This window comes from Choristoneura fumiferana, chromosome 29 (assembly GCF_025370935.1).
Source record: "Choristoneura fumiferana chromosome 29, NRCan_CFum_1, whole genome shotgun sequence".
Classification (NCBI taxonomy): Eukaryota; Metazoa; Arthropoda; class Insecta; order Lepidoptera; family Tortricidae; genus Choristoneura; species Choristoneura fumiferana.
In genome coordinates this window covers 10,226,613-10,298,701 of record NC_133500.1, presented here as the reverse complement: position 1 = coordinate 10,298,701, position 72,089 = coordinate 10,226,613, and the positions used below count along the sequence as shown (strand labels likewise).

General features: G+C 39.4%; 3 protein-coding genes and 1 pseudogene across 4 annotated transcripts in view; 3 read left to right on the top strand and 1 right to left on the bottom strand.

Annotated features, from left to right (window-relative positions):
* Positions 1–5,247, bottom strand: part of LOC141444336 (limbic system-associated membrane protein-like) — a 197,794-nt gene extending 192,547 nt beyond the window's left edge. Inside the window, exon 1 of the mRNA XM_074109872.1 lies at positions 5,176–5,247. The gene's annotated coding sequence lies outside the window, so the exon portion shown is untranslated. The remainder of the gene's footprint in view (positions 1–5,175) is intronic.
* An 11,445-nt stretch (positions 5,248–16,692) lies between these two features.
* Positions 16,693–33,517, top strand: LOC141444330 (delta(3,5)-Delta(2,4)-dienoyl-CoA isomerase, mitochondrial). Its single transcript, XM_074109866.1, has 9 exons — positions 16,693–16,876; positions 16,958–17,096; positions 19,600–19,688; positions 20,671–20,774; positions 22,236–22,339; positions 29,045–29,132; positions 30,639–30,751; positions 32,243–32,369; positions 33,333–33,517. The coding sequence occupies exons 1-9, from the start codon at positions 16,825–16,827 to the stop codon at positions 33,426–33,428; spliced, it is 912 nt and encodes a 303-aa protein (XP_073965967.1). The 5' UTR covers positions 16,693–16,824; the 3' UTR covers positions 33,429–33,517.
* A 743-nt stretch (positions 33,518–34,260) lies between these two features.
* On the top strand, positions 34,261–68,734 carry LOC141444325 (sprouty-related, EVH1 domain-containing protein 2-like). Of its 2 annotated transcripts, none has more exons than XM_074109861.1 (12): positions 34,261–34,470; positions 37,826–37,950; positions 39,413–39,504; positions 49,772–49,940; positions 55,732–55,769; positions 56,666–56,786; positions 59,158–59,246; positions 59,928–60,027; positions 61,190–61,277; positions 63,044–63,155; positions 65,179–65,270; positions 66,918–68,734. In XM_074109861.1, the coding sequence occupies exons 1-12, from the start codon at positions 34,451–34,453 to the stop codon at positions 67,099–67,101; spliced, it is 1,230 nt and encodes a 409-aa protein (XP_073965962.1). In that variant the 5' UTR covers positions 34,261–34,450; the 3' UTR covers positions 67,102–68,734. The 2 variants fall into 2 exon arrangements, with proteins under 2 accessions (XP_073965962.1, XP_073965961.1); XM_074109860.1 differs by having other exon boundaries at positions 34,264–34,470; positions 55,681–55,769.
* LOC141444036 (uncharacterized) lies at positions 41,871–48,622 on the top strand (annotated as a pseudogene).
* Positions 68,735–72,089: the final 3,355 nt, after the last annotated feature.

Sequence of the window (72,089 nt, the reverse complement as noted above, 5' to 3'; positions counted from 1 at the left end):
CGGTGGATGCAGGCCGCTTTCAACCGAAGCAACTGGATGTATATTGCGGAAGCCTACGTCCAACAGTGGACGTCCTAGAACTGATATGATGATGATGATGATGACTTAATTTACTATGAGATGCAGACCACGGTTAAACTCGATGTTTTGATAAATCTACCAATGCTATGATCTCGGGTAGAATCGTTCTTTGACCAACAATCGTTAGGAGCTCGTTAAAGGGAAAAATATCTCCAATTTTGTTTATCAAACCAATATCCAACCGCATTTAACAAATCAAACGAAATACCAAAACCGATAAAAATGTGGTGGTTTTATTTTAATTCGTTATATATAATCTAAAGTTTACATATCCGGCAATTCACTTTTTTATAAAGTGTAAATCGCTAATATTTTATTCGATAGAGCTCTCTAATATTTTAGCAAAACGACTAATAATTCATTCATAATAAATGCTTATTTATAGTATCGTCATTTGTTTACACATCCTTTAATGACATTACAGGATGAAAGGGCTAGAACCCGCGTCATAACTTATTAAAAAAAAAACTCAAACTTTTTAATCTCCGCGCCAGCTGACGGTCGTGAGAATTTAGCGGTTGGTAACCTTGAAATTCAATACAATATAATACAATATCGCTATTTAGCAAACATTAGGGGAAGTGACTAGATAATGTAATGCAATACCTTAAAAAAAGTGTCAAGTGCAAGTTGAGATCTGACCTTTGGGTTCCGTACCTACTCAAAATATGTTTATTTGTAACGATGTAAATATGTCAAGCACCCATAGACTTGTAGTGCAGTCTGCAGTATTTTTAGTTCGTTAGTCTCGTTCTATCTTTGTGTGGACTGTTATTGGCGGCATAACCGAAGAACATGGCCACACACACTGTTTTACGATTGCCACTACATCATACGGAATTCAATACAACACAATATCCGCGCCGTACCCGGGTTTAGAATAGGACAGCGGGGCTACTCCGAAATTCCAAAATCGAACTTCATGTAGTTCCGTCCCTCTGACACTTATACTATTTAATACGAGCGTGAGAGGGACGGTACGACACGAACTTATCGGAACTTCGACTAATGCGCGCTTTACGTGTGCGAAGTCATTATTATTGTGTTGTCTGGGATATTAAGAAAATAGGAACATTAGACTAGGTGTTTTTCATTAATCTGGAATATTTAAGCGGACTTAGAGAGCAAGATAAATTTAATTGAACACTATAAAGGTTTTTTATCGAGAAGCACGAGACCCTAATCATAGTTAAAGGTGTGATGGCTTCTTGTACTCAGAAAGGGGTTGAATGAATGATAATGAGAGAATGGGTGAATGGAGATGCTAAATCATTCGCTAATGACATACTTACAGATGAGATTAGGTGCCAAAGTAGGCATTGATTAAAAAAAGAAGCCAATAAATCATTTCATTGAACTTGCTTTTATCACAATTATTATTTTCCTCTTTTGCAGACTAGATAAGTAAAATAAATTGTTTATTAATTAGGTACCGGTGGCTTGGCGGCGGCACTACTCGATTTAAAATGTTCACCCAACGTTACTGTTAAATGTTATAATGTGAATTTAAAAAACAAAGAAACCGGCTGCTTTAAAAAGACTAACTAAAAAGGTAAAAACAAGTCTAGTAGTCTAGAATTCTGTTAAGAAAGTTCAACAGTTAGGCAGAACCAAAAAATAAAATAATACATGTCCTCGAAAAACATAATCCTCCTTCGGGAAATCTAGTAAAAAGTTCAAACTGTCATATTTAATAGGCTTTGATCCTATTTTATTTTATTGAAGAAAATCTTGCTTTCATCTCCATTATTTAAAGATTAAAACTATGAGTTAGAATTACCATTTCGAATATTCAGAACATCCCACGAATGCGAGACATATAATTAGGCATATTGCCAAGCCAATAAATATATTCGGAAACTAAATAAATACAAAGCGAAAAAAGTTATCACTTAGAGCTACACAAAGAAGAAATGCCCATCATTTTTAATACTTCGTAATAAATCTTACTTTTATGAAAATTTGAACTTTCTTTTGCGGTTAAATAAGTTCTAGTGTATAAAATATTAACTATGGTCCGTCTGTACGGCAGTTAAGTACCTCTTAAGTCCTCGATACTAACATAAATATACACTTTATATGACAAGTTGAAATATTGCCCGAAGCTCTCGAGAAAAGCATTGTACTTAATGTGGGAACCATACTTCTAGTTATAATTAAAATTTGAAAATGAACTTTGTGGAGCAAAATTTAACACTAATTGATCCTAAACTGAGTAAACTTGTTCGGTACAATTGTTGACACCATTCAATAAAAAATACGTATTATACTTTTAAGTTTTCCTTGTTAATTTGATATATTTATTTACTACCATCATGAATTTTTCCAAAATATTCAAATCAACAGTCTATCTTACAAGAGGGCATGACTTTAATAGAAAAGTCTATCCTCTTGTCCTGTGTTCCAATTATGGGACTTATTATAAAGTGACATCGAACTCTTTCATAACTGACATAAAGTAAAGAACTCGACTGTACATAAAGCAAAAAATTTTTTTTTTCTACATTTTATTTCAACAATTTGTCGGCATAATACTCGTATCTACATATGGGCATATGCTAAATTAGAACTTTCTGGCACTAACATTCTCTAAACTAAGTCGCGGTCGGACGGACAGACAGACATAGCGAAACTACAAGGGTTTGGTTGTTACCATTTTGGCTACGGAATCCTAAAATATCGATTAGCACATTGACTTTGTAAGTGAAATTAGTTCGATGTTTTTAGATTTGTTCAACCTAGCGTAATAATGTAAATATTTGTAACACACATTTAAAATTATCTACACTAGGCTATGCCTTATCGATGGTTAAAGTACAAGACAGTTCTAGTTGGTGTTAACTCCAGTAACCTAGAAATATCTACATACTCATACATATTTATGGTGATAAGCTATCATTGCGTAAGTTATCAGCACACGATATGACCGATCGATATATCCAAATACGATACAATTTTTTGTTACAAACATTTTTTTTGTAATATTCGAGTTAACGTGAGAGAGGGCACACAAAATACCGCGCCACGCTTATTTCCAGCGCGGTATTGTGTGTGCCCTCTTTCATATTAGCTCGAATATTACAACCAGTAACGATTCCGCGCTGCGCCGCACCGCCCCGCCACAGCTCTTATGTGCTTCAAGCTTAAAGTCTATCGACAATAAGGTGAAGCCGTGGTGGCCTAGTGGTTTGACCTATCGCCTCTCAAGCAGAGGGTCGTGGGTTCAAACCCCGGCTCGCACCTCTGAGTTTTTCGGAATTCATGTGCGGAGTTACATTTGAAATTTACCACGAGCGTTACGGTGAAGGAAAACATCGTGAGGAAACCTGCACAAACCTGCGAAGCAATTCAATGGTGTGTGTGAAGTTCCCAATCCGCACTGGGCCCGCGTGGAACTTTGGCCCAAGCCCTCTTGTTCTAAGAGGAGGCCTGTGCCCAGCAGTGGGACGTATATAGGCTGGGATGATGATGATGATGATGAATAAGGTGTAAGCTTATTGATGTATCCGGACTACATTCTTAAATTCAGACCACCGACGTGGTATTTATAAATTGAAACTGTGTCATAACAGAAAAACAGCTAAACATACATTAACTACCGAACTTGACCTTCGCACGGCATTTGCGATAACTATGCAAATTGTATGTTCATTCATTACACTTCATTATCATAATACTTTTTCTTGTATTGTATACGTAGCGTCACCTTCAATGAGGGTTATCGTTTTTTGTCTCACTAGATGGCGCACTGTTGCGTGAGGTTTTTAAGTATGGCTTTCAAAGTCTGTTATTACGGGCGTAAAGACAAAGTTTAGATTAAAATCATATTTAATACACCTTAAAACCGTACCATAAAAATATCGAGCATGCCACAGTGTTGCATAGTCCCCGTTTTGTTCGGAAAAAAGGGAGGAAAAAGGTTTCCGAAAGACAAAACTGTCTCAAAACACAGACATTCATTGCCCCGGAACGCATATTTGCCATAATTAATTTCAGATATTGCAAAATATTCACAAAATTATTCTAATTATAAATAAACCCGCGTAGCTCACCCAAAAACTATGAGATTTGACGTTTCGGAGACCTCACGCTACACTAGCGCCTCTAGTGGCGAATTGGTAGCCCTCATTCAACTAAATACGAAGAATCGTCACATTTCAATTTAAAAAATGGTCTTGTTTTTTTAAAGTGTGTCACTAGCCTAGACTACAATGTGCACTGGTCACAAGTATGCAGTATTTATATTTTTTTTAAGTTTTGCTGGCCAGTTACTCTGTATAGGGAGATACGGATTACGGATACAGGATAAGAGAAAAAAATGCCGTATGGCATATATTTATGTCGGTCGGTACAAGAAAATCAGGTGCGGGTAGTTCAAAAAACTAGCGCGCCTAAACGAACAGGATAGGTACCTACCTAAACTATTTTTTTTATTGCGTGAAATAATGTAGTGCTTATCGCTTTGATGGCTTAATATAATCACTGCGGTTTCATAACAAGTGAAATTATGAAACATTAAATTATGGAAACGAATTGTTTCGCCATAGACTGTGAACGAACTTTCCCGACTCATAATGACTTCTAAATTATTATATACCTATACTCGTATCCCTATAAAAAATATTTCTTTTTTTACAGTCATATAAAGTGACTCTATCCCGGAAAAGTACAAGTTTCCAGTCAGACAGAGACGTCACGGGCAACAGCTAGTTCGCTTGTGTTAAGCTAACTTTAAAATATGCTATTTCAGCGGGAAAACAAAACCTAGCGCAGCGAGCTACTGAACACGAAACCGTATTCGAGCTCTAAAGAAATTTAGATCCAGCTTAGTGCTGCACCACAAAAATAACTAAACCCTTACCGCTCCTGAGTTATTTTAGAATTTGCTATAAAAGCAGACAAACCCACATGTCTCAACTTTACTCCGAGTATAAATAACTCCCGAACTCACAAAATGCACAGTTCAAAAAAAAACAAAACCATAGACACTTTCACTGGCACGGGATTTGAAATTTTCGAATGACACAACGCTTTATTTTAAAATTGGAACGAAACGCATTCTTGTTTCGAATTAAAATTTGGGTAGGGACGTACCGAGACGCGACCGGTAACGCTCGCTAACTCCACTGAACTGAGGAGGTTTCTATTTCGCGTTCGCGTTCGCTATCACATCTCTAGCTTTACTGTTTGAGTGTGTGCTCGCTAGTGCTGGGTAAGATAAGATTTCATATCGATAACATGTAATATTATAATTACTCTTAGTTACGTACAATCTGGTATATAAGGAGCTTTTTGCAAAGTAAAGGAATATATTTTATCGTTTTTTTTTTGTTGAGCTATGTATTAAAAACCCCATAGTATCTAACACTGATTAAAAAAAACTGAAAGTGTATTAATACTACCTACGTATATAACTAATATGTTTCTTAGTTTCGTAATTTAAGTAATTGTATTGTATTGGAATTTTAGTTACAAGTAATGCATTATCCAACAAGCATCGAACCTAGCTATCCAGTACGTTTGTTTGCCGTCAGGATCAAACGAAAAAATAAAAATATGTATATGATAAAAGTAATGAACGGTATAGGTATTTTTTCATTTCAACTTCAGAAACTCTACCATAAGCCTTACTTAGCATTAGAACTAGAATGAAGTTAAAACATATTTTTTATCTTGTTAAAGTTAATTGGTGACTATTCTTACTATACAATACAACGACTCTCATGTTAAACATCACTTAATAGACAATACAGAAAATAAGTCCAATAGATTGTTTTGTTTAATTGATTGTTCATACACGTATTTCATAAATTTGACATATATTTATATTCTTGTTTTTACCTTTAATTATTATTATTTAATTTTACTCTAATTTGACATTGTAAATTCTATTTTATTTTTTTGTATACATGTGACGATCCTTTTGTGAATTTCTTATAATTACCAGACATGTGTTTATAATGTATTTTTATCTAGAGATATTTTATGGGTAATATACAGCCTCATCGCTTGAAAGCCGTTTCTTTTAGGCAACTTTAATAACAGAGGAGAAAATAATTCATTCAAGCAGGTCGAGCAATTTTCATCAAGTAACCCGAAACAAAAAAAAAACTTTTCATCGATGTTCATTGAATTTTATTTCTTGTTTTTGTTACTGTTTAGTAGCTATTTATTTATTCGTAGTTTAACAGTTATCGAAAACATTTAAATTCGATTTCATAGCTGTAGTAGATACTCTAATTATTTTCATATGTACAGGTAAACAAAATAACATACGTCACATAAGTTAAGTAGGTACGTACTTCAAATTGTATTATTGATCACGATGTGAAATATCGATATCGACATTGATACTTGCATCGCCCATCACTATTTCGAAACATCACGATCTCGTGTTAACACGATGACGCCGCACACACATTCAAACGTTAAGCTTTTAAGCTCACGGATTACTTTTGCAAAGTAAACCTTACACGTATGCAAATAAGAAACATATTGGCATAGTGAACGTTAATTCAGTGTTACGCTCACTTAAGTTTGTTGATGAGAAATGGTGTGAAAAAAAAATGTTTATTTGTCGCCGATGTCTTTTTGTTTAACTTTTTTAGAGTTTTTTTAGAAAGGTAGAGTGCATTAATCCACTGTACTGTAAAGTGTCTTAAAATTGTAATATCAGAAAAAATGGAAACGTTTTTTTCTTTTTTCAATTAAACAAAAAAATATGTAGATAAGGTTTCGCGTGACGTTACACCGTGCGGCGCTTTTTAACACCGGCGTGACGTTACATTTCCCACTCCGGAACTTTGACGCATTTCATTTGTGTAATTTTTTGCTTGATTGACAAAAGAAAACATTAGTAGGTACGTGTTTAATATTTTCTGATAATCTAAGTAAAAGACCAAATAGAAAAAAAAAAACAGAAAACTACCCAATTAGAGATGTTGTCCGTGTTTAAGTAAATGTTTGACTTAACTTTATTCGCAACTCAGTGCACAGAATAACTAACATAAATGTCCCAGTGTTCGACACGCTTATGCCCAATAGATGACACCCTATTGTATTGTAACGTTTCAAGTTTCGAGTTTCGTAGTAGCCCTGCTGCTGAGGTAGAGCGAGAGCGGTTGCTCTAGGCGCCAGATGGCAAGGGGCGCCATTTTCCAGTTAAATAAAAAAATAAAATTTTGATGGCGCCTTTTGAGAGGCACAGAAGCTGTGTAGACCTCGCTCTACCTTGATCAGCGACTGGGACCGGCGCTGATTTGTTATGACATAAAATGAAAGATGTCAGCTATTGGGACAGTGACGACCACTTGTACGTTTACCGTACAGAGTGTATGTACCTACTTTGTTTCTTTTTGTATGTCTGGATGTCAATGACCATTTTATTTTTATGTTTTAGGGTTCCGTAGCCAAATGGCATAAAACGGAACCCTTATGGATTCGTCATGTCTGTCTGTCTGTCTGTCCGTCCGTATGTCACAGCCACTTTTTTCCGAAACTATAAGAACTATACTGTTGAAACTTGGTAAGTAGATGTATTCTGTGAACCACATTAAATTATCACACAAAAATAGAAAAAAAAAATTGGGTTTTCCCCATACTTAGAACTGAAACTCATATTTTTTTTATCAAACCCATACGTGTAGGGTATCTATGGATAGGTCTTCAAAAATGATATTGAGGTTTGTAATATATTTTTTTCTAAAATGAATAGTTTGCGCGAGAGACACTTCCAAAGTGGTAAAATGTGTCCCCCCCTGTAACTTCTAAAATAAGAGAATGATAATACTAAAAAATATATATAATGTACATTACCATGCAAACTTCCACCGAAAATTGGTTTGAACGTGATCTAGTAAATAGTTTTTTTTTAATACGACATAAATCGTAAAGTAAATGAAACTTTTATATTATGTTACTTGCTGCTACGGAACCCTTCATGGGCGAGTCCGACTCGCATTTGGCCGCTTTTTTTTAATTTTTAAGTATCTGATACGACTCTACTTCTAGGGCCGGTAGCATGTGTCAGATATTCTTACGTGCCCCGCTGTGGCAGATATTAATGCAGGTGACTCCACAATATGATGTAGATAATAATATGTAAATAATTATTTCGAATTCACGTAGAATTTGAATTAAGATTGGTTTTTGGAGTCTTTTTGTATTTTTGTACGGTTTTGTAACGGTTTGTATTTTCGATATTATAATGGCTTTTACGGGACGACCGTAAAAGTAATAAAATTTGGGGTTGAAATAAAAAATACAAAAAGACTCCAAAATCCAATCTTAATTTGATTGCTTAATAACGACACGTCTTGTCCGGGTGAGCGGTTAGTTCCAATGGAATGCTGAAAGTTTCTCGATGAGGGCTACAGCATAGATGTCGCTAGTGTCGCTGCTTAAGTGACTAAATAAGAAACAAACAAGTTGAGATGTGCATAGGAGAAATTCGTGTCTGTACCCCTGTCCAGTGGTGGTGTAGCGCTATAGCACGTGGCACGGAATGCCGAGGACCTGGGTTCGACTCCCAGCGCGGTCTATTTTTCTGGTTTTTCTGTACATCTACGTTTCAGTTTGTATTTTCGATATTATTGTAGAATTTAAAGTTTGAAAAGGGGACGGTAAGGACAATGCTGAGAGCATCATTTATGTATACATGTTTAATTCAATATAACTTTATTATTAAGTCATAACATAGCGTCATCTCCTGAATTATGTTATGCGCTGTAGCTCTTCTTAAATAGATTATTCGACCACATTCTCGATTATTATTAATATAGATGGAGCAATGCGCTGCACTTTTAGAACTTCTGACTGTATGCGGTTGCAGCTGTGTCATGCCGTGTCATAGGTACATTGAAATAAATAAACTAAAGATTTTATTATAGTTGCAAAACTAATTATGAATATTTCAGCGAGGACCTTTTAATTGAGATTATGTACAAAAAAATACCAATGTTTTTTGTTACTTAATTTTGTGTATCATCATCATCATCATCCCAGCCTATATACGTCCCACTGCTGGGCACAGGCCTCCTCTCAGAACAAGAGGGCTTGGGCCGTAGTTCCCACGCGGGCCCAGTGCGGATTGGGAACTTCACACGCGTATACAAATTACAAAATTTTGTGTATACAAAAGTCAATTAAAGAAACCAATTTCGGTATTATTTCATGTAAGTCACTATTTTTTTTTTATTAATGACTGAAGCTATTTTGATTGATGACATCATACTTAGTTTAAATAATTTATTAAATCAGGTAGTGTTACTTTGCGGAGCTCCATATCAATGAACTGAAACAAAGCAATTGCAGAAGCTTATGTAGATACATGAGATTTGTATTGGGCCAATTTGCCCGTCATTCTTTGGTTTGTTATTATTGTTGCCAGGTGGACGCAAGATGTCTTGGCTCCGTAATATCAGGGAGTGGACAGGGATCAAGATCGTCGAGCAACTGTTCAGATTGGCGATTGACCTTCAGTAATGGAGTGGCACTTGAAGAAGAGAAGAAGCTTAATTATTTTTGGAAACGTTCCCTCAAGTGATACAAAGTAGCCTAGTTTGACAAAACCCTGTTATAGTGGGTCAAAGTTGTTATACTAGGAATAATACTCATATGTCTGGTGTCATCTTCAAGATGACTGACGTTAAGTGCAGTTTCTTAGAATTACGTCTAAGATAAAGCTAGGGCTTGTGTCATTTATTATGCAGTCATGCAATTATACACGTAGTCAATTTAGAGGGTATTTATGGTATTGACATATACAAAAGGAGAGAACACTTTATGTAGCTATGCACTTATGTATGTGTAAACTCTTTATTGTACGACAGAAAAGAAACAAAACGCAATTGACAAACTTAAAACTAAACACTAATTAATTATTATTATTATATATTATATTTAGCCTATAACTGTCCCACTGCTGGGCAAAGGCCTCTCCTTAAAATAAAGCTAAATTAAAATGAAATAAAATAAACCTGCAATAATTCTAAAGATGGCCCCTTACCATTGGTAAGACTGATGCGTTGAGCGAGGAAGCTGCCAGCTATTCGGTCTCTTGTGGTATCTCTGAGTCTCTTTGATAAATCCTGGGAGACCTTTGTCCAAAAGTTGGCACCATTAAACACTGACAAGTCATAAGTGAATGGTAGCCATATATATGCTAATATAGTCACGTATGGCAATATGTTATTTATGTTTGTTTCGAGACAGTACAATGTGCAAATGGCCGAATCGTGCTTAGCGCCTAAAATAGAGGACCTAGATAGAAGGCAGATTTTATGTGCTCTGTCTTTTCGGCGAAATATTATTCCCAATGTTTCATTTGACAAATTGTTTAATTTCCCAACTCGCTATTTTCTCTAAAATCATATTTTTCGGAACACATAAAACAAATTTAGCCCAACCTACTGTGTTCCATAAAACCATAGGAAAATACACTGCGAAAACTTTATGTTTCCGGAGAAAATTAGGAGTTGGGAAATAACAGGTAGACAAATGAAACATTTGAGAATAAATCTATTAACGTAACGGTTATTAATTAATTTATATTTAGAGATGCGAGCCCGGTTGGGCGACCCAGGTACCGCTGGGAGGACAGTGTCCAGGCGGATCTGCGACGTGTCCAAGTCGACGACTGGCAAGAGGCTGCGCACGATCGGGACAGATGGCATGCTCTCGTTTCGGCAGCCAAGACCCTCTTTGGGTCCCTGAGCAAAATTAGTTAGTTTAGTTAGAGATGCGAGCTCGGGTTTGAACCCAAGATCTTTTGCTTGAGAGGCCTTAGATCAAACCATTAGGCCACCACGGCTTTTTAATCGTTAAAATTTAGTTCTCATAAAATATAGACGTACGACTAAACATGATAAAATGTATGAATAATATGTTTACATGAACGAGCAGTAAAGATCACTAATGTCAATATTCATTAACAACAGTTGTGTTGTTTCTCGTAACTATGCATCTTGCAACACTGCAACATACTGATAAAGAAATTCCACACAAAACATTGTTTTTGGGTCACAATCCGAACAAAAAACTAATAACTTATAGTAATCATACAAAGTTATTTAAATTAGTAAAATGTTTTACGTGTGCGCTGTGTGGACTTCGAACCCATATACTCGTATGTTGGCTATACGCGCGAAGTGTGCTACCACCGCACCACAGGGCTCCCGTCCAACTAGTAGTCGAGTCTTTAAGACTCTGGAGTCTTAAGGGCTCGAGTCTTTAAGCCTCGAAAATGAGCGTTATCCACAACTCTATACGTCCAACCCACCCGAAAATACACCACCAGCAGCATGTGGTGCCATCTAGCGCAATTATCTTGAATCTCGTCGGGTTCGACCGCATACATTTTTGTTTTATAAAAATCTTCAATTAAATATTCTTGCAAAACTTACAAAGGTTTTCAGTTACCTACGGAACCTTAGCTGAAATATTTATACACACACTTCTACGAGATAGTATATGTTGTGGACCAAGTGATAAATCGGTCAATATTCAGTTAATTCCATTACCCGTGCATTATACATAATGTCTATCCCTATTGGGCAAAGAAATAAAAAGACATATCTCATTACAATTTTTTTTATTTTTACGTAAAATTTAAAGAATCTATACCTAAACATCTATTAAAATCTGTAATTTCTTGTAATCTTATTGGTAGAATTTTACATGTAGGCATATTAGAGAATAAGCTATATTATGTTGGAACTTCTATGTTGCATTAAGTGAAGCCTGTAATGATAGATGCAAGTGTGTGTACAAAAAACAAATAAATCAATATTATTTAATAAGAGAGTGAGATTTTCGAATTTCCTAGTTGCCATTCTGATAATGAAGATGATGTCCATCAGTCAGTCATGTCACTGTTCCACAGATAAAGAAGATTATTCGTATGTCTATTTCACACTTAGTTTAACCAGTTAATTACAGAGGTCGAGATAATATCGCCGCAATTAGCGGGAAATTAGGTCTCGCTGATGATCTCGGTAACGAATATTTATGTTTATATGTTGTTCTGTGCTTATGCAACAGTCTCGCTTCTTGACCTTTAACACGTTTCCTGCAGCGTGCAGGATGATTTGGGAGAGGTGAGGACCAATCCTATCGGTTTCAATAGTGTTGAGCCACTTGCTACTGTTCGCAATGAGGGCTATCGCGTATGAATTCGCCCCTAGAGGCGCTAGTGTAGCGTGAGGTCTCCGATATGTCAAATCTCATAGTTTTTGGGTGAGCTACGCGGGTTTATTTATAATTAGAATAATTTTGTGAATATTTTGCAATATCTGAAATTAATTATGGCAAATATGCGTTCCGGGGCAATGAATGTCTGTGTTTTGAGACAGTTTTGTCTTTCGGAAACCTTTTTCCTCCCTTTTTTCCGAACAAAACGGGGACTATGCAACACTGTGGCATGCTCGATATTTTTATGATACGCTTTAAGGTGTATTAAATATGATTTTAATCTAAACTTTGTCTTTACGCCCGTAATAACAGACTTTGAAAGCCATACTTAAAAACCTCACGCAACAGTGCGCCATCTAGTGAGACAAAAAACGATAGCCCTCATTTGGCTGTTGGCCGTATAACGTACTCCACTGTAAACGCATTGTTAAAGCAATTTACCTAACGTGATATAGTAACTTTGTGTTAAGCTTACCAGTGCCCTTAGTGTAAGTTTTCGGTTACAAAATACGTCTTGATCGCGTTCGCGTTAAAATCTCAATTTGTATGGAAACACGAACGCAAACGTTCCGCTAGAGGCGCTGTCTGTGTTTCCATGTAAATTGAGATTTTAATGCGAACGCGATCGAGACGTATTTTGTAACCGAAAACTTACACTAAGGGGCTGTTTCACCATCCACTGATTAGCGTTAACCGACGATTAAATGTGATGCCGTCTCCGTCTATTCGAACAAAACAAATAGAGACGGCATCACACCTAACCGCCAGTTAACACTAATCAATGGATGGTGAAACAGCCCCTAAGGGTACAGTATACCTAGCCTAAAGTTAAATCATGATTAATAACCTACTTATGGTTATGTGAGTGACTTCAACGGCAGTTAAACCTTAGTTTGGTTTTGCTAGTTGCATTATTGTAAAATGTTAATTTGTTTTTCTATTTAGTAAATAAATGAAAAAAAATGATATTCTGCCAATGAAAATATTTACTACGAATATGTACATCATCCTCATCATCAGCCGGAAGACGTCCACTGCTGAACAAAGGCCTCCCCCCGAACGCCACAATGAACGACAACTTGCAATTTGCATCCACCGGTTGCCCGTAACTCTCACGATGTCGTCTGTCCACCTGGTGGGAGGCCTGCCAACGCTTCGTCTTCCGGTTCGCGGTCGCCACTCGAGGATTCTCCCCCAACGGTACGAATATGTGTACAACTAAATTAAGAACAGGGGCGAGTGGCTCATTTAGCTTCAGGATGGTACTAGCATTTACTTCCAAGTTCGCATAATCACGTCATGATAGGTACAGGAAGCCTTGTTTTTTGACTATTTATTTTACGTATCGTTTCTAATTGTCACATCGCGCACGTAGCGTACGGGACAGTGTACTCGATACATTGTCTCTGACTCACTACTTGTCTATGGTGACTCCATGCATCCGCAAAATTGGGTGGACTTTCCATCAAAATGTTGCTAGTGCGAATCCGACTAACGCACTAAAGGAACCGTACAAAATTGTAGCTATGAATATCCAGTGTTAGCAACTTAGCAGCACAGACTATTAAGGGATACGTCAAAAGTCGAAGTTCGTGTCGTTCAGTCCCTCTGACACTTATACTATTTAATACGCGTGTGAGAGGGACGGTACAAATACGAACTTCGATTTTTAAATTACAGTCTAGGCCCTCTGCTCTTTAGCAAGAGTAGCGACTCCCAGCGCCATCTCATGACCAAATTTAGAAACTCCGGCCAAAAAATACATCGAAATTTGTCAGTTCCGAAGCATTATACGAGTATACCTACAACTTCTAACGCTCTTCCTTTGGATTTCAGCATTAAACTTATAACACCTCTCTTTTTGCGTCGGGTGTTAAAGAAAGAACTTGAATACGTCTTACGTTTTTGTCACCCAAATCAAAAGTAATATAAACCGAACAGTCTCCTCATGTGTGTGATGTCCTACATCAACAAAGGCAAAATACGTCTTGCTCTAACTTAACCAACAAAAGTCGGAAAACCCCAGACTTTGTCATTTCAAAGCTCAATCTCAAAAACGGCTGAACCGATGTTGATGAAACATGTCTAAGAACTATCGCTAGAAACCCTGATTTCAAATAAAAAAACACATTCAAATCGGTCGACCCGTTTAAGAGCTACGATGCCACAAAGAGACAGACACACATAGCGGTCAAACTTATAACACCCCTCTTTTTGCGTCGGGGTACTTAAACTATTACTTATTCTGTGGTCGGGGGTTAAAAACAGCAAGTGAAAATCATAAAAAAACCTGTCACATCTTATTCTCCCATCTCACGAAAGCATGGTCTCCCTCCACAATCGTTTAGCGAATTCAGTAGCCGAATAGTGACATCAAGTCGGAAGTCGTAAATTCTCGACTTCAAAGCGGCCACTTATTAGACTTTATGACTAAGTCTTTTAGGCTAGGCTGAAACCTATATTTGTTGGCCGCAGATTTCACTTTAACCACCGCTTTCACATGCCTGCTCGTATCATAAAGAATTTTGTAACGATTTTACTACGACATTATAGTTATGTAGCTATCGGTAAGCAACTAAGAAATGTTGAAAAAACCCTGACATTATTTTCAAAGTTTACACACACACACACATCACGCCTGTGTTCCCAAATGGGGTAGGCAGAGCACACGAAACGTTACCGCTTCGTAGCCACTTTTAGCAATTTCAGGTTTAGGTTAGAAGTTTGACAAAAACCCAAAAGTTCTAAGTTTAAAATCTCAATAATGGCCAAATCGATTAAATAAATATCATGGGACAATTTACACCATTTGACCTAGTCCAAACTAAGCAAAGCTTATACTATGGGTACTAGGCAACGGATAAACATACTTATATAGATAAATATATACTTACTTAAATACAATATACACATAAACACCCAAGACTCGAGAACGAACACTCGTATTCTTCATATAAATATTTCCCCCGACCGGGGATCGAACCCAGGACCTCAAACTTCGTAGTCAGGTTAGGTAACATTTACTCAGGTTTGGTACTAGAGTCGAGTAATTAGACCATTTGTGCATGACAACCGCTCGTCCGCTTTTGCTGCCGACTCTGCTTAACTGGGAATTTTGAAACTGGCCCTTATGCTAATAATAATATAACGTAAACGAGTCGAGTGTTGAACAGTTTTACAGTGCTGACGTCCCTCTAAAGATTATTTACTGAAGGTGCTAACTAATATAATTTTAAGTTTGTACCTTCATTTGCATACCTCCATCTAGCATTAGTGATAAAGGCTAGTTCCACTTCTATCCGTAAAGCTCCTGTTATTTTATGAAATATCCGTGCTGCCTTCTCTGTTTAATTAAACAGAATTAACAGAGACAACACCTGTGTCTGTCATTTAATGATACCAGGAACTTTGGAACATGTTAACGTCATGACATTATTATTATTATTAATAATAATAAAATATGGCTCTGTCCATTGAAGGACAATTTGCCAGTAGGTGTTGCCGTTGTACGGTAAAAAAAATCTAGAAAACGAAATATCAGAGGTAATGGTGGATGAACAAAAATCGTCATGAAATTACTGCTCACGAAATTCGCGTCAGGACACATTGACAAAATTGACATGCGTCATTTTGTTCACAAGTACATATTTTATAGCGCATTAACTCCTAAAATATCAGTCTGGAACCAGGTTTACGACCTAGGAACGTGAGTTTTAGTCCTAGCCGCGTGTAAGGAAGTAGCTGTCTATGATTTAAGCTAGCGGTACTCTTGTGACGCAAGTTTTCTTTAGAAATGGCTTAAAATCGACTGTAGGGTATTAAAATTATATACAGCGGTTGTATTGAGATTCCGGTTTTAATTACCATGGAAATTCCCAAAATGTCTTATATTTCACGATTTTTATATACATTGCAGAAACACCTATGTAGAATGCAGCTAATGCTAAATAAATAATAGATACAGCTAACCAGCAGTCCATTTGTTTATCTGTCTGTTTTATTACTTCTATAGTCGGACTAAATAGAAATAAGAATATTTTGCAATATCTGAAATTAATTATAGCAAATATGCGTTCCGGGCAATGAATGTCTGTGTTTTGAGACAGGTTTGTCTTTCGGAAACCTTTGTCCTCCCTTTTTTCCGAACAAAACAGGGACTATGCAATACTGTGGCATACTCGATATTTTTATGGCACTGTTTTAAGGTGTATTAAATATGATTTTAATGTAAACTTTGTTTTCACGCCCGTAATAACAGACTTTAAAAGCCATACTTAAAAACCTCACGCTACAGTGCGCCATCTAGTGAGACAAAAAACGATAGCCCTCATTTGAACGGTATTTACATGAGCTCGAATAGGACCAACGTATCTTTCAAGTGACAGTGACAGCAGTCAGCTGCTATAATTCGTCGTTTGACAGCTGACATCACAGACTGATTGAGTTCATTTGTTTTTAAAGTTCCATACAATTGGACTTTGCTCTTTTGTTTGTAATAACTTTTGTTACGTTAAAATTATAAATAAGTTAATATTCATCAATAGCACTTTAAATATGACATCCTTAATGAAAACAATTGTTTTTAATCAGCGCAGAATAACAGCAAGTAACGCGAAAGTTTGATCGAATGAAGTGTGTGATATTTTTTCCTATCGCAGTTTGTTTTACAGTGTTTTTATGTTTTTAGATGTGCTGCGATCGTTCTCAACGGCCAGTGAGATACCTAAATATGATACTTTAGCTGTGTCGGAGCCGAAAAAACATGTTTTTCACGTGGAGTTAAATAGACCGAAAAAATTAAATGCATTCAACCATGCTATGTGGCTGTAAGTATCAAAGCTGAAGATCGAAAAGTTGGACCACTTTTAAATAGCATTTAAACATACGTAATGACTGATTGGAAAAAGTTCCGTTGTACAAATGTATCATTAATTTCTGCAAGGGCGTCGCCCAAACCCCCCCTAAAGATTTAAAAAAAGTAGCCAAATGTAAAGCAACCAAACTAAAGTCCTGTCTGAATTGACCATACATCGAAACCGAAACTCAAAATGAGTTCACCAATTCCAATAAATACCTACTATTCATACTTTTCTCATTCAACTTGCCCCCCCGCCCTGGGCCACCAGCTGGCGACGCCCTTCAGTTTCTGGTCACAATAGAAAACTTTCATACTGGGTACATAATTATAACTAGGTACCAGTGTGTCCAACTTTTTGAATTCCATCCATTATGTTAATCATCATTAAGAAATTACATTAAAATATGGCTATTGCTGCAAGGATATTTGAATCAAAAAATTGCTATCCACGCAAGACTCAACACTGAACCTTGACTGTGGTCAACATAATGGTTGGAAAACTAGGTAAAGAAAAACAAACATTTTTAAAAGTGATGTTGAAAAAAGGAAAGAATGAAAGAAAATAATTTATTTAAAACAGCAGTGACCATTGCCATTGTAAAAAGGTCCCGGCTCAGCATATTGTTGGAAAGAAAAAAAAATGTTTACTGATGCAAACATAATGGGACTACTCACATTATTCTTGTTAATTCAATATTTTTATCATAATTGGCTGAGCAAGGGATCCTTTCCATAATCTTATAAGTCATATTTAATGTTTGTGATAATTATTGTTACTTATTTATAATTTTTTTCCCTGCTGAAACCATACATTTTTCATAATTTATTAAATGGTCACCCGTAGAACTCTATAGGTTAGGTTAGGTTTGTTTTATAACAATTCTGAAAAATAAATGGTTTCAGAGAAAAAAAGAGTTACGTCTAAAATAACATTATGACAAAAAATATATTATAACTAACAATTTTCTACGAGTCGATGTAGACCCGCTGAGCAAAGGTGAACCCTTTGCCCAGCAGTGGTTATTGGCTACTTAAAAAAAATATATTTTCGTATTTTTTGGTGCACAAGTTTATTTAGTACCGCATATGACGACTTCAGAAATGTGTGTCTGCGCGAAATTTAGAAATATTATCTTTAAAAATTACAGTTACAGATAGTTCAACTCAGTTGTGCGCGCGGCTCTATGTGTGGGTAAAGCGATAAGAACTGCCGCGTCACATGAAAGTTGTATATTTACAAGCGCACGCACACATAGGGCCACGCGCACAACTGAGTTGAACTATCTTGTAACTCAAAACCATGGAGATGTTTATTGAATTTTATTATCTTTCTGCAACTTGTCTATCAAAGAAAATAGAAATACAATATCAAAAGGCTGAAAATCAAAAAATCTCGGTTTTTGTTGTCAATATCATTTGATTTTACATTCCAATGGAGCCCATAGTTGTTGGTACCCATGGGCCATGACGTATCTTATGATGGGTTTTAAGACCCCAATTTTGTTACTCAATGCTCATATTTTTAGGCAGTAATATTTTTATAGTTATCAGAGAATATAAATTCTTTATCAATGATAAACCAATGAACTTTGCACCACTCATATCAAATAAATGATAATTGGATAAAATAAGAGCCACCTTGGAACATATGTTTACTTACATAGTCAATTAACAAAACACAATTGGAGAAAATATAAGGAACATTTCTTTTTATACCTTAAGCTGCTTTTTACTCTTCAACTACTAATAAAAACTAATAAACCCGTGTGGTGTTGGGTTAGAATAACACCTCTCCATTTCTTCCATGGATGTCGTAAGAGGCGACTGAGGACATAGGTTAAGGTACACCGTAAGCGACCGACTAGCAACCTGTCACTATTGTACCGTTTTTGTCAAACTTAAAACCTAAAATTGCTAAAAGTGGCTCCGAAGCGGTAACGTTTCGTGTGCTCTGCCTACCCCATTTGGGAATACAGGCGTGATTTTTATGTATGTTTATGTAACTACTAATAATTCTCAAGTAATCTTAGCCGCTATAATGTTCCTTGTAAATTTAATATATTTACTACCATTCTGAATTTTTTCAAGTTTTTCCATTCAACAGTTTAAATTTTAGAGGGAGGGGGTCGATTTTAAAGTTGAATATTTCACAAACAGATCACAATGAATAGAAAAATTGCCTTAGCAACCCCCCAAAGGTTTTATAAGACCTATCCAACGATACCCTAAAATGTAGGGTTAGTCGAGAAAAAAAAATCAGCCCTACTTTAAGTTTAAAAATTATTTTACTTTTTTTATTGTACCACTAAGTCGGCGTGACTGATATGTATATTCATGCCAAATTACAGCTTATTGGTACTAACGGTCTCTGAGCTTAGCATGGCGAAACAATACCTAAGGGTTCCTAGTTGACTACGGTACCCTAAAAGTGGGCTTTTAGCTATTTAATTACTTAACCCGTTGTGTTCCAGAGAGATGAAGCATTGTTTCGAGTCGCTGAGCGAAAACCGCGCCTGCCGAGTCGTCGTGCTGTCAGCACAGGGCAAGCACTTTACAGCTGGTATGTTAAGATGTTCTACAACCAGTCTTTTGCAGGTGGTAGGACCTTGTGCAAGGTCCGCCCGGATTGCTACCACCATCTTGCTCGCTAATCCTGCCGTGAAGCAACAGTGCTTGCACTGTTGTGTTTCGGCGTGGAGAGTAAGACAGCCGGTGAAATTACTGGCACTTGAGGTATCCCATCTTAGGCCTCTACGTTGGCAACGCATCTGCAATACCCCTGGTGTGGCAGATGTTTATTGGCGGTGGTGATCTCTTACCATCAGTAGACCCAGTTGGTCGTTTGCCATCCAGTTGAATAAAAAAAAATCCTTTTGATATCTTTAACTGTTCAGATCTATTTTTTACTCCTCACCTGTTTACCCATCTTGCAATGAGGGCTAAAAGACAGGCGAAAGATCGCTAGATGGCGTTACTATCGTGAGGTTTTTTGACGTTACGGTCTTTTTTTTTTATTCGACTGGATGGCAAACGAGCAAGTGGGTCTCCTGATGGTACGAGATCACCACCGCCCATAAACGTCTTGCTTGCAATTGGCTCATTTAGTTATTACTTATTAGCCAATGAGGATACTAACGCCATCTAGCGAAATTTCGCCTGTCTTTTAGCCAACATCCAATGGTGTGTGTGAAGTTCCCAATCCTGAGCCTTTTTTTTAACGGAGTGAAAACTCGTTACGAGTACCACCGGCGTGGGGAGGCCCTGATGATTATGTGGGGCTCTTCCCCGAGTAGGAAGGGGCAGCATACCCACTAAAAACACTCCGACGCTGCCCTCTTGCCGAGTTTAGTAGACGCCACGGGATCCGTTAGATTCTACCTCGACTTAGATTCTACCGCGACTTAGATTCTACCGCGACAATCCCAATCCTGAGCTCTAGGGACTACAGCCCAAGCTGTCATATTCTGAGAGAAAGCCTGTGCCCAGCAGTGGGACTTATAAAGCCTGGGATGATGATGATGATGAGCCATTTCGGTTTCCAGGCATTGACCTGAACAGTTTTATGGAGAAGGCCAGCGATGCCAGCGAGTTCGAAGAGATCGCCAGAAAAGTGCGGTTCATGAACAAACTCATTCGGACATATCAGGTAAACCGCCCGAAACTTCTGTGTACGTCATAGAAAAAGTAAAAAAGCAAAATAGATATCAATTATTGTTTACTGACAGTGTTGGCTAGATGGTCTTAGTATCAATTCAATTCAATTTTTGGGATTATAATGGCCCCATCGAACGATGCGATGATTCCGCCAATGTCGAGGTTGGATAAGACACTGCCAGACGACTTCAGGTCGAGTACGGTAGAGCTGTCCTTGTTCGGTAGAATACCAGCCACAACCAATCTAAAACAAAAAGTAACCACCTGCCACCACTGAACAACACACTACTTAACGTATAGTTAGACACAGTTTAACTACGGGGTTCTTTTTCTTTCAACTAAGGGATTGCAGGGTCATGGTCTTAGTATCGTGAAGTCTGTTTGGTTTGACGTTATGATCTTGCTTGCGATTGGTTCATTTAGCTATTCAAACAATCACAAACTGGACGCAAAGTGCCACCACTGAACAACACACTACTTAACGTATAGTTAGACACAGTTTAACTACGGGGTTCTTTTTCTTTCAACTAAGGGATTGCAGGGTCATGGTCTTAGTATCGTGAAGTCTGTTTGGTTTGACGTTATGATCTTGCTTGCGATTGGTTCATTTAGCTATTCAAACAATCACAAACTGGACGCAAATGTCAAAGTTGTCAAATTCACCATAGCGCCAACTAGCCTGTTACGGGAATCCTGATGAGGGCTATCGCGTATGAATTCGCCGCTAGAGGCGCTAGTGTAGCGTGAGGTCTCCGTTATGTCAACTGTCACTCTTTTTGGGTGAGCTACGCGGGTTTATTTATAATTAGAATAATCTTGTGAATATTTTGCAATACCTGAAAGTTAATTGTGGCAAATACGCGTTAGAGGGCAATGAATGTCTGTGTTTTGAGACAGTTTTGTCTTTCGGAAACTTTTGTCCTCCCTTTTTCCGAACAAAACGGGACTACGTAACACTGTGGCATGCTCGATATTTTTATGGTACGGTTTTAGGGTAGATATTAAATATGGTGTAAATGTAAATTTTGTTTTCACGCCCGTCATAACAAACCTCAAACTAACCAATTATACTTCAGGCAGGACCTTTGTCTACAGTGGCGCCAACTGGTGAGCGCGAAAACGGTAGCCCTCATTACCGAATGTATTTAAGTGAGTTACCTAGTAGAATTCAAGCAGAGGAACGTGGGAACGTGTTTTTTCTGTGTATCGAATATGTGTAAAAAATGTTTCTCTCTCTCTCTCTCTCTCTCTCTCTCTCTCTCTCAAAGGGTGAAGGAAAAATCGTGAGGAAAGCTGCACAAATCTGCGAAGCAAATTAATGGTGTGTTTGAAGTTCCCAGTCCGTCCTTAGCCCGCGTGGGAACACGGCCCCAAGCCCTCTCATTCAAGCTGGGACAGTGATGATGATGATGATTAGCAGGATTAATAGCAATATTTATCTCTCTCTTTTCAGGACGGTATAACAGCGTTGGAGAAGTGCGTGAAGCCTGTTATAACTGTATCACACAGCGCGTGCGTCGGCGCAGGGGTGGACCTCGTCACCGCCGCGGACATGAGGTGAGGGGGGGAGGACCCAGGGAGGGTGGAAATAGTTAGGTAGTTCTACGAGTGTTTTAAATGCCATCGGTTTCCTGTCGCTTATACTGAAGAAATGAGTCAGGTGGAATGGATGGATTTTATATAACGACTAGCTGTTGCCAGCAACTTCGTCCGCGTAGAAGAATGAATAACCTAACGCATTTGATTTTTAATACAAGCTTTTTTGCTGACTGTACTTGCTTCACCCAAACTACATTTGCATACCAAATTTCAAGTCGATGCTATTAACCGTTGATAAGTTCCGTCCTGTCGAGACGATCCTGGCTGGACTACCAGGATGTCATTGTCACTACTAGATCATCATATTATACAAATACAAATACAAAATACAAATATTTTTTATTAACAGAAACATATTTGATACAATACAGAACATATCTATCAGACTCCAAACTAGGCTGAGCCTGTATCTTGGACGTCTGCGAGTGCGATTAACAGATTTGTAAAGCTTTAGAATTAAGCGACGACATGCAGGAAAATAATAATAATAATAATAATAACTCAGCAAGTACCTTGACTTGGCTCACGAGGTGACTGCTATGTGGGATGTTGACTCGACGGTCATTGTCCCGATAGTCGTTTCGGCAAACGGTCTAATAGCGAAGAGTCTCGACCAACATCTCAAGAGACTCTCGCTAGATGGCTGGATCAAGGGCCAGATACAGAAGGCGGTACTTCTGGACACGGCACGCATCGTCCGGAGGTTCCTCACTCTGCGGCCCTGACCACCGGGAGCTTGGGCCCTACCCCGTTACCGGCGGCAAACTAGGTTAGGTTTTTATAATATTTTTATTTTGTATGTACTTTTCTGTATTTTACTTCTTATAACTATTATAAAAACCTAATCCTAAGAATAAAAAATAAATAAACAGAATAATAATAATAAAAAATAAAACATTACAAAATTGACACAAAACAACCGGCAAAAAAGTAAAACTAACGTTTATACTATGTGTGTATGTGTGCGTGTGTGTGCGTGTGTGTGTGTGTAGTGCGCGCGCGTGTGTGTGTGTGTGTGTGTGCGTGTGTGTGTGTGTGTGTGAGTGCGCGCGTGTGTGTGTGTGTGTGTGTGTGTGAGTGTGTCTTCACGCTTGTATTTTCGACTTGTTCCTGGAGTATTTAAATTATTTACCTCACACAATTGGCAACCAAATTTTCCGTTTCTCCATACGACAGGGTTAAAAGCCATTTTTGTACAACATTTTTCGCTTTAGACACTGAGAAACACTTAATATCACACTGCTTACACACACTGTTGTAAGTGTAAGGGTGGGAGTAGGCTGGAGACTTCCTAGCCATAGCAGATCTAACAAGGGGTAGAGGTGCTTTATAGGTTCGTTTGCTCATCATTACTCCGTACAACGAAGAATTGAGAATCACGCTGTGAGTGCGAGAGACTACTTTAAAAATGAAAAGTTGTTGTTATTGATTTAGTTATTGACACGCGATTTACCTAAGTATTCCAAATTTCAAGACAATCTGATGTGTAAAAACATACTAATCGGTCAAGACGTTTCGGTGGAGTTTGGTCTTTTGTTACTGTTATGTATTAAGATGGGTAGTCTTGTGATTAGTTGGTAATGACAGTTGTGGGTAGACTGAAATAAATGAGTTTTGCTTCCTGAATCAACCTTGTTGTATCTTTTATTGGCGACTTCGGAAAATTTGGTGTAATTAATGTGAAAATGAGCAGTAACTTTTCAAATATTGTGTTTCCTGGACAATTTAACCCCAAAAACGATAAGTGGTGTGACTATAAAGAACGATTATTATGTGCTCTCGACATAGCGAGCGTTGCGGGCGACGACGCCAAGTCGCGCTCTTTGTTTCTATCCCAGTGCGGCAAAGAGACATATGCGCTCATTTCATCGCTTATGGTGCCAGCCCGGCCAACTCAATCTACTTTTTCGGATATAATTCAAGTGTTGGACAAGTTTTATGAACCGGAGGTTAATGAAATTTTGCAAGCAGGAAAGTTTCATAAACGCATGCAATTACACCAGGAAAGCGTGCAAGAATATATCGGCGTGATCGGATTGCTCGGTACACAATGCAATTTTGCCGATCTCAAACGACAGTTGAGAGATAGACTAGTGCTCGGGGTGCGCGACGAGCGCCTGCGGCGGGAATTGTTAAAGACCAAGGACCTCACGTATGAGAGTGCCGTTCAGTATTGTCTTAACTACCAGGCGACGTTTCCGGACTTGTACCCAGAGGCTGGCATGTCTAAGCAAACTCCACTCAATAGTAACGAGCCAATGGAAATTGATAAAATCAAATCCGTGGAATGCAAACATTGTGCACGGCCCCACAAACAAAATGAACGGTGCCCCTTTGCCAAGGCACGGTGTTATTATTGCAAGCGGCATGGGCACATCGCGTCGGCTTGTAGTAAGAAACAAGGCAGAGTTCATCAAGTCGAAGACGGAGAGGATGACTGTTCCTGTGACTCTAATTCAGAAATTATGAACGGAATCTATGTTTGTGCTGAAAGTTATCATCCGCCAATAACGGTTGATGTCCTGATTAATGGAGCTAAATTAAGGATGGAGATTGACTCTGGAGCTTCAAGGACCATCATATCCCAGGAGACATTTAATAAATTATGGTTGACCCCACCCAAACTGAAACCTACTGATGTGAAATTGGTCACATGGACCCGGGCCCCTTTGAAAGTCCTAGGGCTGGCCCATGTACGGGTTGCTTTGGGTGATACAGAGTCCCAATGTGAGCTTTTTTGTGGTGAAAGGCAGCGGACCAAGTTTGCTTGGTAGGAACTGGTTTAACAGCTTGGGATTGCAAGTTAGTGGCATCTCTTGGACGGAAGACATATTACAAACATTGAAGAGCGAGTTTCCGAATTTATTCAAGGATGAGCTAGGGGAGTACACAGGACCTGAAGTCTCATTACACGTGCGTCCCGACGCAGTGCCGCGGTTTTTGCGTGCACGACCTGTCCCATTCCCGCTGAAACAACAAGTAGAAGATGAATTGCGTCGGATGATTGACGAAGGTGTTCTTACACCTATCAAGTATTCTAAGTGGGCCACCCCTTTAAGAATAGTGAAGAAGGAAGACGGTTCTTTACGGATTTGTGGAGATTATCGATCGACCGTAAACGCATCCATAGATGTCGACACATACCCACTTCCTACTTCCATGGAAGCATTCGTGAAGCTCAGTGGTGGATGTTTGTTCAGTAAATTAGACCTGAAACAGGCTTATACCCAGTTGAAGGTGGATGAAGACACGGCTATACTCTTGACTCTAAACACACCACTTGGGTTAATGAAGATGAATCGCTTGGCATTTGGTGTGAGTGCAGCTCCTGGCATATTCCAGAGGCTCATGTCTACAGCTCTAGCAGGTATGGATGGGGTGGCGTGTCTGTTGGATGATGTAGCTGTAACGGGCAGAACTCCAGAAGAACATGACAGGCGCTTAAAAGAAGTTTTGAGAAAGCTGCAAGATTTAGGGTTTCGCTTAAACATCAAGAAGTGCGTCTTTGCTTCGAAGAGTATATCCTTTTTGGGCCATGTGCTGAATGCTGAAGGGCTCCACCCTTCACCAGTAAAGGTGGAGGAGATACAAGGCAAGCCTGCGCCAAGGAATAAAGAAACTCTTAGAGCGTTTCTTGGATTGTATAACTTTTACGAGAAATTTTTACCTGAGAAGGCTACCATACTCGAACCGCTGTATCGCTTGTTAGAGGCGAAGTCACCGTGGAAGTGGGGTAAACAAGAAGAGGCGGCATTTAACAAAGCGAAGAGCTTACTATCATCGGATTGTACCTTGGTCGGATATGACGTTAAAAAAGAATTGTTATTGATTTGTGACTCATCGGATTACGGACTGGGCGCGGTACTCGCGCATGTGATGGAAGATGGGTCTGAACGGCCAGTGATGATGGCGTCACGCACACTACAGCCTCACGAGCGCCGCTATGGACAAATTGATAAAGAGGCACTGGCAATTATGTTTGGACTGTCTAAGTTCCACCAATTTTTATCCGGTCGAAGTTTTTGCATCATCACTGATCACAAACCCCTTGTCGGCTTGTTCAATCCAGCAAAGCCCATCCCGGATCAAATATCTCCCAGAATGTTACGGTGGTCCCTTAAGCTAAACGGATATAGTTACACTATTAAACACCGACCAGGCAAATCGATTGGTAATGCAGATGCATTAAGCAGATGGACTGAGCAAGAAACGTCTACTATGAAAAATGATCCTGAGCGACTAAGTGAAGTGCTCTTACTAGAAGAACAGCCACAAGGATGGAACCTGGATGCCAAAACTATTTCAATAGAGACCAAGAAAGATCCTGTGTTGCAAAAGGTTCTGTTCAGGGTGCTCCATGGCTGGCCACGCTCGAACACCGACCCCGAACTGCAACCGTTCTGGAGTCGTAGGGAGGCTCTTTCACACAATAAAGAGTGTTTATTGTGGTGCAATAGGGTCATCATACCTGCCTCGCTTCAGCAAAAGGTGCTTAAATTACTACATGCACCACATGCAGGTATCGTGCAAACGAAGGCATATGCAAGAGGATATATTTGGTGGGCTGGCATGGACAATGAAATAGAAAAAGTGGTGGCTGAATGCGAAGAGTGCCAGTCAGTGAGAAACAATCCACCCCAAGGATCCTCAAATGTGGGTGATGCCGGATAAACCATGGAGCAGAGTACATGTGGATTTTGCTGGCCCTTTTCAAGGAAAAACTTTTTTACTTCTCATTGATACCTACAGCAAATGGTTAGAGGCAGAAATCGTACCATCTATGAACTCGGACACAATAATCAAGACTATGAGACGAATGTTTGCCTCCCAAGGTCTTCCCGATATTTTGGTATCAGACAATGGAAGAACGTTTACTTCAGAGGAGTTCAATTTATTTTTACAGAAGAATGGCATCAGACACCTGTATACTCCACCATACCATCCGGCTTCTAATGGTCAAATTGAACGAGCCGTCCAGACATTTAAGAACAAATTGAAGAAAATGGCCAATTGTAGCATGTCCTGGAGTGAAAAACTAGCTAAGACTTTATACTTTCTGCGCACCGTCCCTAACAGCTGCACTAATAAGACACCAGCAGAAATGTTAAACGGACGCAAGTACAGAACGGCCGTGTCCGCCCTGCATCCGGACAGTGCGCCAAGCCGCGCCGATGAGCAGCTAGAGCGGGCGGCGCAGCGGCCCTGTGCTCGCGCATTCCTGCCCGGCCAACCAGTGCTCGTGCGCATGTACGGTACTGCTGGTAAGTGGCAGAAAGCCACAGTGGAGGAGGTAGAAGGTCCATCTACTTATAGGGTGAAAACGGAAGATGGAGAGCTACATCGACGGCATGCCGACCAAATACTGGCTCGCGCTCAAAGCCAATCCGCTTCGGCACACGACATCGACCACCAAATAACTGACTCGCCTCAATCTTCCATGTCGGATCCTCCCATTGAGATACCACCCCCGGAGTTATGGCCAGATATAATTGGCATACCAAATAATGGCTAAAATCTAAATTAAATTGTTACTTTAAATTGATAATTAGTGAAGTGAACTTAGTGAGTTAGAATGCATGTTAGTTACTTATGTTGATTACTGCAATAGATTGCTCGTTTTTGGCTCGAAATTCGACCTTGTGATTTTATTTTGCTTAATATACAAAATGTACACACCCAATATCATATTTTCTCAAGTTTTTCAAGTTTCCCAAGGTCAAAGAATCGAATTGTTTTAAAATTCCAGAGAAATAATGCGTTGTTTGGGAGAAACGTGTCAAAATGGTGTTGTAGAGCGCCATCCTGCTCTGTCTCGTTTTTTTTCCCGTTCTGGCGGTTCACTTTTATATTATAGATGGTTGCATGTGGTACAATTACAATTCATTAAAATTTCTTGCTTACGGTCTCTTGTTTCTCCAATATCTATATGCGACAGGAAACTGATAGCGGTTGAAACGCTCGCAGAACTAGGTACTCAGTTATTTTCATCTCTCATACTCTGAAATTAAGGGCGCATAACCACATGAAATCGCTCGACGCTCGTTTCCAGTGTCAAATCTGATCACGTGCCATCTACATAGGTTAATTTCGGTAAAACACTTTGTTATTTTTTTTTCATTCACTCCAATTTCTTTTATTTGTACCACTGCCACGACTGCTACTAAATGAGATTAAGAAATCAGCTTCCAAGACCAAGATCATTCCTGCAAGAAGCCATCTTGTCGCTGCTGCTCGACGTGGCGACTTGACGCTACTTTTTTGAGTCGCGGGAAATTCAAAACCACCTTCAAAATGGGGTCACGTAACCGATTTATCGCTGCATAAATTTTAAAATAATAAATAAATTTGCACTTTAAAGTTGAATATTTCGCAAACAAATCACTGAATCGAACCCTAATGGTTTTAAAAGACCTATCCAACGATACCCCACACTATAGGGTTGGATGAGAAAAAAAATCACCCCCACTTTACGTCTATGGGAGGTACCCTAAAAAAAAAATACAAAAACGGAACCCTTATAGTTTCGTCCTGTCTGTTCATCTGTCCGTCCTTCCGTTTATCACTAGTGCTGCGGGGTAAAAAAAAGTCCGCCAAATTTACATATTTACGTTTTGCTGTATCGTTGCAAGGGTATGTCTGTGTAAAAAATTGTATTTTTCACAGATATTGCACAGAAGATTGTTGGTTCCAAGTAAAGGAGGTCGACATTGGGTTAGCAGCCGACGTTGGCACTTTACAAAGGTTACCCAAGGTCAGAGACATGTCACCTTGTTCCACGTACATAGCCATCACTAGAAGGGGCCAAATGGGATCATCATCATCATCATGCCAGCCGAAAGACGTCCACTGCTGGACATAGGCCTCCCCCAAGGCTCTCCACTCAGACCGGTCTTGTGCTTTCCGCATCCACCGCGATCCCGCGATTTTAAGGTCGTCGCTCCATCTTGTTGGAGGCCTACCGACAGCTCGTCCCCCGGTCCGCGGACGCCATTCGAGAACCTTCTGACCCCATCGGCCATCAGTCCTGCGAGCAAACTGCGACCAAATGGGGTACATGCAAAGAAACTGTCTAGTCCGTTTTTAACCCCCGACCGAAAAAGAGGGGTGTTCTATGTTTGACCGCTACGTGTGTCTGTCTGTCTGTCTGTGGCACCGTAGCTCTTAAACGCAACTTTGCAACTATAACGGGAGCAGCCATTACGAGGCTTTAATTAGGTTTGGTTAAAATAAAATGTAACGGAAAAAACAATAACGAATTTCCATTTCTCATACAAAACTTAAAATTAATGTGATTTTATTCTGTTACATTGACGTTGATAACTAATTATAGACATCAAAATGGCTGCTCCCATTATAGTCTCAAAGTTTTATTTTGTTTCGGTATATTGTTTGTAAATTAGACAGAAAATACTTTTGTATGAAAATGCGATAAGCAGCGAGCGTACTGGCGACTCTTTAAACACTGTCAATGAACAATGTTTTATTATTCCGCTATCATACGTTCAAGACGGCTACGTCTGTACGCCACGTATGTTTTCATGCAAGAACCCCTCCTCTAGTACCATAGTAAAATAGAACAAGTAGGCTCACTACGAACAAAAGTACATCGGGCGGCTTAAATGTGTGCGCGCCGGTTGACGCCGGTACGCACGCACCCGCCGCACGCACACACTGATAATTTAAGGAGGTTTAAGTTTTCTTTAGTCAAGGCTGCGCTGCCGTCAGCGCCGTACGTTTCGATTTTAGCTCGCTCGTCTTGCGCCCGCTTCGCTAATTGATCACCTTTTACGTTCGCGTACTCGTAACTTAGGTATTTTTTGTATTAGGTATAGTTGTAAATTAGAGGTATATAAGTGTACTGTAATAGTTTCGTGCAAGGACACATACAAATAATAGATACCTACCTACCTATAAACAATATAGTTATAGTATTATGTGTAGGTAAACATGAGTAGTATGTATACAATCGACATCACCGTTCCGGCGAATTTAAAAATAACATTTTTAAATCTAGTATAATAATAATAATATAACGGCATAGAATCTGTCTGGTTTCTCTAGACACAGACATTAGACAATTTTAAGTTAACTTTTGTACTAAAATTATTTGCTGGTTTGTAATTAATCTTAAATAGACGTCGACAACCTTAAGCGTCCGCGCCGGAGTAGGCACTTAAATCTCCTAAAGGGTCGGAGTGGACCTACTTGTTCTCTTTTACTATGCTAGTAACATAAATCAGTAAGTTATTGTTCACAGGTGATCGGCAACTCGTCGGTGGCTCGCGAGCTGTGCTACACGGCGCGAAAATTAGAAGCTAAAGAAGCACTGGCGTTGGGTCTCGTCGGCAAAGTGTACAAAGACAGAGACACGTTAGTACAACGTTTCCCTTTTATTAACCCCCGACGCAAAAAGAGGGGTGTTATAAGTTTGACCGCTATGAGAGTCTGTCTGTGGCACCGTAGCTCTTAAACGGGTGGACCGATTTGAATGCGGTTTTTTTATTTGAAAGCAGGTTTTCTAGCGATGGGTCTTAGACATGTTTTATCAAACCAGTTCAGCCGTTTTTGAGATATTGAACTTTGAAGTGGCAATGTCGGGGGTTTTCCAACTTCTTGTTGGTTAGGTTAGGTTAGGTTTCCGAAGACAAAACGGCAAACGGAACCCTTTTAGTTTCGCCATGTCAGTCTGTCTGTACGTCCCATAGACATAAGAAAAAATACATTCAGTTATTTAAAATCATTGGGGGTTGCGAAGACATTTCTTCCATACAGTGATTTGTTTGCGAAATATTCAACTAGTGCATTTTTTTTTATAAATTCAGCCCCCCCCCCCTCATTTTCCTTGAAGAAACTCGTGATTCCCATATTATATATATCAAATTAACAGTCAAAACTTAAGTACGGCTAAGAATGCGTGAGAATTAACACACAAACATCACGCCTGTATTCCCAAATAGCAGAGCACACGAAACGTTACCGCTTCGGAGCCACTTTTAGGAACTTTAGGTAGTATAAAAAAAAAATCATAATGTAATTTTATAAGATTTTTTTCGTAACTGCTACGAAACTTTATCCTGAGCGTAACACACACCGACACATTGACACGCTCTTGTCCGATTTTGAAATCAGTTTTAATTTTCCGTTGACAAACCCATTTAGACGACCAAGCGGTTAGAGAACCTGACTACGTAGCTTGAGGTCCTGGGTTCGATTCCGGCCGGGGCAGATATTTGTATGAATAATACGAATGTTTATTCTCGGCTCTTGGATGTTTAATATGTATCTAAGTATGTATTTATCTATATAAGTATGTTTATCCGTTGCCTAGTATCCATAGTACAAGCTTTGCTTAGTTTGGGACTAGGTCAACGAGGGCTATCGCGTATGAATTCGCCACTAGAGGCGCTAGTGTAGCGTGAGGTCTCCGAAATGTCAAATCTCATAGTTTTTGGGTGAGCTACGTGGGTTTATTTATAATTAGAATAATTTTGTGAATATTTTGCAATATCTGAAATGAATTATGGCAAATATGCGTTCCGGGGCAATGAATGTCTGTGTTTTGAGACATTTTTGTCTTTCGGAAACCTTTGACCTCCCTTTTTTCCGAACAAAGCGGGGACTATGCAACACTGTGGCATGCTCGATATTTTTATGGTACGGTTTTAAGGTGTATTCAATATGATTTTAATCTAAACTTTGTTTTCACGCCCGTAATAACAGACTTTGAAAGCCATACTTAAAAACCTCACGCTACAGTGCGCCATCTAGTGAGACAAAAAACGATAGCCCTCATTGTTGTCAGTGTCCCATAATATTTATATTAATTTATTAATTATTTTAAACCTAATTTTGTGTTGACAGAGCTCTAACAGCGGTACTGGAGTTGGCGGAGACCATCGCATTGAAGAGTCCTGTGGCCGTGCAGACCACAAAGCAGAACTTAGTGTACTCCCAGAGCAGGACCAATGATGAGGGGTTAGAACATATTGTGAGTATATGCTAGGTGTCTTTTTACTTTTACTAATCTATCTAATCTTATCGAAAATACAAACTGAAACATGGATGAACAGAAAAACCCAGAAAGAGACCAGCGCTGGGAATCGAACCCAGGTCCTCAGCATAGATGTCGTTAGTATCGCTGCTTAAGTGGCTAAATAAAGAGAAAAGCAAGCTGAGATAATGTGGTGCATATAGGAGAAATTTGTGTCTAGACTCCTGTCCAGTGGTGGTGTAGGGGTTATAGCACGCAGCACGGAATGCTGAAGACCTGGGTTCGATTACCAGTGCTGGTCTCTTTTTCTTGTTTTTTCCTGTGCATCCGTGTCTCAGTTTGTATTTTCGACATGGATTTCACGGGATGGCCGTAAAAGTAAAAAAAAATAGAGTTAAAATAAAAAATACAAAAAGACTCCAAAAACTACCTAATCTTCTTATATATAAAATTCTCGTGTCACAGTGTTTTTAACCAAACTCCTCTGAAACGGCTTGACCGATTTTTATTAAATTTTTTGTGTATATTCGGTAGGTCTGAGAATAGGACGTAAACTATTTGTCATAATTCTACGCGGACGGAGTCGCGGGCGAGTGAGCTAGTAATATTATAAACGTGAAAGTTTTTATTTTTATTTTTTATTTGACGAAACTTAATTTCTAAAATACAAACTGAAATATAGATGCACAGAAAAACCAGAAAAATAAGACCAGCGCTGGGAATCGAACCCAGGTCCTCGGCATTCCGTGCTTTGTGCTATACCGCTACACCACCGCTGGACACCGCTAGGTTTTACGGGATGCCCGTAAAAGAAACAAAAAATTTGGAATTGAAATAAAAAATACAAAAAGATTCCAAAAAACCAATCTTGAAACTTAATTTGCTTTGATATTTTTACCAAACAAACAAAAATAAATATTAAAGTTATCAAGTAAGTTCATAAAACCTTTTTTTTTTCAGCGTAATTTGAATCAAGCGATGCTGCTTAGCGAAGATTTAAGCAAATCTGCAGTCGCTGCCATATCTAAGGAACAAGCCGAATTCGAAAACTATTAAGACAAAAAAATGCCTATAAGTATTTATACAAAGTTATATTTTTTGTGTATACTAAGTTACTGACAATAAAGTACAGATTTTTATAAATTTACGTGTCTTTTATTTAATTATGCATTATTTAAAACACAAATAGTATTTTTATTATTATTAATCTACCCTATAAAAGACCTAAACTGAAAATGGCTGCTATATTTCGAATCTCTACGAAATTGCTTACGTCACGAACGGGGAATATACGTCACTGCAACGGTATTAACAAAGAAAATCAGGTAACCTAGTTTATGGAGGCTTGCTTTACGCTTGCTGCGAATGACCTACCCCAAAATAGCGCATCTATAAATAGACATCTGGGCCCACACTGCCTGTGAATGGTGCAACTGCAAATAGGCCGCGGTGCAATGATATGACCTATTTATTTTTGAATGGCTATCGCATGAACGGGGATGGGCCCCGTCGAGCCCTCCATTCAGTAAGGCTCTGGCGTGACCTACTTTGTGTTATTCGCCTGTGCGCCTTCGAAGCGAACGTGTGTCGGACAATTGCACATATATTCCAACAAACCCGGCTCCGGGAACTATCGACAGTAATAAATAATTACTTGTCTCTATAATAGTGCTGGGGTCATTATTTAAAAAAGTATTTCTTCATTCAAATCGTTAAAAATCAACCGGCGGTGCGCTCATTCAAAAACACCGCGAAAAATATTCGGCAAGGTGGAAAAGTGACGTCATTGGCTCGCGTACAGTGCACAGTGCTGTGATTGGCTAAAATTGTGTAGGAGGGGTGGTGCACCAATCCGGTAGCAGAGGTCGGCGCCCGTGCGCGAACACCGCGCCACCTGTCGCGCGCTCACACCGCTTTCATTGAATAACCGGGACTGTTTTCTTGACGCAAGCGTACTGAGGCCCAACAAAGGGCCGAAATAAGAACGGTTCGCAAGTGAATCTGATGTATTTATGTCATAAAAATGGTGAAATCTGTGATGTGGCGAGTAGAAAGTAGGATATTCGACGTGTCGAATCATGACCGAGGCATCTGAAAAGTAAGTTGCGTCTCCATATCTCAGCTTTTGTGAATTGTGCTGCGCCCTAACTGCTAGGGAGGGCCTAACCCCGGCCATTTTTCGTAGCTGTCGGGGTGTATAAGCCGATTAGGGGTACTTTCCTGGGCCCTAGACCTTCCTTGTAGTCTCGGCCTTAGCTAATGAACACATTATAGAAGTACTATGCATGTTGGATTAGGTACATGAAAGTACGACCGACGCCCTTAGGTCACCCTGTGTGTACTGTATAGCTATAATCAATGAGACTCGTTCATTCACAATACAAGTCCTCTCGTCGGGGTCATTTGCAGCTAGCTTGCGAGCTATTTCCTGAATGAAATTATTTTACCGCCCGTTGTTTCGACTCGTCCGATAATTTATTCAGCCAGTGCGATTTTTCCGCGAAAAAAACTTACGGATTTTAACTCTTGTAAAGCGTAATAAAAAAATTAAACAATGGGTTTTTTATAGTGATCGTTTTAGGACATTGAAGGACTTTTTATACGTCATAGTTTTAATTGATGTGTGGCTCTATTGTTAACTACTCGACTACCAGCCAGCAATTTAGATTATTCATCCAACACTAAAAATGGTTGTCCTGTAAAAAACTAATTAAGTAGGTATACTGGTTAGCAAATGTAATTAAAAAAAACCAAGCTACTTCAAAATAGGTTGATCAGTATTGATTGTAATTATAATTAATGAAGTGAAATCAAAACTAATGTTACCTAAATTTTTAGTATAGAATTACTAACACTATAAATTCTTCATTTTTATTGCACTGAAAGCGTGCATAATAATATGAAAAAACATTCACCCAAAACTATACATTTCTGAGCCTTTTACCATGCCAGTTGTTTTCTCAGTAATTTTTATGTTTTATCTAATTTATTAACCTTTATCACTGTTATTATGTATATTATAGACCTATAATTATAGGTACTGATTAAAAAATGTAGTAGGTATTAAAGAACAGAACAGGAAATCATCCTTGCTACCCTGAAACTGTTTTCTAACAGAAAATAAAAAAACATTCGGCATATTTGGTGAACAACTGACTATCATTGAAAATATTTTTCTATGGCATCCAGCATACCTCCCACCACCATTAAACTTGCTAATTCTGCCAGTAAATAGTCGTTCTTGAGCTGTTGTGTTCTGTTGTGGAGGGGGGTGACTTCATTTATAGAGAACCTGACTATGAAGCCTGAGTCCCGGGTTCGATTCCCGGCGGGGGCAAATATTTGTATGAATAATACAAGTGTTTGTTCCCGAGTCTTGGATGTTCAATATGTATTTAAGTATGTTTTTTTATTCAATACACATGTATAATTACAATATGAACCCTGGAGACCGAGTTAGTTTTCAATGGGTGACAGACTCCAGTGGATACTCTTATCGTGAACATTGATTCGTTGTTAAGAACAAACAGACTATCAATTTAAAAAAAAGGAACAGTTACTTACATATAAAAGACTATTCGGTTAAAATAAGCATTTGGATTCCACTTATACATCATATTGTGTGTGTGGGTGTGTGTGTGTGTGTGCCACAGAATAACTAATACTACTGCCGTTGCCTAGTATCCATACCATAGTACAAGCTTTGCTTAGTTAGGGACTGGGTCAATTGGTGTTGTGTCTCATGATATATATTTATTTTTTTAGGAAGTTTTTACTTTTACCTGACTGGCAAAAGAGGATTTTTTTTTTAAGTTGAAACTATCATCTTGAATCCAAAAAATAATATTATAGTTGAAGTTTTCCAGGTTTATTTATTAAAATGGTTACTATTTTCTTCTTATTCTTTATCCTAGTAAGCCTTGAAGGACTGAAAGGCAGAAGAACTATTTGAGAGCCATAACATCAAAAAAAAAATTGGGATCTCATTACAATAGCCTAAATAGTTTCAAAAGGGTAGCTTGGGGGCTTATTAGATTTAAAGCCTTGTCATCATCCCAGCCTATATACGTCCCACTGCTGGGCACAGGCCTCCTCTCAGAACAAGACGGCTTGGGCCATAGTTCCCACGCGGGCCCAGTGCGGATTGGGAACTTCACACGCACCATTGAATCGCTTCGCAGGTTTGTGCAGGTTTCCTCACGATGTTATCCTTCACCGCAAAGCTCGTGGTAAATTTGAAATGTAATTCCGCACATGAATTTCGAAAAACTCAGAGGTGCGAGCCGGGGTTTGAACCCACGACCCTCTGCTTGAGAGGCGACAGGTCAAACCACTAGGCCACCACGGCAAAGAAACCTTGCCTTTTAAAGCCTTGTAAACGTCAAGAAACGAGACGAGCCTTCAAAAGGGCTATCCTTGATTGTAGTTGTAGTTCATTCATTGATATGGTCCTCCAGTTACCACAAAGTAACAACTAAATTGATCAGTTATCAGCAGCTCAGCAAAGTAATGGTGCTGCCCTACCACACTCCGACTGACAGACTGACTTGACCATTTTTTTTTTCTTAGCTAATCAATTTATTAGTCTTCAATTTTTATTTGTTATTACTTTCTAATGTATCTTTCTATGTATAGTTTATAGAATATGTGTAAATAAACTCCAATTCAATAGAATCTGACAATCCTGTAGACACTTCCAGCCTACTAATATAAACACCGGGTTGCCTAAGGCTTTGTGATGTGACTATTATTCTTTTTTGATTCCTTTTAGATGATAATTGCAACAACAGGGACATATATAATCAAGTGTGCCCACGATAGGGTGTCTTAAATATGTAGAAAATTGACAGATTGTATTGAATTGTACTTTAAATTATATTTTATCCCAAGTAATGGTGCTCAGCTCAGGCCATACAATACAATAACTATTTAATGAACACCAAGGTATATGGAGATTTTCCAAGGAAAGCAATAGGCAGCCTTATCGCTCCATAGCGGTCTCTTCCAGGCAACCTTTACAATAGACAGAAGGAAGAAATAAATTAGCATAGCATATCCTCATGATCTCTCAATACGGTATTTGACTATTTTGTATGTGTTTTATAAATTAAAACTACACAATGCCTGTTATCAAATAGAGAAACAATTTTTAAGCTACCTTTACAAATAACAAAGTTATGAAGGTTTGAAATTCAAGATTAGACAAAGACAAACTGGCATGTGACGTCACACGCCAGTAGCGCCATACTTGCTGCATAGAGAAAAGCGTTTGAGAAAGAGACAGGTATAAAGATTTTTAAAAAAATCGCTATAAATCCAATTTTCAACCGAATTAAGTTTTCTCTTCGCTAAACACTGTCTGTATATCTATATTTTCATAATAATATTAAGATATGGCAAATTCGGAAGTTGTCAAATACCGTATTTCCTCACGCTTTAATGTCACATTCCAGTGTCTACTTGGTGCGAGTGCGAGCGCAGGTGATGTGTCGGGACGAGGGCACGGGCGGCTGGGTCGCGCTGGGGGGAGGGGGGCTCGCCGATGTCATGGTCGGGAAGCGGCACCCCGCCTCCGCAGGTCAGTACCAGCTCCAAACAATTCTGTACCAGGCCGAAACATGTTAGTACCAGGCCTCTGCAGTTAAATACCAGGCTGAAACAGATCAGCACCAGGTCAAAGCAGCAATATATAAGTAGTGCCACCAGGATTCAGGTCACGCACACAAGAACTCATGTACTGACAGCGGGAATATAACATTCACTCATTTATTTCATTCATTCTCCTTTTATACAATCAGTTGTTCATATCATGTAGCTATATGTGTAATTTTATTCACTTCAACTCTCGTGGCACTACCCATACCAGGCCATGGCGTGCATTGAGAGTAGACAGCGCTAGAGTTACCTACCCTGCTGAGAGGGTGGCGTGCTGCTGCAGGCGCAAACCGGCTGCCTACCCTGCAATTGCCCCACAGCACGCCAATGGTACCAGGCCGGAACAGCTCAGTACCAGGCCTCCGCGGGTCAAAATACTTATTGGTTGTAAAATAGCATAAATCAAATAAAAAAAACAATTCTCTTATGCCACAGAAACATATTAACTTTATTAAAATCAATGAATTTCGAAAAATATCTGGGCATTTCTCCACTAATTGGAAAGACGTTGTTCTTGTTATTTTTTGGGAAAACGTGTTGAGATAAATGTCAAAGAAAAATATTTCTGTTTTTAAAAACAACCATATTTTTAAACTTGTCTAATGTTATACCAAAAATAAAAGTAATAATTAGTTGAAATTTTTCAAACACCTCAAAAAACATACGCAACCATGTCCCCAATCCAGAATTTGATAAGTATCAGATAATATTAGCCACATGTTACAATTTAGCAAAAAAAATGATTGAACCTAGAAAGATGATTACAGCATTGATCAAACATTGTCCTAAGAGTACAAAAACAGTACCCTGTTGCCTGATTATGATTAATATAAAAATAATTAGATTGATATTCGTGCATACATTTATGTATATAAGTCTACACAACACTGTAGTTATGGTGCAAACCCATTTTACAAGCTTTTATTTAGTTTCACCTGTCCCGTTGTCTGTCTGTCTGTAATCAAATCTTGCAAGTTAAATTCGACCATCATCCAGTAGTTGAATGGATTGAAATTTGGTATACTTATGTAAATTGCATGACAATACAATAATCTGGTAGTAACATCCTGGTGGTCCGGCCAGGATAGTCTCCACAGGACGGAACTCTTCAACGGTTAATAAAATTTGGTCAACAAAAAGTATTCAGCAAAAAAAGCTAGTATTAAAGATGAAAATTTTACCTAAAACTTATTACTGTTCAATTCATCATAATTTGAAGAGAAAGTTGGCAGGGGACTGTTCAAATTTTCCAATTAGTGGAGAAATACCCAGCTACTGTTGCCCTAGACCCAGCCCAGGACCCAGGGTCATGACCATGACACCCATGACTTCCCCCCCCCCGGATCTGCCTTGTATGAGGTATTGTATGTACCATGTCGTTGCAGGTGGGGAAAATAACGGCGACACGTCATCTTCGTCCGCAAACGCACCGACACACGATTACTACATACACGGCAAACGAATCAGCGACAGCATGGTGAGTCATCCCAGCCTATATACGTCCCACTGCTGGGCACAGGCCTCTCAGAACAAGAGGGCCTGGGCCATAGTTCCCAGTGCGGATTGGGAACTTCACACGCACCATTGAATTACTTCGCTGGTTTGTGCAGGTTTCCTCACGATGTTTTCCTTCACCGCAAAGCTCGTGGTAAATTTCAACACATGAATTTCGAAAAACTCAGAGGTGCGAGCCGGGGTTTGAACCCACGACCCTCTGCTTGAGAGGCGATAGGTCAAACCACTCGGCCACCACGGCTTTTGCATGGTGAGTGTTAAGCGCTTATTAAACTATCCAATTTTTAGAAAAGGAACAGTTAAGGTGTGCTTACACGGGCAACAAAAATAGCTCAATTATGAGCAATGATGGTCGATTGCGACGTGACGAAATATCAAGCAATTTACGGTAACGGCAACAAGCATGAATTTGGCAAAATATTTAGCAAATAATAGTACATTGTGTCTTAAGGGCAGTAAATAAGGAATTACGAACGAGAGTCTATTAGAAGCCCGAAGTCGAAGACTGAGGGCTTTAATGAGTCGATGTTCGTAATTCTAGTACCGTCCGTGCGACATACAATGTTTTTCATCACATTTGCGAGTAAATTTTTATATTTCTAAAAGAAAATAGTACATTGTGTCTTAAGGGCGGTAAATAAGGAATTACGAACGAGAGTCTATTAGAAGCCCGAAGTCGAAGACTGAGGGCTTTAATGAGTCGATGTTCGTAATTCTAGTACCGCCCGTGCGACATACAATGTTTTTCATCACATTTGCGAGTAAATTTTTTTATTTCTAAAAGAACAAATATAATTCTTCCAAATATTGGCGATACCTTAGGCTGCGCTCTTGTAGCGCCGCTCTCCGCCGCAACGTGCGTGTGCATGTGGTCCTGCAGCAGCGCGCGCAGCACCATCAGTACGGGCACTGACTCATGCGACCGACCACGGGCTTCATTTTTTTTTTTTTCCAAATCTGCAATCAGCTATGCTACAGCCATAATCAGATAATGTGTGAGTTCAATTAACTTTTAAGAGGGGTACTCCATCGAGCACACTCCTCTTTCTTGAAGAGTAGACTTCATTCTCACTAGTCTAGCTTGAGTATTTGCCAGCGTTTTAGCCTTGTCACTTCATCTTTGCCGCTCAACAGGTCCCTGGCAAGCTCGTTTATGTGTGTTTGTAGTCTCTCTTTGTATCTCTTGCAGTACCTGACGACTTCTTCTTTCACGGTTGGTGTGTTTAAATATTCATGTATCTCCGAGTTTCGCAAGACGGGCTTCATGACAACAAAATGTGTACGCGCAATGACTCATGCGACCGACCACGGGTTTCATGACAAGCACATTAAGGTCGAGGGTTTTATTTGGGGGGTTGCAACCAAGGTAGCCTGCATGTTACGACACTGTTTACGAGCAAGTGTGATGAAAAATATTAAGCGATAAGGAGCAACTCCGAAACTAGGCGATACTACCATACACGAGCAATTCAGTTGCATAACTACGCTCGCCATGGACGACGTTTTTCTTGCAGCGGCGCGGCGCTTTTATTATCATGAGTCGATTCGCGCTGTCATCGTTCATCCACCATTACCTCTCATATTTCGTTTTCTAGATTTTTTTTACCGTACAACGGCAAAAACTACTAGACACTGGCAAAATTGTCCTCCAATGGACAGAGCCATATTTTTTTAAAGAAACAACAACAACAATCATGAGTCAAAAGCAAAAAAGAAAGAAAAGGAATAGGCGCAGTTTGAATTGTAAATGATCTCTTGCCTTAATTATTATCCTTACTGTACCGCATGTACGCAATTTGTTTTGTGTGCCAAAGTTAATCCATAAGTACTTACTATAAATGCGAAAGTGTGTTTGTATGTTTGTGTGTTTGTCCGTCTTTCACGCCAGAACGGAGCGATGGATCGACGTGATTTTTGGCATAGAGATAGTTTATGGGCCCGAGAGTGACATAGGCTACTTTTTATCTCGGAAAAATGCACAGTTCCCGAGGGAACAGCGCGCGATAACCGAATACCACGCGGGCAGAGCCAGTAAATAAATAAATAAATTTGTATCAGGGTGCGCAGGTACGTTTTTAGCAAGACGGAAGCAAACATCATTGTGGTGTGAAATAGATGATATTTTATTCAAAAACTTTACTAGAATGTCCCAAAGTGATTTTGAATTTGTTTTTGTTGTAAGGGTAGTTATAACGCGCGGCTGCGCCCGCGCCCCGGTCAGTCAATAAACTTGTGTTTAACTAGAACTACGTTTCTTTGGCTCCCGCCGAACCAGTTATAACAGTGGCGACGAATCAGTGCAAAGTGAACCTAACGCGCGTGTAAATAATGGCCAAATTAGCAGTGGGGTCATTAACTACATTTAACCATGAAATACAAGATTGGTCCCTATATAAAGATAGGCTAGAACAATTGTTTTTTGCGAATGACGTCGGGGCGGATGACGATAAAGGTGGTGATAAGCGGCGAGCGATTTTGTTAAGTAACTTAGCCGAATCCACATACAAACTGGTGCGTGATTTAGCACTACCCGAAACTGTGGGCACCTTAAGTTACGTAAAAGTGATCGCATTGTTGGATGGTCACTTTGAAACAAAAAAATGCGGATTTGCGGAAAGATTTAAGTTCTACAGTGCAACTCAACAATCAGGTCAAAACTTAGCGGAGTGGGCAGCACGGGTACGGGGGCTAGCGACTTATTGCGGCTTCCAGGCGGCCACGTTGGCCGAAGCGCTCCGCGACCGGTTCGTACTGGGCATGGGTCCGGGTCCAGAACGGGATAAACTATTCACATGAAAAATGGACGAGCTGACTTTAAGCGAAGCACTAAGTATCGCTGAGGACGTGCGGTGCGCCCGTATGGGTTCTCAGCTGGCGGGTCCAGATGCGGCAGGCAGGGACCCATTTCAGGTGCTCAAGGTGTACGCAGCGCCAGCGCAGAGGCCAGGGCGCAGGCCGGCAGCATCGGTGGCGCGCGGGCAGCAGGCTGGCGACACGCCCCCACCAGCAGCAGGATCTATCTTGGCCAGCTGCCAAGCATGCGGTTACGCGAACCATCGCATCGAAACATGCAAATTTACGCGTTATAAGTGCAAACAGTGTGGCGTAAAAGGGCACCTGAAAAGGATGTGCCGCTCTAAAAGTGTCCAGAGTCAACATTTTGTCGAGTGTTGCGTGGATGGCGGTGATGACGACGATGGTAAGCGAATCATTTGTAACATTCGTTCAGTTCATGGCGAACCGATGAGGGAATCTGTTCTGGTTAATGAAATTAAACTAGAATTTGAGATAGATACGGGATCGGCAGTTACAGTGATATCCGAACAAATTTATAAACAGTACTTTACGAAATTAGCTTTACAACCGAGCGCTACCATTTTACAAAGCTATAATGGGGGACAACTAACGGTTATGGGTATTCTAACTTTGTCAATTAAATACAAAAATCAGTGCCATGAAATTGATGTGTACGTAATTCGAAACGGTGGCCCTCCCCTTTTAGGAAGGGATTTTATTTCCCGCTTTAAAATGCAAGTTGCTCCGGTTAATAAGTGCGATATTATTCTGGAAGACATTACGTCGCGATATCCAAACTTTTTCTCAGACAAACTAGGATGCTGCAAAGATCTTACGATAAATTTATACGTCAAACCAGATTCGCAGCCCATTTTTCGTAAAGCTCGACCAATTCCATTTGCCCTTCGGGAACGCGTCGGAAAAGAAATCGATCGATTAGTGGATTTAGGTATTTTAGTGCCAGTTAAAACATCAGAATATGCCAGTCCAATTGTGCCGATTTTAAGACTAAAATAAATCAATAAGACTGTGTGTCGATTATTCAGGGACGCTAAACAAGCAACTTGTGGTCGAAAAATACCCATTACCGAGAGTAGATGAATTGTTTGCGAAACTCCACGGGGCTAAATATTTTTCAAAATTAGATCTTTCGCAAGCATACAATCAATTCCGTCTAAATGACGCTTCGCAAATGTTAACATGTATTAATACCCACAAGGGCTTGTACAAATATACAAGATTAGTTTTTGGGCTGTCGAGCGCACCGGCAATATTTCAAAGAGCTATGGAGACACTTTTGACTGGTCTAGAGGGAGTTTTAGTATTTTTGGACGACATTTTAGTCATAAGTAAAAGTATAAACGATAACGTGGATCTTTTGCAAAAAGTTTTGATAGATTGGAGCAAGCAGGTTTAGTTTTACAAAAAGAAAAATGTTCGTTATTTCAAAAATCAGTTTCTTACCTAGGATTTAACATAGACAGTCGTGGGATTCATAAGTCTCCAGAGAAAGTCAAATCAATATTAGAAGCTAAAGTACCAAACAACTGTTCCGAGTTAAAATCATTTCTAGGACTAGTGAACTACTATAGGATGTTCATTAAAAATGCATCATCAATCCTAAGCCCGTTGCATAACTTATTACAAAAAGAGGTCGCGTGGGAGTGGAACGCAGAACATGATAAGGCGGTAGCCGCTATTAAGGCGCTGTACGTAGTGAAAACTACAATTTTAGAAAATATTTAAAATATACTTACACAATACTTACAACTGCAATTTTTTTATATGTGTATTTTCAGTCTATTAGCTAGTTTTTGACTTCATCAAAAACACGATTGCTGACAAAAACCTCGATAGATTATTTTTTTGAAAAAGAGCCTTCATTTACACGTTAAACCAAATATTATGAAAAATATTATGAATATCAACACAAAATTTGCTTTATTAAATAGTTTTTTAGCAGATTTAGATTTATGCTTCATAGATTTTCAATAGGTTGAGTACATCAATCATACCAATTTATTTCGTCTTTGGCAAAATAAAACGGTTCTAGCGCGCGGCGGCGGCGAAGTATTGCCCAGTCGCCAGTACACGCGTGTACGTAGTCGACGACGGACCTGTGCACATTTTTCTAACGCGCTAGTACTACTTTTGAGAGCAAATAATATGGGTAATCGCAGTATTAAAAAAGTTAAGCGAAAGAGGAAACGCATAAGTGAACTCAGAACACATATGAGAAGCATTAGAGTACCTAAACGGTAAGTACCTACCACACACTAATCGACCGGCCGGAGTCGGGCCGAGTCAGCAGGGCTACTACGAAACTCCAAACTCGAAGTTCGTGCCGTGCGGTCCCTCTCGCTTTCGTACTAAATAGTCAGTGGCGTAGCTAGGTAACCTAGGGCCCTGGGGCAAATAAAAAAATGGGGCCCACTGCTATCAAAACTGGTAAGGTTGTAAGGTTTTATCATCAGCTATAAAGCAGAATTTCGAGGGCCCCCTGAGCTTGTGGGCCCCGGGGCACTGCGCCGCCTAGCCCCTTGGTAGCTATGCCACTGTAAATAGTATAAGTATCAGAGGGACCGCAACCCACGAACTTCGAGTTTCGTAGTAGCCCTGCTGAGCGGATTTCACATTCGTACTACGACCGCAAGCTGGTTGGCGCTCACGGATGCGGACGGCTTCGTCCAGATTCTACCGCGACTGCCATAGGTACAAATTGTAGGCACGTTGTATAACCTATACTACTCACGGCGAACATGCGGCGAACCTTGCGGCTACTACGAAACTCGAAGTTCGTATCGTACCGTCCCTCTCGCTCTCGTATTAAATAGTATAAGTGTCAGAGGGACCGCACGACACGAACTTCGAGTTTCAAGTTTCGTAGTAGCCTTGCTTGATCCCTTTGTCAGATTCACTGACATTTCTGATAGTGACACAACAGTTTCAATTTTCTCATTTAATTGCAGGCAAAGGTTAATATCTTGCATTCAGCCAAGTTATTTAACATAAATTATTTTAATAAAATAAGATGGTCGCATTTGGTTGCACTAGTAAATTATTGACAAAAACATGCACTCCAACTGGAATCCGGCTGCAAAATGGGAGTTATTGCGCAGTTAGTGCAACTGCATCAGCACTGCACCCGACTGTCAGAGGACTGCCATTTTAGGCAATCGGAGTGCAGTTCTTACGCAGTTCTGATGTAGTTCTGAACTTCGGAGTTTTTAACTTCGTTTCTAAAACCTCTTATTGAAAAAAAAAATAAAAAAAATGGAATATCTGTCTTGCTCCTCCGCGAATTAGTGAGGCCAAGTCGTGGAAAACAGCTACGTGTGAGTTGCAAAAAATGTTTTTTCATGCAACCTCTTATTGCTTCTGGTTTCTGGTGTTCTGACTTGTATTTTTGTATTGATGCAATAACTACTTTACGCATACTCATAATCTTTATATCTGTCAAAGTTGTTCTGTGCGCTAAGACATATTTTTTATCTTTGGCTACAGCTCGCACATGTTTCTTAGAACATAAAATAAATAAAATAAAATAAATATCACGGGAAATTTCACACCTATTGACCTAGTCCCAAAGTAAGCTTAGCAAAGCTTGTGTTATGGGTACTAAGAACATGGTTCCTACATTCATTTTTTTGACTGTATGGTTTGGGTAAGGGTTGTATACTGTAGTTTTAAAGTATTACATTTTGAAAAAGTGACTCTCTGCCAAGTTTCTTGCTGCGCATTTTTCCTGGCAATGATGGTCTTTCCGAAAGCGCTGGTAGTTTAAAAAATTGCGCCCATTGCGGCCTATTTACTGAATAAACGATTTGATTTGATTTGTTAAAAGTGAACAGACAACTTTTTCTTTACTGTTTTATTATATGTATAGATTTGCCTAGCTTGTAATCTAGATTTTCAGATTAAAATAAAATTGTTTTTTTTTATTTGTATTGATTTACCTATGTATTTTCATTTCGTCTGTCTACCTATTCAGTCTTAATGTCTATCCATTACCTACATTACAAATTAAACTGTGGGCATGAAGAGGCATAAATTATTTCTTTATTACCAAGACTATTTACATTAAACGAAGAATTTCTTAATTAAACCGAAAATTGTGTAATTATAATTTTAACGAAAAATCCGGAACTCACATTAACCAGAATACGGATACGAACAGAATAAGGCCGTCAACGGGCTGCGTGACAGACGCGCGGTGCGTTGCGCTGGACGCCCCGCATTCGCCTCCGCCGCGTCGTCTGCTTCACCCCCTCAAATACCGAAAATTCTTCTATAAGCGCGCCTTAAATGTGCGTTGTCAGCAGAAAGTACGTTAGCACATTTTAATCCCGACGCGACATTAATATTAACAGTCGATGCGTCCCCAACCGGGTTAGGGCAATTTTGTCACAGATGGAAGACAGGATAGAAAGACCAGTTGCGTTTATGTCCCGTTCACTATCTAGCGCGGAAAAACGGTACAGCCAAATACAAAAGGAAGCCACAGCTATCATATTTGGCGTTCGCAAATTCCACCAGTATTTATTTGGCCGTGCCGAACCGTTTATACTAAGAACGGACCATAAGCCGTTACTATCTATCTTTAATCCGAACAAGGGTATTCCGAGATCACAGCAAACCGGTTACAACGTTACGCAATTTTTTTATCAGCATATAATTATAAAATAGAATATGTGAGCAGCGCACATAATTCTGCAGATTATTTAAGTCGAGCGGTAAAAAGTATGCAACGCGATAGCGACGATCATAATACTCAGAAAGACACAGCGACATACATACTATTCGTATGTGAGGGCGAACAATTTTTTTCAATAGACGACATACGACGTGAGTCGCGTAAGGACGCTATAATATCACTCGTAATGAACTATGTACTAAATGGATGGCCGAGTAAAGTTAGTGAAGCGTGCTTAAAACCATACTTTGAGCGCCGTTACGATTTAGCAGTTGAAGAAGAATGCTTAATGTGGGGCCATAAAATTGTTATTCCGTCTACTTACGTGCGAAGACCTTAAGTGAACTACATAAGGGCCATTTTGGGGTAACTAAAATGAAGGCGGAAGCACGGTCACGAGTGTGGTGGCCCGGCCTGTCAGCTGATGTCGAGCGCTGCGTCGCGACTTGCAGCGCGTGCGCCTCGCTGCGCGCCGCCCCGCCGCGCGCGCCGCTTACACCGTGGCCGTACCCGAGTCGCCCGTGGCAACGCGTTCACATCGATTTCCTGGGTCCGATACATAATAGAATGTTTTTAATAATTGTCGACGCGTACTCAAAATGGGTAGAATGTTTTGATGTTACGTCAGGTTATAGTTCGCGGGTGGTTATTGACAAGCTTTGTGAAGTGATGGCGCGATTCGGTATATTTGATACTATATGCTCGGATAACGGTCCATCTTTTGTATCCTCTGAATTTAAAGAGTTTTGCTCTCGCAATGGAATTAAACTTATAACTTCCCCGGCTTATAATCCAGCCAGCAATGGACAATGTGAAATTTATGTCAAAATAATAAAGAAAGCCTTTAAGTCCATAGTAATGACAAGTAGAAAAACAAAGACATTAACATGAAAATACAGGACTTTCTATTACGTTATAGAAATTCTATTCACACTACCACGAACAGATCCCCTTCAGAGGTGCTATTTGGGTATAAATTGAGGTGCGAACTTGATCAACTTAAACCAACCGATTTATCGCCATCCGACCAACGCTCGATATAATTGTCAAAGCTAAACAGTGCTTGCAGTGTGATTACTATACGGGAAATCGCAAAGTAGATTTTAAGGAGGAGGAACCAGTCTTAGTGCAAATATTTGTAAATCATAAAAAGGGCTGGACTCGTGGGGTGATCGAAAAAAAGTTAGGCCGTGCATTATTTATAGTAAGACTTAAAGATTCCAACAAACTTTTAAAAAAACACGCCAATCAACTCCTGAAATACAGAGGGAGGGATGTCAGAAGATATAGTCGGCGGAGAGATGATAGAAACGTTACCCAGCAGATGGAGGATAACGTAATACCGGCTTTTCTGTTTACCACGGATGAAAGTACATTGACCGGTACTACGAGACCAGCAGCACACTCTGACTCGCCGTCGGCAGAACCTGAGCCTGTGGCAGCCGCTCTAGTGAGCCAAGGGCAGCCACGCAGCCACGAGAGTTCATGGACGCAGACGCTGACGCGGACCACTGGTCGGACTGCGAGGCAGCTCCGGCAGAGAGAGCTCCTCCCCACAGGGAACGTGCAAAACGGACCAGGCCTGTTGTAGATTATAAGAAGTACTTTTAGATTATGGTGGAGGGATGTTGTAAGGGTAGTTATAACGCGCGGCTGCGCCCGCGCCCCGGTCAGTCAATAAACTTGTGTTTAACTAGAACTACGTTTCTTTGGCTCCCGCCGTACCAGTTATAACAGTTTTGAATAAAGTTAGCTCATTAATTACGAAACAGATGACCAATATGACAGAACCAATTCCTGCATCAACAAAAATTGCCGTAATCCTTCGACTCCTAGCTACTAGGGATTCATGCTAAAGTTTAATATATCTGTACCTACTTCCACTCGCCCCCTCTCCCGCAGAAGCGAGACGTAGAAGCCGCAGAATAAATAAGTGCATACGAGATAGAAAACAAATTGACTTGAATTTCTATACCCACTGGATATTCGGCAATTCGTATCAGCGACATTGAGCAATATCGAATATATGGAACAATTAGAAGCAATATTGCCGAAACAACTGCCGCATTTTTTTTTAATTGCTGCATATCGCTCCACTAATTACTCCAGATTGATCCATTCGTGTTGCCGAGCAATTATTGCTCGAAAAATTGCCCGTGTAAGCGCACCTTTAGGAACCTAGTGATCACACCACACTAAATTGAATCCTAAATAGTGTCCAATCTGTAGGTACTGCAGACGATGCACTTTTGAAAAAGTATCGTATTAGGATGCACGTTTTGATCAATAGTTTATTTTATTTAATTTATTTATTTATTTTTAAAGCGATTATACAACTAAATATTCTGTGAATATTTCAAGCGTCTACCTGTTGCCGTTATTAATATCGAGCAAAAAACCACTTGTTGTATGGGAGTCCCCCTTAAATATTTGTTGATAGTATTTGTTGATATCGCGGCCACAGTAATACGTAATCTGTGAAAATTTCAAGTTTCTAACTATTACAGCTCAAGAGATAAAACTGTGTGACAGACGGACACACAGTCAGACAGCACAGTCTCCGTCCGTACCCAAAGGGTGCCAACGGAACCCTAAAAAGCCGAGATCTTAGTAGCTATCATAAGGTCGCGAGTGAGCAAAGATATTGTTTTAGCTCATTGATATAGACCTCCACAAAGTAACGCCTGATTCAATAAATTAAGATATTTATCTTGTGAAGAACCCCTTATTCGTTGCGCAGGTTGTCCTCGAGTGCACGATAAAGAAGGACTTCCAGTACAACAAGGTGATGCCCACTTTCCACCACTGGGTGACGGACGAAAAGCGTTTCGGACTGACGTTCCAGACGGCCGCGGACGCGCGCGCCTTCGACAAAGGCGTCCGCACCGCCATCGAGGAGCTGCTGGACGGTGAGTCTTAACCCCGGGAATGTCCAGAGGCCGTCTATAGCCCATGTGGGCCCTTTTGGAAATTAAAGAAAGTTATTTCTCCCCTTTAGGGGGCCCCATGGGCTGGGGGCCCTAAGCACGGGCACCACCCTTATGGTAAAGACGGAATTGCAGGCCGGACCGTCTTAGATAGGCTAGGTTGGGGTCCTGGAGCACACAAGATTCAAATTGGCATTGATCACTTTTTTACAATGTGGTCTAATTCCAAAACCATTTCGAGGAATAGGTTATTTAATCGTTTTATAAAATTTTAGTTAAAAAATACTTAATGATCGTGTGTATATTTGCAAAATAACGTGTAACCTTTGTTTGACTTTCATCGTAAATAAACGTTATGTAACTTAACCGCCTAATCATAACATAATACTGGCAGGTGACACAATACACTACGTTTTTTTTAAATAATTGTGACGGGCAAAGATAAACGCAGTTTTTAACGCACTGGCAACTATGGTTAGCTATAATTCCGGTAACCTATAAAAGCTAACATTTTTTTTTCTTCACAACATGGAATTGGACATTAGATTTTAAGTAAACATTTGCATGCCAATTTTGGCTAAACATGTAAATCTAAAGCTTTTTCAGCTACTCACTTTTAACACCTATTAAAAAAAATCCCTTTTTCGGCGTTTCGGGGGCCCCATGGGCTGGGGGCACTGGGCACGGCCCCCGTCTGCCTTTATGGTAAAAACGGTATTGCAGGCAGGGCCGTCTTAGGTAGGCCACGCGGGGGCCCTGGGGCACACAAGAACCTGGGTGGGGGCCATTTTAGAAATTGTCAAAAGTTAATGATAGATTTTTTTCTGCTGTATTTTTTTTTCATGAAAAGAAGGCAAACGAACAAGCAGGTCATCTGATAGGAAATAATCACCACCACTCATGAGTAAGAACGGACCAATGACTCTACTAGAGTAGTATCTAGTAGAGTCATTGGTCCGTTGCCGGCCTTTAAGGAAAGTATAAGCCCTTTTCTTGAAAGCCCAGGTGTCATAACACTGCTGACGGAAGTTGATTCCACAATGTCACTGTAGATACAAATTTATTTCGAAACAGCAGCAATAAAAAGCAGTTAACTAAATTCTTAAATCTAAACTTAGTTATGTATGTATGTAAACTCTTTATTGTACTAAAGAAAACAAACAAAATACAATTGACAAACTTTGAGATACTTGTACAAAGGCGGACTTATCAGTAAGTATATTGTTAATTTATTTATTACACACAAAATCTAACATATATCTGACCTAGGGAATTTCTTCTGAGCAAAATCTTCGATCTGTTTTTGTCAGATTTAAATTGAAAGAAAGTATATATCGGCGTTTCGGGGGCCCCCTGAGCTGGGGGCCCCTGGGCACGGGCCCTGTGTGCCCTTATGGTAAAACGGTATTGGCCCCATAATCTTAATGTTCGGCAGTGGAGCTCATTGTGGTCAATGGAAGACATGCTCGATTTTGCTCTGGTATATCTGAAAAAATCAAGATCAGCTCGATTTCTAACCCCCGACGCAAAAAGAGGGGCATTATAAGTTTGACGCCAATGTCTGTCTATAGCACCGTAGCTCTCAAACTATGTAAACTCTAATTTTTTAGTCCGTAGAATTCTGACAGCTGTCATAATTTGACGTTTCAGGAGTAAGGAACCTTTTTCTCTGGACTTATTATTGGCTGACTAAATAATAGCATTTAATCAAACTTCTTGTAAGGCCGTTGTTGGCCGACTTACTATTATCAAAAAGGCAGAAAGCTGTAAAAAAAAACTCATACAATAATTACGATGAGAGGTGTAGGTACTAGGTACGTAAGTTAACAATATGGTCACGAAAGAAAGAAGTACAGTAGGATAAAAAGGGCTTTGTAATGTATGAAATAAAGCTCGGTATTTTTTAATAATTCTATTTTTCAGCGAGTATGGAAAATTTAATGTTTAAGGCAATAGGCCAAATAGAGAACAGTACTTCTAAGTTGGACGCTTTACAATTCAACTTTATTAAGGCACTAGAAATAAATAAAACATAAGTTGTGAAAATCTTTTATTCATCATCAGAATCATCATCATCATCTGTATAAAAAGAGCTGTCACTGTCATCACTTTCCCCGACCCGTATCACAAATTTATCGCAGACACTATCTATTAAATGGTCAAGGTTGCATAATTTGTCTTCTTCTTTTATTGTATGTGATATACAACCTTGCCATTCTGTCGCAGTAATTTTATTTACTTCTTGGAGTAACCATTTTTTTACGTCAGCCATTTTTAATTTTTTTATAAGTTTTTTTTAGAAAGGGCGATGCTTTAGAATCTAAATTATTGCATCGCTCTTTCTCGCTCTTTAGATAGTTGTTTGTGTCACAAGGGAGCAAACAAGGTGTATTTACGACGGGGGCGATACATTGAGTCCAGAATATACCAAAGGATTCTACAATAGAATCCTGAGCGTAGCGAGGAGCTAAAGTAGGATCCTGAGCGTAATGAGGGATTCAAGTGATAACGCCCAAGACGAAAATAGTTTTACTCCCCAGTGGCTCATACAACTTTTCACACCGGGCATTAAAATAAAAAAAATAAATATCACGGGACAATTCACACCAATTGACCTAGTCCCAAAGTAAGCTTAGTAAAGCTTGTAATATGGGTACTAAGCAACGGATAAATTATATTTATTATATTTAATATAATTTATATAGATATAGATATATACTTAAATAGGTACATATTAACACACCAAGACCCGAGAACAAACATTTGTATTTTTCATACAAATATCTGCCCCGACACGGGAATCGAACCCGGGGACCTCAAGCTTCGTAGTCAGGTTCTCTAACCACTAGGCCATCTGGTCGTCTGAATTAAGAAACTAGAAAAAAAAAAAGTAACCAGCATATAAAATGGCGTGGTATTACAATTATTAACTTCAAAAAAATTGCATTTACAATAAAACACTTAGAAAAGCCTTGAACAGAAAAGTTGCACTTTGCTCCTCTCGTCAGGGAGGAAAAGTTACTTTTCTGAATGAGAGCTGTGAAAAATAACATTAAATTAATTATCTTGTACTTACCAATGTAAAAATTGTAATTTAAACATTAATTTATCTAATGTGCTTCTTTCCTTGCTTCCGTATACTGGATTCCTACACGGTAAGTATATGAGTCTTATACATATAACGCGGTATTATACCATACCATAATTTAATTTAAAAATGCAACATTGCGTCATATAACATCAAAATCAGTTAAATGAAAAAAAACTCTACTTTGGTTTAAGAAATCAATTGGGTATTATTTTTGTCTGATTCATATTTCGAATCAAATCAATCGTTAGTTAGATGCAAGAGTTAATGATAATTACCTTAATTCTTGATTTGATTATCTTTAAACACTAAGTTCAACCTCGAATTAAAGTTAAACCTACTCCACGTTTATTAATAAGGCTGTAAGAGTTCGAGTTAGACTGACTGACTGAGAAGACTGGGGGGAACAAAGTGGTTGGAAACTGCTCAAGACCGGTACCCTTAGTGTAAGTTTTCGGTTACAAAAATACGTTCTTGATCACGTTCGCGTTAAAATCTCAATTTGTATGGTAGCACGAACATCGCAAACTTTCCGCTAGAGGCGCTGTTCGTGTTTCCATACAAATTGAGATTTTTAACGCGAACGCGATCGAGACGTATTTTGTAATCGAAAACTTACACTAAGGGTACAGAACAGATGGCAAGCTGAAGGATGCCTACACCTTAGCGGTTTAGAACGACTAAAGAAGAAGAAGAGTATGCTTCGTGCTTCTTTTTGGAGAAAGTAACTTCATTTAACCTGCTGATGTTCCTTTAAAAATTTAGTCATAAGCTTATAAAGACAGTAATTTTACTTTTAATCTATTTTATAACTGTCTAAATCACAGGATGAAAACACGTACAGCCGGTTGGTTCTCTGTCTTTTCGGCGAGTTATTCCAAACGTTTCATTTGTCAAACTGCTTCATTTCCAATGTCATGATTTTCTCTGAAACTATATTTTTTCAGAGCTTCCATAAAACAAACCTAACCTAAACCTGTTTCTATAAAACCATAAGAAAAAACACGGTTTTTTTTGTTCTGCAGAAAAATGCGAATTGGGAATTAAAACAGTTTGGCAAATGAAGCACTTTGGTATAATATTTCTGCGAAAAAGTAGGATATCAGCTGAGTCTCCACTGAGCGGGCTGCGCGAGCATGATTAGGGTTCCGTAGCCAAAATGGCAAAAACGGAACCCTTATAGTTTCGCCATGTCTTGTCTGTCTGTCCGTCCGCGGCTTTGTTCACGGACTATCAATGCTAGAAAGCTGTAATTTTGCACGAATATGTATGTAAACTATGCTAACAAAATGGTACATTAAAAAAAAATGTTTTTAGTGTACCTCCCATGGACGTATGGGGTGTTTTTTTTTTCTCATCCAACCTTGTTAGTGTGGGGTATCGTTGGATAGGTCTTTTGAAATCATTAGGGATTGCTACACGATTTTTCGATTCAGTGATTTGTTTGCAAAATATTCAACTTTAAAGTGCAAATTTTCATTAAAATCGAACGTCCCCCCCCCCTCCAAAATCTAAACCGGTGGGTGGAAAATATTGAAAAAAAATCATAAATGTAGTAAGTATATCAAACTTTCAAGGAAAAACTATAACGGCTAAGTTTGCTTAAAAATTATTAGTAGTTTAAGAGTAAATGGCAGCCTAAGTATAAAATATACCTAAACTTGGAAGATTCCGTATAAAATACGAAAATCCTTAATAAAATATTACTTATTTTTTCGTAATGGCTACTGAACCCTATTTTGGGCGTGTCCGACACGCTCTGGCCGGTTTTTTGTGTTCAACACGACTCAAAATCACACCGAAAATGGCTGCGGCGCAAGTGGAGACTCGGCTTTAGTGTGCCTTGCGGTTGTGACGTACAGATAACGCGCGATAGCGGGGCCTGAGGTGAAGAGCGGGAGCCTCTCCCCCCGCTATACACGCCTCGCCTCAGTCGCCTGTAGTGTAGTGCTGTCCTTGATAGCTGTCGTTCACATATCGATCGCGTTAGAACTCATGTTGCACCCCGTGTATTTCTTGATTGTAATGAGGACCGTAAAAATTTCGTTATTCTTGCACACAAGATGATGTTTTTATTTAAACTTCCGTGTGACATGTAGTAACAAAGTAGCATTAATAAAGTAACATAATAATCGTTAATAAATCAATGGAATTCAGTGAATAAAATAAATTTCATATCGTTTAATAAAGAGGTTGATAAATGATACTTGTTCATGAAAATCAAAAATACTATTTGAAAATCATCCTATAAGTGGTTTCACGTCATCGGCACTTTTTGTCCGACCCCTGATGATGACTGATCCGAGTCCATCAAGTTTTCGTTCTTCGTTTCCATTTTTTTTTACGGTTTAATCGAGTTACATCCATCGGTGCTAAGTCCTGTTTATATACATAAATATGCGCTTAAAGCGCGTAAGTTAAAAAAAGAACAATAAGATGTGATAAATTAAAATAACATTTATTTTACTAATTTATCGACATACTTACTTTCTGTATGTCGATAAATTCGACATTAATTCTAATAAGGCAGCAACACTATCGCATTCCTGAGCTCTGCATTTAACGCGCGCGCTATCTGTAGTAAGGTAGAAGGTTGTACTTGTATGTTTGTCTTCAACGTTAATTATGTTTCAGGTATGGGCGGGGCGTGGCCTTCGCTTCACGCGTACAAAAAACACAATCCAGCTCCGAAAGAGGACGATGAGGAACAAAACATATTCGAGGTAAGTTTAATTTAAAATATAAATTAAAATAAATATCTTGACACAATTAATCTAGTCAAGCAAAAGTTTGTATTATAGATACTAGACAACGGATAAATATACTTATATGTATAGATAAATAATACTTAAATAGGTATATATTAAACATCAAGAGCCGAGAAGAAACATTCGTATTATTCATACAAATATCTGCCCCGGCCGGAATCGAAACCCGGGACCTCAAGCTTCGTGGTCAGGTTCTCTACCACTTGGCCATCCGGTAGTCACAAAATATTGGCCACTTTTTTTTTTCAATTCAACGAAAAATGATGAAGCACGTTTTGACGTCACGGCCCCCGTTCCCGAACTTTGATGAGCTTCATCTTTATTTGATGTGACTGACAAAATTCCCAATATTTCTCTGATAATTTCACTGGTTGATTTAATAGGATATTCTTTTTGTCAATGAAGTTACCCAATCCATACTTAATATTATAAATGCGAAAGTGTGTGTTTGTCCGTCTTTCACGTCGAAACGGAGCCACGGATCGACGTGATTTTTTAGCATAGAGGTAGTTTTTAGCCCGGAAAAAATGCAGTTCCCGAGAGAACAGCGCGCGATAACCGAATTCTACGCGGGCAAGGCCGCGGCAAAAGCTAGTTATCGCGATAAATACGGACTAATTATAAAGGATAATGATAAAGGTATTATTATAAATATAAATCAAAATTAAAAAATATATGCATAGCTTTGCTTAGTTTGGGACTAAGTCAATAATTGGTGTCAAGTGTCCCATGGTTTTTTTTTTATCTACTTAACTGATGGAGTAATTGGAGTTTCCAACTAGCCTATTATTATCCCATGCAACCTTCACGCTACTGGTGTATGGTTACTAAGTGCGTATATCCATCCGCAGTGTCTGAACCTCCCGTCGGACTCCCGCTCGAGCTCCGAGAACTCGACCGCCAGCCGGCCGCGCCACGACCTCACGCAGACGCCCATCCTCGCCGCCATCACGCTGCCCCGACACCACCCTGGTAACGCATCACCTAACCTGTTACACTTGAGTAGAGATACCTCGAATACTGATTTGGCCTAATACCGAATTCATCATCATCATCATCCCAGCCTATATACGTCCCACTGCTTGGCACGGGCCTCCTCTCAGAACAAGAGGGCTTGGGCCATAGTTCCCACGCGGGTCCAGTGCGGATTGGGAACTTCACACGCACCATTGAATTGCTTCGCAGGTTAGTGCAGGTTTCCTCACGATGTTTTCCTTCACCGCAAAGCTCGTGGTAAATTTCAAATGTAATTCCGCACATGAATTTCGAAAAACTCAGAGGTGCGAGCCGGGGTTTGAACCCACGACCTTCTGTTTGAGAGGCGATAGGTCAAACCACTAGGCCACCACGGCTTCAAATAATACCGAATATTCGGCTCAAAATACATGCTTGTCGAGCGCGTAAACGAGAATAAGCCGAGTCGCAACCTGTCTCCCTCGTTGCGATGCATACGAGAGCGCGGGCGGGTATTTGACTGTCTGTTGTTTCATTCAATTGCGAGTAAATCACGTCCCGGCAAGCTTTGTCAGATCATTATAAATAATACCCAAACGAAAAACAATACACCGACCTCTTCAAATTTGCTAAAGTTTATCTTTCGTCTCCTGGAAGCAGCGTGTATAGTGAGAGGTTATTTTCTGAAGCTGGTATAATTAACGACGAAAAGCGTAATCGTTTGCTATCAACAAATGCTGAAAAGCTTGTTTTTATCCATCAAATTTTACCACTGATCAATTTTACTTATTAAATTATTGTAATTTGGTAATAATAGATTATAATCTTAAGTAATATGACGTGTCTTTTTTTCATGATTTGGTATTCGGTATTCGGCCGAATAGTAGGCGTTATTCGGCCGAATACCAAAAAACTCTGGTGGTCTACCCACCCTGGTCTCTACTTGAGACATCAACCACTATTACACATGAGCATCCTCCGTACATTGCATATGCGACATCCACCACACAGTACACATCAAACATCCTCCATACGTTATACATGACACATTCAGTACGCATTACTCAGGAGACATCCACCACAAATGTCTCTGAGAGATTTTTCGAAAACCGGTGGTAGATTTTTTTGACATTCACAAGTGCTTGTTACTCGTATAGCCTAAATTTAATAAAGATATTTTGACTTTGACTTTGATTAGACTCGTTACTTTTTATCACACATCACACATAAAACATTGACCTCGTAGACCACATCAGAAATCGTCCACACAATACACATCAGACATGAACCACACACACATGAGACGTCCACCACACGTTACATTACTCATGAGACTATAGTTGTAAAGCACTATAGTTGTAATAAACCCGTTAGCTACCGATAAAATGCAGTTATTAACGGTTAATTATCCGACTGCGACAATGAAAAAGGGTAATATGTTTTTTGTGTAGTCAACTCCTAGGTGAAGTGAAAAATCGGTATCCGAATGATAAAGATTTCATTTTAGATTTTATCCTACTTCCTACTAATATTATAAATGCGAAAGTTTGTGAGTGAGTGAGTGAGTATGTTTGTTACTTCTTCACGCCACAAATCTTTTCTGGCATAACAGACGATGTCACAGCCCCAAGAATTTCACAAGAATTAAAAAAAGTAACTGTCAAAATCTATAATCGAGATACATTTGGCGGTTTTCTTTCTATGGAAGTTACCCGTCTGAACGTTAGTTCTCTGAGCAGTCTGTGGCTGCCTTACTCGCTCCTTCTCGCTGTACTGGCCGCGATCGCCAGCAGTGTCTCGGCTGGGCACGCGCCCCTTCGTCCCCCGCCGCCCGCCCCTTTGCCGCAAGTTGAAGCTGGCATCATCGCGCAACTCGCGATACACATTTCAAGCCGCTAGCGGCATCTAGCGGTGGTATTTAACCGTAATAAGCCTAAAACGCGGTTAAATAACCGTTAATAAACAAAAAAGCATTTTAAACCACTTGGTTAAAATCGTTAGTAACCGGCTTCGCATCTATATCCACCACACATTACTCATAAGATATCCACCATACGCTACACATGAGACATTCAAGACGCATTACTCATATGATATCCATCATCATCTCATATGATATGAATCATGCACTTATCACACATGAGATATACATGACGTGAAACCACTACTCATTGCACACCGCAGATATCTATCACTCATCACGCAAGTTATACAAAACATATCATGCAATTCGCATACGTCTATAATATTGAGTAAATTTTTGTTTTACTTAATAATAAATAAATAAATTTAGATAAAATTTCAAAGTAAAAAAGTGTTCAAAGGTGAAAGTAAAAAATATTTTTTTTACGTTTTTGTAAGTTTTAATTTTATTTAACTCTACTTTCAGACAATTTGAAATCGTACGAGATTCAGTATGAAGACAAGATGGCCGACGAATCCGACCCCGAGCGCTGTCCGTACGTTCACCTGTCAGCCGTAAGTAATTTTCCGGTCAAGCGCGAGTCGGTTCCAATAGTTTAAAAAAATGACCCAAATAAAAACGTCAGTTTTTTTTTTCATACACAGTATGGGCGGGCATTACAAAACTGACTCATAAAATTTGTATGAAAAAATTAAATACATTTTTAAAGAAAAGGTATACTTTTTTTCAACATAACTATTCATGTAAAATAGCCTATATTATAAGTACTTGGTGTGGATAGGTATTTAACTAAATGTAAACAAACTTCAACTGCTACATTTGGTACATTCAAGGATTTTAAAATTTTACTTATCTATCATTGTAATACTAACTAGACTAGTGTACTTCAATACAGAAATGTAAATGTTTAGATGGTTTAATTACATGGTGGTTGTTTTGTTTGCATTTAGTTAAATACCTATCCAAACCAAGTATAGCCTCCTGAGTCCTGAATTTTTTTAACAAACTTAGAGCTTAAGACCTAGACGTGGCTGACCTGCTTTTGTTATTTTGGATATTATTTCAAAATCCTTAGTTTTTTTTTTTTTTTCAATTAACAATTTGTACTTTATAAAGTACATTCGGCCGTTATTCTTAGTGTTAATTGGTCCTTTATAAAGTACGCGGGGACTTAGGAGGATATAACATTAACAAGTCCAGTTACACCCAATAAAATTACTCCCATTTTATTGCAGGTACATGAATACACGTACCCGCAAGTAGGCCCGGGCGGCATGATTAGTTCAGAAAAGTCTTCACCCAATAACAAACCGCCCTTACTGAAACGAGATTCTGGTAAGAATAACCATTAGTTTTGAAAAATCGATGTTCCTGTTATTAGTTACTAGCTGTTGCCCGCGACTCCGTTCGCGTAGAATTCGTCAATCGCTATCCCGCGGGAAATATGCAATTTTTCGGGATAAAAACTATCCTATGTCCTTCCCTGGGACTCGAAACTATCTGTATACCGAATTTCATCTAAATCGGTTCAGCGGTATAGACGTGATTGAGTAACAAACAAACCTCCAAACATCTTCACAAACTTTCACATTGATTGCCTTATAACTAAGGTAAACGTCCGATTATGATTGGTTATTTGGAGTATTTTTGTATTGTGTCTGTACTCCTGTCCAGTGGTAGTGTAGGGGTATAGCACGCAGCACGGAATGCTGAGGACGTGGGTTCGATTCCCAGCGCTGGTCTCTCTGGTTTTTCTGTGCATCCATGTCTCAGTTTGTATTTTCGGTAACACCTCTATTGCTAAGGTGAGTGCAAGAAGGCACAAGTCAAAATATAAAAACAATAATGAGCTATAATTATTGTATTGTAACAGTTCATTAGTAGTTAATTTAATATTTTTATTTGTGCCACTCTTACACTCACCCAGCGTATGACATATTAAAGATGGCAACTATTGGGGCAGTAACGTACGTTTACCTTATTAATTAATCTTTACTAACGAGGGTCAGGGTCACAGACATAGCCAAGTGAATTAGGGGAAAACAAATGGCAGTCGGGCCCGAAAAGTTCTCGAATTGACGCCGCGGATCGGCTAGCGCTGTAGGACGTCCATCAACGAGATGCAGGCCGCTTCCAACCAAAGCAACTGGAGGTCTACGGGGGAGGCCTATGTCCAACAGTGGACGTCCTGCGGCTGAGATGATGATGATGAGAAACATTCGTTTGTCGCTGGCTGTGGGATTTTTCAGGATAAAATATATTTTGTGACCTTCCAATTTTCATGATCGGTGCGACATATCGCCTACTTCGGGAAATCGCTTACGCTTATCAAAATCAAACTCCAAAAGAAGGAACAGCTCCGTTCGTAAGACCGGCAATTTTTGCTGTTTTGGGACCATTTCGAGACAATCAACTTTTTTTAAAAATTTAATATCTTTTTGTTATGCTAGGCTATATTGTCACGAATAAATAATTTCTATATCTATTTTATTTTCAGGGTCAATAAAGAAATGCAGCTATAGTGGGCCGCCTCCGCTTCCCGACAAAAAACCAACGGAAACCTTCCAAGCAAGATTAAAATGCAGGTGTGTACACTGGTACAAGAAGACTAGGGTCATAAAAGGACGTTACAAGCTAGAGCATTTTTTTTTCATGGGCACATTTTTGTACATGGTTGAAGATTCTGTTAGTTTCTAGTTTATCTAGTAAAAGTTCAGGACGTCTAAAGATAATCTAAAATGTCATCAATTCATCAATTGGAGTCGGTTAAAAAAAACGGCCAAGAGCGTGTCGGACACGCCCAAGATATTATATTTTTCTATGGATTTCGTATTGTGTACTGATCTTCCAAGTTTTGGTATATTTTATACCTCACGCTGCTATGGAAATAAGATGTAAGGGGGGGGGAAGGGAACGACGCTCGACTTTAATGGAAAAAAAATGAAAATAATTTATTGCATAAAAAGCTTATAAACAAGAGTCTACGACTCTGGATCCTGTGTTAGGGAGTCCCTGTGTTACAATTTGCACTTTAAAGTTGAATATTTCGCAAACAGATTACTGAATCGAAAATTCGTCTTGGTAACCCCTAACGGTTTTAAAAGACCTATCCAACGATACCCCACACTATAGGGTTAGTTGGAAAAAAATCATTCCCACTTTACGTCTACAGGTGTTACTCTAAAAAAAAGATTATATTTGTTTATCTTACCATTTTGTCTGCGTAGTTGCTACATTATATCCGTGCAAAATTATACTTTCCAGCATTGATAGTTAGGGAGCAAAGCCGCGGACGGACAGACAGACAGACATGGTGAAACTATAAGGGTTCCGTTTAAATGTGAGGGCTACCGTTTTCGAGCTCACCAGTTGGCGCCACTGTAGACAAAGGCCCTGCCTGACTGAAGTATGGTGTTTAGTTTGTTATTACGGGTGTGAAAACAAAATTTACATTGAAATTTTATTTACGTGTAATACCTTAAAACCGTACCACAAAAATATCGAGCATGCCACAGTGTTGCGTAGTCCCGTTTTGTTCGGAAAAAGGGAGGACAAAGGTTCCAAAAGACAAAACTGTCTCAAAACACAGACATTCATTCCCCTGTAACGCATATTTGCCATAATTAATTTCAGGTATTGCAAAACATTCACAAAATTATTCTAATCCTACTAATATTATAAAAGTGAAAGTTTGTGAGTGAGTGAGTATGTTTGTTACTTCTTCACGTTAAAACGGCTGGACAGATTTGGATGAAATTTGGCAAAAAGTTAGTTTATAACCTGGATTAAAACATAGGATTCTTTTTATCCCGATATTCCCACGGGATAGGGATAAAATCTCTAAATAACAACCGCTGGGCTTAGAGTCATGAAATTTGGTACATAGGTAGCTGGACGTCTGGAATAACACACAGGCTACTTTAATCCCGATGTTCCCACGGTATAGGGATAAAATCTCGAACTAATAACCGCTGGGCTTAAAGCCATGAAATTTGGCACGGGTGATTTGATTTAACGTCAATAAAAACCACGATGTAATTTTAGGGAATTCCCACGAGAATTTAACGCATAACTGCCACCGACGCATATATACGTTTTGCACTTTCCCCCAGTGCCGCTGTCATAATTATTCATACATTTGAACGCCCATGTGCGTCGGTGGCACCTGTGGTCAGTCAAGTCAAGTCAGGCGGCAGTGAATGCGTTAATAAAATCCCGGAATTTCAATTCAACTGCTGTATCTAATGATTTACGCGTGCGAAGCCGCGGGTAAACGCTAGTAAATAATAATAATGAATAATAATTATTGCCCTAATTGTATGTGATGTTAATTTAACTTGGTATTTGTCAGGCATTGTCACGAGTGGTATTTGGAGAGCGCGAACCGTCCCGGCGCGTGCGAGTTCGCGCCTGACGCGTGCCGCGCGTGCGTCGACGCTGTCTCCTGCATCAAATGCGCGCAGGTAACCCTTAAGCCTTGTTCGGACTAGGCTAGTATTTTAGTCTAGTGGCGAGTAATTTAGTAGCTAAACTATTCGCTACTGCCTAAAAATCGTTCGCATTACAGTCGAGTAAAGCTTTTTTTTTTTTTTATTTGACTGGATGGCAAACGAGCAAATGGGTCTCCTGATGGTAAGAGATCACCACCGCCCATAAACATCTGCAAACCAGGGGAATTGCAGATGCGTTGCCAACCTAGAGGCCTAAGATGGGATACCTCCACGTGCCAGTAATTTCACCGGCTGTCTTACTCTCCACGCCGAAACACAACAGTGCAAGCACTGCTGCTTCACGGCAGGATTAGCGAGCAAGATGGTGGTAGCAATCCGGGCGGACCTTGCACAAGGTCCCACCACCTGCAAGCTCACAAGTCAGTGGTTTTTCCTCGCTCCAGCGAAACATTTTCACGTCAACTAATGAACTCGACTAAATCGACAGGTTCGGACTTGTTTTACGGCGGCCGAGTGAGCACGGACGCGTGGTGGGGTGCTACTCGCTACTAGACTACTAAAAAAAAATAGAATAAAATGGATTGGCTCTTAAGCCGAGTTTAGACTTGCAAGAAAAATCGTGCAAGTTGCATTACATTGCGGCGCTCGATTGACCACAACAAACTGGTTGGCTTTACGGCCGAGCAATGCAACTTGCACGATTTTTCTTGCAATTCTAAAGTCGGCTTTAGTATCCGATTATAGAACAGGCTGCGTTGAAACCAGAGATGTGCGAGGGATGTGTTTTTTAACCGACTTGAAAAAGGAGGAGGTTATAAATTTTGTTGTATTTTTTTTATGTTTGTTACCTCAGAGCTCCGTCATTTATGAACCGATTTGAAAAATTGTTTTTGCGTTCGTCTAGGAATATCTTAATTACCTAGGTCCCATAAGCAGCAAATTAGGATCTGATGATTGGATCCTAAGGAAATCGATGTTGTAGGGACACCTATGGTAAATTGGATATATTTAGTAGTAACTCGTGCATTTCCTCTAGAAAATCATCATTTGGTGAAGTGGAACTGATGATGAAAACCACAGTTGACCATCGGAGTTACTACTCAATAACCTGTATTCCACGGGTTGAATCTTAATTACTTTGACACAGTTGCTAAGCAATTTATGCCCCTCGTAATGCATATGGTAAAACGGGTGGTGAATCACCAGGCAGGACTCCTCAATAATGAACGTCTCTGCATCGGGAAAAGCAATCTTTCGTAAAAGGTGACGAGCAGTTGATATTAAACTATTGTATCTTAGATTATTTTCACTAAAACCGTGAAAAAAAAATTGTAACTAAAAATTTAACCGAGTAAAAAAAAAAAACACGACAATAATTTTCTACCAGTCTGAAGTCGGTCGGTGCCTCAGCACGAGCCAGCAGGAGTGATTGAAGCCCAATATAAAGTGCGTAGGTGAGGTAGATGACTATAGGTCCACTCCTGCTGGCTCGTGCTGAGGCACCGACCGACTTCAGACTGGTAGAAAATTATTTTCATGGTTTTTTGTAGTCGGTTCAATTTTTTGTTATCATAACCAATAGTAACGTTCATTTTACCTCGCCTCGCTCCGCTCAGCTGTTTCCACCAGAGCGGTGCTGTGCAAAGATAGGTAAATTAAGCGTTTCTATTGGTTCATGACAAACATATTTTGACGACCGTATGGCCAAGTGGTTAGAGAACCTGACTACGAAGCTTGTGGTCCCGGGTTCGATTCCCGGCCGGGGCAAATATTTTTTTGAACAATACGTATCTCTCGGGTCTTGGATGTTTAATATGTATTTAAGTATGTTTATCCGCTGCCTAGTGTCCACAGTACAAGCTTTCCTTAGTTTGGGACTAGGTCAATTTGGTGTCAAGTGTCCCATGATATTTAGAGGTATTATTATTATTTAAATATTCCTCGCTCATCTCTGATGGAAACGACCCAGTCCCCTCCGTCCCCCTTTAAACCGCACTGCAGATAAGTAGCCTTAATAAATATGTCTGTCTGTCAGTGTATGCTGTACCACTGCATGTCGGACGCGGAGGGAGACTTCGCCGTGCACCCGTGCGCCTGCGCCGCGCCCGACGACGCCTGCGCCAAGCGGTCAGTGCTGACACACACACACACATAACCTTTTTTTTTATTCGACTGGATGGCAAACGAGCAAGTGGGTCTCGTGATGGTAAGAGATCACCACCGCCCCATAAACATCTGCAACACCAGGGGTAGATGGGATACCTCAAGTGTCAGTAATTTCACCGTCTGTCTTACTCTCCACGCAAGCACTGCTGCTTCACGGCAGGATTAGCGAGCAAGATGGTGGTAGCAATCCGGGCGGACCTTGCACAAGGTCCTGCCACCTGCAATTCATTATATAATTAGATTTAAGAACGATAATTCATCATCATCAGCCGGAAGACGTCCACTTCTGAACAAAGGCCCCCCCCTTAGAACGCCACAATGCACGACAACTCGCCACTTGCATCAGTTTCCCGCAACTCTCACGATGTGGTCAGTCCACCTGGTGGGAGGCCTGCCAACGCTTCGTCTTCCGGTTCGCGGTCGCCACTCGAGAACTTTACTCCCCGAACGGGAACGGGGAACGATAATTAGATTCGTCAAAATATCTAAGGGAAAGATTTTTGTAGTTCAGTGAAATAAGCTTTTTTTTTTTTTTTTTTTTTTCATATAACCTACCTACATATTTGGGTGGAATTGAGTGTGTAGCTGGCTATTTGGAATAACACAAAGGCTACTTTTTATCCCAATATTCCCACTGATCGATATAAAATCTCGAAATCTTAACAGCTGTGTTTAGAGTCGTGAAAATTGGCTCAGTTGGGTTTAAGGCTGGTTCACACGTATTAAGCTATCAAGTAGTTAACTAAATTTTAACTTAAATTTAAGCTACTTGAAAAGTGTAAACAATTAAATTAGATTTTTCCTATTTTTTGTTTAAGTGGATGGGCGTGAATTATCACTTGACACGTTTGGAATTAGTTAGTGTATAAGCTTAGCGGTGCGGCCGCGTTCGTAAGTTCTTGTGTTTGAAGAAGAGAGAACAAAATCTTTTTTTTAAATGTCGAAGTGGTCAGAAGGCTGTTATTCGTCCATCTCGGGCTAACTACTACTACTTGATTACTTAACCACACACACACAAATCATGCCTGTATTCCCAAATGGGGTAGGCAGAGCTCACATAACGTTAACCGCTATAAATACAGAATATCCATAGGACTAAAACTACTATTAAAATTAAAACTTAATTAAAAAGAGAGGTGGGCCTCTTGGCATGGTGCCCATCACGCAGGCAGCATTCCCGCGTTGAACTGCGATTGAGATTCTTTGCGCAGAAAGCTGCCGGCGCGAGGGTTGCCTGTTGCCTCCCTTAACCTATTGCTGAGCTCCCTGTGTAGCTCCAGCGCACCCTTACCCCAAGGACTAGAGTCTCGACGCCGAAAGCAAAGAAATGATGTTGGGCGCCGAGACAGCTATATTTCGTGACCTTGAGGCGTTCCCGGGCGTCTGCCGCCGCCCCCGCATTTGGTAGTTGCTGGTGTAGGTAGCACGCCGCCAGGGTATTCTGTACAGACACGAACATTCCGTGCTTGCCATCCGATATAAGTTATGGGAATTAATTGAAATCCCGAAATTTCAATTCAACTGCTGATCTAATTTTTCACGCGTGCGAAGCCGTGGGCAGACACTAGTACAATATGTAATAGTTTTACTAACACGGTTATGTTGTAGGTGGGTGGGCATAACACTCCTCAGTCTGCTGGTGCCGTGTCTCTGTTGCTACGTGCCTCTCCGCTGCGCGCACCGCGCCGCGCGCGCCGCCCACCGCGCCGGCGGACACCACGCCCCGCGCACTAGCACCGGACTCCACGCGCCACACCCAGTGAGCCGGGCAGAACCAGCACGTGCCCACTAGTACAGCGCTCACAATACTAGTGAGTCACTTCATTAATAGCACGCTCGTGATTTGTTTGCGTGTGCGACCCAGTTCAGTTTCGCTGTGACTTATAACAACTAGTGAACGCGATGGACTCGGGATGAGTTTGTGTGACACTAAAACGTGGGTCACATTAGTTAAGTGTGACACACGGTGTAGATTAGCTACAGACTTTGTAGGAACTTGTAACGGCCGCTGACTAGTGTCACAGTCAATGAAGTGCGCGGGACAGACTGCTTTGCACTCACTATTTGTGAAAGTGAAACAACGTACGACAGCTATATGACGGAAGTGAGGTATTCAAGTGGTTTTACTACTCTTGCGTTAAAAAATGAATGAAGGCACTTTATCACACCTAGAAGCCAGAAATTGAAAGAACACTGGAGTTTTTTCGTAAAGAAACTTGCAAGAACTTTAGACAGTGATGACAGTGGAACGTGAAGGCTAAAGTGTCAGTATTTAATAATTGCATTTGATTGTACTATGAAATGGAACGGGATGCAACACAGAATTTAGTAATAATAATAGTCGAGACGCGATCAAACCGATGAGCAAACCTGTAATTATTACTAACTGAGTAACATAGAATGGCAAGTTCAAGTTTTTGATACGATCATATTATTCAAATCAATAAATGTGTCTTTTAATGTATGAATGTGTTTCGAAAATAAAATTTGTTGTTTCTTAGATGCACATGGATAATTTAATGATGCGTTACAGATTGTTATGTATGTCAGTTTTAAACGGCGCATAATTTTTTTCAACTGTCAATGGTTGTGGGTGAGACCCCGACCCGGCCCGGATAACACCGACATGGAAATACCGGCCCTGTTTTTTTGTGTACACACCCATAGAAAGTGACAGGAGCTTCTATGGGCGTGTACACGAAAAACGGTTGGTATTTCCATGTCGGTATTATCCGGGCCGGGAAAGAGTGTCACCCAATGGTTGAATAAAATGTGTTGTCATATTTAAATGAATGTTGCAACTCTATAAAATGTTAAATTATTAAGCATTTTAATATTGATTGGTATTCGCCGTGGTTATTAATGTAAATGTATACTTATTGAAGTGTATTGTGCCATTCGATATAATATAATATAGTTTTAGCGTATGACAGTCTTTTTTAACCGACTTCAGTCGACAGTAATAAAGTTTTCTGCATCCATTTTATTTGAAAATACAAAAGAATGAAGATTTTACTCGTTATTCTGTCTTTTGACACAAAGTTTTGTAATTGTTTGGTGAAAGGTTAAGGCATTTTTAAAGGGGTTTTAGTAAAAGTAAATCTACAAGGTGGGCCCTGTAACAGGAGCAAAACATTAAACCACAGCTTCCACTCTTCGTCTTGAGCTAACTTAGTTCTACAACTTTTAAAAATAACTTGTATTATGATTTTATTATAGTTTTAAAGTTTAATTGGACAAGTAACGTATTGCAAAATACGTCATTTTGATACGTGACAGGCGATGTCATTTAGGCCATATATTTAGGCTATTGGATGCCGTACATTGTAAATAGCATTTAATTTGTTTGGAAGAAACATAATGATAAAATTACTTAATTTTTGAGAGTTGCTGGAACTAAAGAAGTTCCATTTGAGTATCAGAACCTGTGTTTTATTTTTTGCTCTTGTTACAGGGGCCTACCCGTATAAAAGACTGTCATATGTTATACCGGGTGTGGCCTGTAAGACGAACAAATAAATATAACATAGACCGTACTCGTCAAACTTAACAACATTAGTTTAGCGACTTTTAAAAATAATGGAGTCTTTAGATTTTCCTTTTTTCATAACTAACTAACTAACTTGGCCTCAGGGACCAAAGAGGGGTCTTGGCCTCCGAAACGAGAGCACAGCCATCTGTCCCGATGTGCGCAGCTTCTTCCTTTTTCATACAAATTAATATTGCAATCAATGTACGCCATCCTAAAACACAACTGACATCGCCTGTCACGCTACAAACATCAAACATTTTGCTTTGCATTGCTTCTTCGAGTAAACTTTAGTGGAATAAAAACAAAAAAAACTGATTATTTTTAAAAGTCGCTGAACTAATGTTGTTCATTTTGACTACGATCTATGTTTTAATTATTTCTCGTATTACAGGCCACACCCGATAACTATGCAATGAGGTTACTTGTCAGATTACAGTGGTTTCTCTTAAATCTTGTATAGTTAAGTCTTCCATGTCTGTGGCTGATATTTTAGTTATCCATTGTTATTCTCGTCTTCGTCGTTTCGTCTTTATCGTCTTTTGTTTACTTCAGTGTTTTTCAAACTATGGGTCGCGATCCCCCGGGGGTCGCGGATGCTCCTCTCACGGTTATTGTGTATGATTATTCAATGTTTGTATTATCAACGTCGGATAATACAAATAACTGTAAGTGGAGGTAGGCAGGGGGTCGCCAAATATTTTTCAAACAGAGGGGTCGCGTCTGAAAAAGTTTGAAAAACACTGGTTCACATGATGCGAGTACTTTTAATTGTGTCAAAATTGTAAGTTCTCTTTTAATGGGAAATTTAGCAGATTACAAAATTTGACATATCTTTAATGTTCAAATGGTGTTCTGACTGTCACACTAAATGGTGCCAGAATGTATGGTCAGTTTTGTTTTTAACTGTATACGTAACATAATCATCATTGCTTCGTCTGGAATTCTATAATGTTATAAAATGTTAATTGTTAAACTCCTTAATAACTAATGCACGAATTCTATCGTACAAAAACGTATTAAATGGTACTTGCAAGTGAAAAATATTTTTTAGCGTGTCAGGATTCATCAAAGGAGCTAAACAAACTGTATGTTTTATCTAAAGACAAGTTAAACTTTTTTCTTCATGCCAAACAAAAAGGAGTGATCTCTTAACATTGGAATACACCCCTTTTACCTCTTTTTATTTACTAAACGAATGCACGTTTGCTCGCTTTTAACCCCTAAGGAAAAAAGGGAGTATTATAACGTTAACTTGTATTTCTGTTTGAGGATCGAAGCTATCAAAAGGATGATTGATTCGGGTGTTTTTTTTTTTTAAATCATACTTATGTAAATTTATTTATGGGATATGTAGATTTTTTCACTTTTAGCTTTTTAACTGAAATCGCTTTAGATTTGTTAATCATGTTTTTCGTCAATGCTCTTGCAATTACTTTTTATTACGGGTATAGGTTACCGTTTCGGTAATTTTCATCTTTTGAATTCAATAGTAATTTCGATCCGCCTCAAATCTTTTGACAGTCATTAATATTTTGCCATTATAGTATAGGATATTGGTTAGATATCTGACGATTTAGTATAGTATACTTGTTCACTCGTCATACATACAGAAAAGTAATCTTCGATTATTTAGTTTGTTCGTAGTTTTTATTTTAACATTCAAAATTAAACCAGACTAAGTTGAGTTAATACGTTATTCTCCAGCATTGACTTAAAATCTAATTATGTATCGCGTAAATAATTTTACCGTATTTGTAAATACAAATGCGATGTACAAATGATATGAACGCAATACATTTTTCTTTCAATTCAAATAAACTTCAGCTATATTATGAAGTATTTTAGCGCTGACAGCGAATCAGCGAGTAATGTCACTTTAACAACAAATTGTTAGTGTTAAATTAAGAATTTATAAATGAATACGTCTGTCACTATAGAACCGCGATGTGAATAGGATTTAAAGATCTGCCATTTCATATACATGTTGTCGTAAGTATAAGGAATATTTCGTATTCGTGGAAGAATGATGTAAGTCGTATCGATCAATGAAAATTGGTGCGATCTGTCAGATCCACTCTTCTCAGCACGGTTTAATTATATAATGCTCCGTAGAGACTATCTCATAATGTTACTTGAGTATGATATCAGAAAGCGTTTCACGGCCACTAATAGAGCTTTTAATTGACAATTTCTGCCGTGCAATACTTAAAATGCAGTTAATATGTGACGTATTTTATAGATAAGTGGAGAGATTCTAGTGTAATGAACAGATGTTTTTTTTTTAACTCTCGTTGCGGCAGGCATGGTAGTTCGCCAGTTGCTTTGTCGTCGGTATTATGACGCCTTAGTTGTTCTAGCGTCTAGCAGCACGCGTCTTTCTGTCACGCTTTGGCGATGTTTCTACTGTTTATAAAAAAACGTACGTCAAATCGTAACAAAAACGCAATGTGCTGCATCAAGTAATATTTCTATGTTGAGACAAAAATTACAGCTAAAAGTCACAAGATAGGAGGAAGAAAGATTTAAGTCTGACTTACACCCTTCTTCCTCGAATAATGTCATTTTTTAATTTAATTTTTGTTTCAAGGATAGAAGAAACTAGCAGTAAATGTCGATACCTGTCTTAAATATGGTCAGTTGATCCATAACTTATGTGTTATACTTCTTAAGAAGAGAAGTCGTCAAGTATATGGATGTTTCGTGGGCATACAGATTATAATAATAAGGTTAAATTTAATATCTTAATATAATCACGCATTCATAATTTCTGTACGAATAAAGAATTTCTAGTCTGAAAGTTTGTTATGCTTCTAACTTATTTGTTTACTCATTCCGTTTAGAAAGAAATGACCAAATGTTTTTGTATATTTATAAAAGTAAGATACCGGGACGAGTTGCGGGGGAGCGGGCGCAGTCGCTCGCTGAAATATACAACACACGAACAAACAAATAGGAACAATGTGTAAAAAATTTAAAGCCCTCTGGCTTCCATGATAATAGGGCTCAATCGTGGAGGCTCTGACGGTTTTAAATTTTGTCGCGAACGCGATCCAAACGTTTGTGTATTCATTGGATCGTTTCCGTGAAAATTTCAGGAGCAAAAACAAAGTAAGTAATAGATACGACGTTTTTCCAAGCCAGTCGGCGACTCCCCGCGATACTGCATCTCGCTCGCTCACTAATTGTTATTCCGCATAATTTTAAATATACATTGTATCGTAAGTAAATGTATTAAGTGTTTAAATTAT

What these genes read in the sequence shown, in the direction of transcription:
- LOC141444330 (XM_074109866.1), top strand. Translation starts at nt 16,825, where the DNA reads ATGACATCCTTAATGAAAACAATTGTTTTTAATCAGCGCAGAATAACA. An exon ending in TCAGCGCAGAATAACAGCAA is followed by an intron (nt 16,877 to 16,957) that starts GTAACGCGAAAG and finishes TTATGTTTTTAG; the next exon opens with ATGTGCTGCGATCGTTCTCA. An exon ending in GGGCAAGCACTTTACAGCTG is followed by an intron (nt 19,689 to 20,670) that starts GTATGTTAAGAT and finishes TTCGGTTTCCAG; the next exon opens with GCATTGACCTGAACAGTTTT.
- LOC141444325 (XM_074109860.1), top strand. Translation starts at nt 34,451, where the DNA reads ATGACCGAGGCATCTGAAAA. An exon ending in CGTACGTTCACCTGTCAGCC is followed by an intron (nt 59,247 to 59,927) that starts GTAAGTAATTTT and finishes ATTTTATTGCAG; the next exon opens with GTACATGAATACACGTACCC. An exon ending in CTTACTGAAACGAGATTCTG is followed by an intron (nt 60,028 to 61,189) that starts GTAAGAATAACC and finishes TTTTATTTTCAG; the next exon opens with GGTCAATAAAGAAATGCAGC.